The following is a 60,948-nucleotide window of genomic DNA, read 5'->3' as shown; positions in this document are numbered from 1 at the left end:
GGCAGGGTGATGAAGGTATGAGATGTCACAGGTTGCGATTTGGTGTGGGGAAAGTCTACTTCTTCTCGATAGAATTTGTAGAGTTGCCTCGGAATCCATGAAAATGCTCCATTGGTGCGGCGCATGGCGCAGGATGTAAACGATTGCCTCCTTCAGAGCATAGAGCTCAGCCGCTGTCAAAGATGTTTGTCGTTCCAGACGAAATGAAAACATTTCACCATTTAGTGGTATGTATAGTCCAGAGGAAGAGCTTTGCATGGTTGATGAACCATCGGTGAATATGAATGCTCTTGCTGAATGCACTCTGTACATGTAGTCTAGAACGATGTGGAGGATTTATGACTGGGGCAATAGTCTTTTTGTGGCCAATTCTTGGGATACCACATGCAATTTATAGCAGAGCAAGGTTCCATGGAGGGAAATGTGGTGGCATTATTTGTGAGGGCTGGGTTGGAACAGACAGCAGTATGTTATGAATCGTTTGGGCGAATCTGGAGCTGCTGCACTTCGAGGCGATACGACTTAAGAAGTTATTTCTTGCGTGTAGCCGATGCCTAGTGCACTCGAAGGGTCTCCTGTCGTCTAATCACTTCTAAAGGCAAACAATGTGCCTCTGCTATGGTTCCAAGACTCGAAGATCCCTTCGGAAGTCCAAGACAGGTGCATAGGTTGTTTCTTGCTGCCTGAAGGCTTTTCTTGCTTGTCTCAGATATTTTATGCAGGATAGGGAGGCTGTAACGCAGCACTCCATCCACATAGCTCTTGTGCAGCATAACCATTGAATGGCAATCACTTCCCCAGCACGGACCCGCAAGACATTTAAAAACCTGAGCGGCCGAAGAAATGCGGCCCCGTATCCGTTTGACTTCGGGTGACCAGGTCAAGTTGCGGTCTATTAAAACTCCTAGAAATTTATGAATTCGTGCATACGAAAGTATGCGCCCGCGCAGTATCAATGGATAGCGATCAATATTTTTCCGTGTAAAGGCCATGGCCACGCTCTTATCTGGAGAAAGTTGAAGGCCACGGGCTGCGAGGTAGTTAGAAATGTTGTATAGGGCTCTCTGTAATCGCTGCTGTGTACATCTTTGTGAACGAGAAGCACACCACACACAGATATCATCTGCGTACAGCGTGATCTTTACTCCACGCAGCAGGATTCTCTTGAGGGAAATGAGGGTCAGGTTGAACAGCAACGGGCTTAGTACGGCACCTTTGTACACCCTTTTTCACGGCATAATGGGCAGTTGAGCCTTCCGGAGTGGTCATAAAAAGGTGTCGTCCATCAAGGTAGTCCGCTATCCATGTGTATAACTTGCCCCCAAAGCCATGATCTTCAAGAGCGGTAAGAATTGCTGTGTGGGGGGACCGAATCAAACACGGCCTTTATGTCCAGGAAAATTGCGGTTGGTGTGCAACCAGAACTAAGTGATTCTTCGAGTGAGGACACTAGAGCAATGATATTATCTGTCGCTGATCTGTTCTGAAGAAAACCATTCATTTCCTGGGGATAAGCCTTCCTGCTCTCGAGAAACCATGTCACCCTGGTATGTAGTATCATCTTTTCCATTAGCTTTCCGGTACAGCTGATCAAGTCGATAGGCCGGAAGGATGCATAACTGGTTGGCACTTTCCCAGGTTTTAAAAGTGGCACTATTTTTGCAAGCTTCCACTCGGCGGGCACTTTACCTTTTTGCCATGTTGAATTGTATAATTCATGAAGGCGTAGTTTAGAGGGCTGAGAGAGATGGGCCATTGCTTCGTAGCTGACGCCGTCATGGCCTGGTGTGGAGCACTTGTTCACATCAAAGATAGCCGAAGAAAGCTCTTCTATAGTAAAGGAAAGATCAAGGGCTGGCTCCGACACTTTCGAGGTAATGGAGGAAGAGGCACGTACGAATTATTGCGGAAGCATTGCTGATGATGAAAGAAGCTTACAATATTCTTCGGCCACTTCTTTCAAAGTTGTGCGCTCTTGCAGGGAGAGGGCAACGAATGGGTGCAGCTGCTTGGTGCATTTTTGCATTCCAATCGCTTCTCGGCCTTTTGGCTAAGATCAAAGTGTAGAGTGGCGAAGGCTTCTGCTTGCTCAGGCTCCAGGAGAGAGTGGTATCTCTCTTCACAAGTTTCAGCCTTTTATGAACCTTAGGAGCAAAGGCCAACAAAGCTTTGTATGTCTATGTTTGAGTGCTGCACAGGAAATTGACTGCTATAATTTTATCACGATTGGGCTGAATTCCTTGTGTGTCAACGAGGTGTCTGGGAATGCAAACTCGGAACTGCCCGAAGCAACATTTGGCCTGCCTGTTGGAAAAGTTCCAGGATGGCAGACAGATGGGTCAAATGAGAAGGAAATAAAGGGAAAAAAATAACATCATTGGGTAGCACAAAGCATGTTTATGTTTAGCACTTCAATCCTCGGAGGAGAGAGCTTATCATGTGCTCAAATTTTGCAGGCGCACTGCATGGACCAAAAGGCATAACCTTGACTTGGTAGAGGCCATACAAGATGATGACAAAAGCTGCTTTTTCTTTGTCCAGCTTATGAAAAGAAATTTGCAATTAACTCAAGCAGAGGTCAATGAAAGAGAAGTATCGGGTATCATGCAGGCAATCAAGAGCACCATTGATGTGGGGTAGGGAGTATACATCTTTTTTGGCTATTTTGTTTAGGTGGTGGTAAGCGACACAAAAATGCCACATACCATGCTTTTTCTTCACTAACAACACAGATGATGCTCATGGATTACAAGATGGTTCAATGATATCCCTTTCCCACACTTTGTCTACCGTGTGTTGAATAACTGCTTTTTTGACACGAGACACACATTAAGGTCTTTGGTGAATAGAACTAGAATTACCAGTGTCGACACAGTGCTGTAAAGCTGATGCTCATCCCAAAGGACAATGGTGGAAGTAAGAAATGTCAGGATAAACTGAAAGAAGGTGGCGGTTAGGTGACTGGCATATGCTTGTGAAAGGTCTGGGCTTGGCATCATTGTAAACTTGTCATCGTAGCCAGGTAAAACTATATTAACATAATCACAGACAGTGGTGGTAGTATCCATGGCCAAAGTGGAGGTTTCGTGCAAGGCTCTTCGTGCTTGTACCTGTGCATGGAAGCTAAAATTTAGGATGGGCAGAGATAACACTCAGTTGATGATGGAAGCAACTGTGCGCAGAAGGGTAACATTGCGTGTCAACAGGACATCATTCATAGAGGAAACGATGTGCTTGCCATCAGCGAGCCAGCGAGAGGGAGCCATAAAATGCAGGTGACGGCCTGAGGCAGCAGACAAATATGCTTTGTGGAATATTATCGGGTTAGATAGGTGCTATCAATCAGTGAAAAGTTTAGTAACTAGCTCAAAACTTGGGAAACATGATGAGCAGTCTATGAGTGCTGAATGGTCTGTTAAGAAATAAAGGCACAAGGTCACATGGTGTTGGAATACCAGCGACAGTTGGTGCGAAACCGTCAGCTACTCATACATGTGATAGGGCAGGCGTCAGGGCCTTATTAAGGCAAGAGCAGAGATTTGCCCTCATGATAAGTATGCTCATCCTAATATATATGAGTGCACCTAAAGGCCTGCCCTTAACTTCAATCCCTAATAAATTGACCCTGGTAGGAAGGTCATAACAGCATTTGCAGGCCATATCGGGAATGCGGTGTCACCTCTTGGAGCTTGAGTCATTAGTTTTCGAGTGAGAGGTATTTGTGGGTGGTCGGAGATGAAGGCATCTGAGGCTGCGGCAAACAAGACTGGAAATATGGTAAAAATGAGCAATTGAATCAGAATGGTGGAGTGGTGGTGTGGTGAATTTGTTGCTGCTGGTTCTCAGGTGTGCAGCGATGGCATACTGTCGAAGAGGTCATATAAAAGGTTGTTTTGGGAACATTGCGTCTAACAGTGCTGACAGTGGTGAGCAACATGGCCAACATGCCTCCAGTTGAAGCAGATAGGTGTTGTCTGGAGTTTTCCACTCAAGATTGTGATACAGTAAAACGTCGTTACAAGAGACACTGCTACAAGAGACGCTTGGTTATAAGAGACATATGAATGAAGACTGCTTGGTTAGTTTTCCTATGTATGCCGTGTTAGCAAAATCGCATATAAGAGACCTTGGTTACTAGAGACACATTTCTCGGGTCCCTTGAGTGTCTCTTGTAACGAGGTTTCACTGTAAAAGGGATGAACATAGTCATTGTGGAAAGCGGATGTGGCAGCGGCTAGTCGTACTGGTTGGTGGCTGACAGAGTACACTGGATGGAGGTTCGTATGTTTACAAGTTCTTTCCCGAGAACTACTTTAATTAGGGAAATGGTTGGAAGGTTGCTGTCGGTCATGTGTTGTCAGCCAAAGCCATGGCCTCTATTTCACAGCATACAATCCTGGTCACCCTACCTGCAGCGGTTCGTTCCAGTGCCAGTGTTGCACATGGCTGGTAGTGGACACAATGACAAAATTCTCGTTCACAATAAGAAGTTGCTGCGGTATTTGGAAGCTGTACAAACTGGTGCATGATGTGAAGGCTCTTGGATTGTTCAAAGCCAGCCGATTGTATGAGACCTCCAGGTTGATCTGCTGAGCAAAGTCGATGCATGGACTCTAGGCGTCAACAAGACAAAACACCTCGATGTCTATTGCGGTGGGGAAAAAAAAAAACTTTGCATGGGATCGGCCAAGGATGAATATAAAAGCTCTGTGTACCACACTAAAAATGCCAGATTCTTTTACTCGCTTGCTAGCCCACTTCCTGGCTGGCTGAGTCAGATGGTTCATTTTGGAATTTTATGCACTTAAGGAGGGAACTGTCTTTTTTTACGAACAAATTATTGCCTCTTCAAAAATGCTGTCTGTCTCAGCAGTCCATCGCCCATGCAAAAAGCAATACGTACTAGCAAATGTGTGTGCTTGTTCACAGCCATTCTTTTTAACAGCAGAAGTATTTTTGTGGGTGGTACAGAATGACTTTCAACATTTCGTCTTGGCAAGTTCATGTTAGCTCTTCAGCGGTGTGTAAAGAATGATGACAAAGTGAAGTAAGCGGGACAGCTGCTACCTCACAACTTGCGTTATCTCAGGAACGTACCACTTGCTGTTTTTATCTTTACATGCTGTTGAAACCTGCCAAGTTTGGTCTCCGACTTTAACATTTAGCTGGCTCTACATGAAAGTGGTCCTTTTCCCCATACAGTAAAACACTATTTACTCAAAGTACTAAAATCCCAGAAAAAAATCTGAGTCAAGCGGAGTGTCGGTATAAGCAAACTACTGAAATTTCAACAGAAGCCACACCTTAGGCACATTAAGGCACCAGGTGACCATGCCAACAAATAACTTTTTAAATAACTTAAGCTCAACGATGAAGTTCGTTGCCTAGGAACAACAAGTATTAAGCTCCAGCCATTCTTGCAGCACACACGCCTCAAGAACTTTAAGAAACCTGGTTTTGCAATTTTTCGAATGAACAAATCAGGTTGTCATGCAGTTGTAAATACAGTTTCATGTATTCCTAAACTTTATCTCACAAACAAATTCACCGCCAGCTGGATTTTACGAAGCTTTCCTAAAAAATAAATAAATGAAAATGAGAAAACAACTGGCTCTATGATGTAGTTCTACAAGTCACTAAGAAGTGTAGCCTACAAACAAAAAGAGCACGCAGTTTGGGCTTGAAAGGTGGGAACTAGAAAAACTGGTTTTGCCTTCCAGGCCCGAATGTTAAATAGTCGAACAAGTGTGCGAAGCTGGGCGAGTCGGTAAGGATTCATGATTAGAAACAGCGCAAGAGACAGGACAAGGAAGAGACAGCGCCCGTCCTTGTCAGTTTCCTCGTCCTGTCTCTTGCGCTGTTTCTAATCGTTAAATGGTCGTAACTTCTGCTACAGACCAGATACAATGATGATGTTAGTCTTGTTGCACTCCTTGGTTTGTGCACAGTTCACTGGTACCTTGTTCAGCTGCATCACTCCACCACCAGTTTTTTACGAAGGCTGTCAAACAATCGAATATAAAAATCCAAATAAGTTTAATATACCAGTCATTTTACACAAAAACAAAATTTATATCTACAATCACAATGAAAAACTACATATGTACCCCAATTTTCATCATCATAACTGTAAAAATAAACTTTTTCGGTTTCAGACCCGTGTGTTCCTGTAGACATAAGAATGAAGCTCCAAACTTCCACTCACTAGTGAAATAAGGCATTGCATAGATTAAACAACACAATGCAGCCACGAACAGTTAGGAGTTGTACAAATTCATTTCAGTGTGCCTTTAACTTGGGAAAATAAAGTGCTACTGAGGGCAAGACAGGGACAAGGGTTAATGACATGTAGAGTAGAAAGTGCTTTGTGCGTGTCCTTTTTAATCTTGTTCCTGCATTGTCTTCAGTAGTGCTTTATTTTCCTCGGAGATGAATGAATCACCAACATGCTTCTTTGCCATGTTGTTACTTTCAATTGCTAGAAAATTCTTTACAATTAAACAACAAATTTTTTATGCTCTGACACGCAACAACAAGTTCCTGTTTAACACCACTAGAATGCAGTTCTCCATTCCTGAACAACAGTACTCATCACCATATAAAGTTCTTGTTTAACACCACTATAATGCTGTTCTCCATTCCTGAACAACAGTACTCGTCACCACATAGTCTACATCTATGTCTACGTTACTGTCCTCTATCCAGCAACTCCTTTAGCTATGTGGATGGCTAGCCTTACTACTGCAATTAGAATTTGCCATTTCATCCTAGCAACATACTTTTAAAAGGTTTGTTATAATATTTGTAGAAATTTGCCATTTTATTCCTGATGGAGGCTTTGTTTTTTCTGGTATGAGGGTGAAAGCAGTTCAACAGTAAGCTCCCACTAAGACGGACTCAAAGGGACCTTGTGGTTGTCCTTCTACTGTATTCCAAACTTCCAGAAGTGCTCTCCAAAAATAAACTGGCAACATGCCCAGGTGCATCCAAATATTCTACTTGAAAACGGTGAGTGAAATAAACGTACACGGGTAAAAATGCCAAAGAAAAAAGCAATTATTGGGCTCAACTTTACAGAAAAAACTAAGCACTCTCGCTTGGTTTCAACCAATCTATGATGCATGTTTGTTGCTACTGTGCAAATTCACGTACGGTCACAAATGAGGCCATCTCACCTAATGAGCTTAAAAATCGCCCAGTGTCTTCGTGCTATTGAAGAAAGATCACGCAAGCATTTAGGCAAGCATCTGCTGCATCATGTGTCACACCAGTGCCCTTTCCTTGTCGTCGTCAGAAGTATCCTCCAAGGGCACCTCAAGAACCTCTTCAAGACAGCTATATTCTTCAAGACTAGACCCCACCAAGGCAGTCACGTTTGCAGCGATTTGTGTCTTCTAATTTCATCGTGTTCCCTCCAGCCACATGTTTGTTGTGCAGAATCAACAGCGGCGGCAGTCACTGCCAAAGTTTATCTTCAAGGAACAGTACAGTACAGCATGTGTGAAACTGTTTGTCTCTAGAAGATTTTTTTTTTCTACAGCGGAGCTGTTACAGGCTAGGTGTACATCAACTGTGTACAACAGCAAGTTGTGTCGACAGATTTGTAGGCAAAGCCAATTTTATGTAAATACTCTCCAGCTCTCAATCTAATGTAGGTATTTTGAAAAAAAAAAAAAAAAATCACTGAAACTTGCCAGTAGGACGACTCTAGCATTACGCCGAGTTTCATCTACTTGTCATGATTAGTTAGTTGACAGTGAAGTTGTAAATGTTTCAAAATTCCAGGCTACTGTCAGTACGTGGCCATCTACTGAGGGAGATGGCCATGTTACAGACCACGGCTGTAACTCTTGTTTTATTAAAACTATCTGGAAACAAATTATCTGGCAATTGGCCACTAAGATGACCCTAACTGGCAATTAGCCACTAAGACGACCCTAATGTTACAAAAAGTTTCATCGTTTTATAATTATGTAGTTCACAGTGAAATTGTAAATATTGCAGAATTCCCACCTGCTGTCAATACATGGGCTTCTTCGGGAGGGAAACATGCAGCCCCAATACAGTCCTTCCAAGTGTCATTCAGCTAATTAACTATTAACTGCGCAGTCACAAATTACGAAGAAGCGTATTTTGTTTCATGCACTCCTGGGACTGCACTCTGGTCAACAGAGCGATATACAGCTCCACTAGTGACAGAGTGGAATGGCACTGATTTTTTTTTTTTTTTTTTTTTTCCACTGAATCTATTTTATATCAGACAACCATTTACAGGTTGTTCGGTATGCACGAGAATTCGGCTCAACAGAATTTGTCTTAAAAGGAGCTTACTGCATTAGCTGCCTTTACCCATGTAGGTGACCTTTGATAAAATTCAGAAGAATACAACCAAACAATTAATGAATCTCACAACCATACCTTCAAGCTGCTTTTGCTGCACTCAATCAGGTGCTTTGTGAAATTTGTCACCATGTTTAGTTACACGAGAATCTCATTCATTCAATGTCAGTCAAATCACAAAGCAAAAGTCATAACCAGGGAGATTTGATTACTCGAAATGATAATGGGTGTGCTCTACACCAATCTCAAATAAACCAATTGCAAATTACTTAAGTTCCATGACACGGACGCTTTGGCAGTTACCTTGTCAGGACTTGCTGATAAGAAAAAAAAAAAGTCACAACCAATGTTGTGCGCTTTTGTACAGGCATGAAAAAATGAACAAAGCTGGAAGGTAATGCAAAGTAGCAGGAATTCATGAGGAGGCCTTCCTGCTTCTTTACTATTCTCAAAATCTTTTTGTTATGCCATTCCAGCTGGTTAAGTATATCGATTGTGCACAGCGGTATGTTACCTGGTTACGTATCTCACAGCTTCTACGATAAGAAAGACAGTTCCTGGTGCTTCATGACTGTGGACATAATTTATTATGAACATTAAAGAAATTACACACAGAAGTGCTCAAGTGAGCCCTAAAAATCTATTCCCACTCATCCTTCTGTCGCACATCAAACGAAAGCAATGCCTGTCATAAAGAGCTGAAGCTACTAACAAAGTTACCCGCCATGAGTTTGACATTCCAAAAGTGAGCTGCGTGAAAACATTTTGTAGACTAGACAAACTTTCTCCGAAACTACCAATAAAACCTCTGCATTATGGCAATGGCAACTCTGTTGTCAGCGCAATAAATATTGGAGCAAAAATATCACAATGCGTGGGGTGAATAGCAATAAATAGGTCGCGGGCGATCGCTAGCCCGCGGGCGAGAGCCGCAGGAAGTCCGAGTTGAAGTAGATGACCACGATGGAGATATCGTCCCGGAAGCTGCGCACCACCTCCTGAGGCAGCGCCAGCATGGCAGCCAGCTTGCTGTGCTCGATGCCGTACTCGGTGCGGCCGAGCGCATTGCGGATGAGGTGGGTGGCCGCATTGGCGTCGGTGGGCTTCTGGGCCAGGCCCTTGTGGCGGGCGGCCAGGATGTGCGCCACCTGGCCCAGGCGCAGGCGCGGCTGGGGCAGCAGCCGCAGCCGGTCCAGTGTCTGGCGGCCGCTCATGTGCTGGCCCACCAGCTTGGCCACCCGATGGGGCTGCAGCTGCTCCCAGAGGCCGTCCGAGGCCAGCACCAGGAACTTGTCGTGGGGCCCCAGGTGGTGGTGGCTCACCTCGGGCGCTCCGCTCAAGTACGGCGGGCTGCAGTAGTGCGGCGGCAGCGCGTGGGGGCCCGCCAGGGGCACCAGCAGCTCCACCACCTGGCCCACGGGCCACTTGTAGTTGAAGTCGCCCAGGGCGCGCAGCGGCGCCAGCTGGCCCAGCAGCCGGTCCTGCCGCACCACCGTGTTGACCTCGGCCTCGGGGTGCTCGGACAGCACCCGGCGCAGCTCGCCGATGTTGTCCGCGTTGTGCTCCGTGCTCAGGGCCCGCGCCCGCCAGCTGGCGTCCTCGGCCAGGGAGCCCAGCACGGCCTTGCAGTCGCCGGCCGAGGCCACGTGCAGGTGCATGCCGTCCAGGTGCACCACGCAGGCACAGGCCCCCATGAGGGCGAAGCGCAGCGCCTGCGGCCACCGCTGCTCGGCCACTTCGCGCGAGATGTCAGCGTCCAGCTGGACAAAGGCCCTGTGCAGGGCGTCCTGCATCGAGAAGGGCCGGCCCACGTCCGACAGCAGCGCCAGGGCGAAGGCGTGCAGGCTGTCGAAGTGGGCTTGGCTCTGCTCGTCCGTCAGGGCGTCTATGGTGTGGATTACTTGAACCAGGTGCATCCTCTTGTTTTGTTCGATGTATTCCTTAAGCAGTGGGTGAGGCAGAATTGACAGGGCTATGTAGTCGAAGAGGCGATGGCTCACAAGCTGCGCGAAGCCGTGTCCGCCGTGTCCATCGAACACGCCGAATAAATGTCCCGTAGTCAGCAGACAGCGAGCAATGACGAGGCGGTCCTCCATGGGACTGTTGGAGGGAAGCTGATTGGTGTCAAAGGACCGCAGGGACCGCGCTTGCACCTCCCTCGATGTTTCATTGGCACGGAGAATCTTTGACACCTGCGGGAATAAGTGGTACCTGGTGAGTTTCCGCGAACATTGTCGACGAAACTTTGCCACATAACGTTACGAAATGATTGGTGAAAATATCCCAGACTCAGGAAGTCTCACTAGTTGATCAGTATCAGAGCCAGGCATTTGATTCTGCGAACGAATACACGAATCGTCACTACTACGCGAGCAGCGATTTAAAAGGCAGAACGCTCTGGACATATGGGGGCAGGGGGAAGGTTACTTGAAATTGACACTACGTGTAAGGCACCATTTAAAATTTTTACCTCAGGTGGTCCTAGTCTAGGTGCCCCGAAGAGATCGTTCTGAGAACGCGACTGCTGCCTAAGCCCGTTCAGGCAGAAACCAGTAGCAATTCTTTGAAGTCTTGGTAACGCGAAGTGCCGCAGTCCAGTCAAGGTCGTTGCCATAACTTTCTCCAAACCATTTGTATTTTTTGTTAACCACTGCAGAGCTTTTACTGAAGAGTGCTTAAGTGTGCATCTCAGATTATTTCGCCATACTATTAGCCGATCGGCCGAAGCATTATTAACTGCACAACACAGGGACACAGGTGATCAGTACATATCAACGATAACTGGACTGGAACCATGCGCGTCGCCATGTGTGTGGCCAGATGCCACGGTTATTCGGCTAATGCACGCATTCAATGAGAAAATCTAATTGATGAATTATGTTGCATTCTCGGGGTGGTGATGCCTAATATAATATAATTTAATTCCTTCACTTTAGCACTAATGACAAAAAAGCTTCCGAACATTGAAATATGAAAAATTATCAAAAACGCGGGTAAGCCATCTCAACGCGGGAAGCATGAAACTGATGAAACTAAATAGATGCCAAGTTAGCCTTTCCGAGAATCAGCAATGAAGCGGCTACTAGAAGTCGTGCGCGCATGCTGCACAGTACCAACAGTACTACCAGGCATAGCTACCAGGTACTACCGATGCTTTTGAAACGAACGCGAACTGGTCTGCATTCAGAAAAGCAGAGTCAGGTCATTAAGCAAATCTGTTGGGCAAGTTGGTGCATTATGATTCAAATAATAGAGCGTGACTTGGACAACGACAGTAAAGAAGGACGGCGGGACAAGCAATTGTCCCGTCGTCCTTCTTTACTGTCGTTGTCCAAGTCACGCTCTATTTTTGGAATCAGAGTCAGGTCAGCAGAGTTATCTGCCCGTGTGTACGAGATTTCGGCGCACGTTTAATCCGGATCCCTCCACTACGGCACGCCTCATCGCCTGCGTTGCGTCGGCGTGTTAAACCCCACAATCAATCGATCAATCAATCAATCAATCAATCAATCAATCAGTGCACGAAGACTACGATACACAAGACAAGCGCTGTCAACCTCGAGCGGGGTGCTCGATACATGTGTGCTCCACTGAGATCATACCTTAATTATTTGCAACGAAAGCTGCACATGGGAAAGGCAATTCTAGATGCAAACGTCTTTGTCCGTGCTGCGCAGCCGATATGAGTCACATGATCGTATGAAGTTGCGCAAAAGGCCATATCAAGCTTACGCGCTGTAAAAAAAAAAAAAAAGACAAAGAAAAGACGCCAAGACTGACAAAACAGCACAAACAGCGAAATGTGGCGTCACGCAGACGCGGTGCCACGGAAGCCAGCAAGGATGGCCGGGGTGTAGGCAAACAAAGAAAAAACAAAAAAAAATGCTTGAATTGAAGAGGGGGGCGGGGGGCAAATATTTTTTTTAAATTTTAAAAATCACGATGGACTGCTCACAAGTCACGGTGAGAGCCGTCCGGCTTGATTTTTCTCCAACCGGCGGAACTGCTACCGTGCACTGACTAGCCAGAGTCTCTGTAGTGGGGCGAGATCCAGTGCAAAAAAAAAAAAAAAAAAAGAACTGTTCTGGAAGAATTAAGTTGAAATCGGGAAGCCCTGCTGACGGAAGACTATTCCTAGAAGATTGATAATTAAGAAGTGCAGTCATGCATTGATCGTGGCACAGACTTATGCACCGCTTCTAAAGCCCAGCAAAGACCAGGCAGACATCGCCTCTTATCGGCCTGTTTCACTCACGTCGTGTGTCGCTAAACTTATGGAAAAGCTGGTGAATGCTAAGCTGATGTGGTGGCTTGAAAGTAAGAGAAAGCTTCCGGCATGCATGACTGGCTTCAGGCAACGATTATGCGCACAAGACAGCGTCCTCGATCTTGTTAGTCATGTGGAACACCAGCGACACTGGCGCTATTTTTTGACGTGTCCAAAGCCTACGACAATGTCGTACAAAGCGGCATCATCACAAAGCTGTCACAAATGGGCGTGACAGGAAATCTCCTCCGCTTCGTGCACGCTTTCATCACAGGTACGCTCTATGCAGGTGCGATTAGGGGACGTTTTAAGCAGCACTAGAAGTGTATCGCGAGGTGTGCCACAGGGAAGTGTTCTGTCTCCTACACTTTTCAATGTGGCTATGGCGGGCCTCCTTCGAGCCGTAAAAAAGGACTGCAAGTCAGTGCACTTATCAATATATGCCGACGACATACGCATCTGGATCTCAGGTTATCAACACAAGCGGTTGGCTATGATTGCTCAAGGAGTGATTCGTACGGTACAAGCATATCTCTCGTCGGTGGGACTAACAGTCTCCGCGGAAAAGTCTTGCTTTATTTTGTTTCCCGGAAAGAAACGGAAAGGGTCGCGCCTCAAGTTAACTTTAGGTGGCTTGCCAATCCGGCAAGCTACTCGTGTGAAGTTTCTCGGCGTCACTATCGACTATAAATTATTCTGGAGGCAGGCCGTGGATTCTCTTGTCACGTCCATGGTTCCCCGCTTAAATGTGCTTCGACGAATTGCTGGATCTAACTGGGGGAGTCACCCATCTTCTATGCTTAGGCTCCACTCGGCGCTCATCTTGAATCGGGTTCTTTACCAACTACCTGTTTTGTCTCCCTCGGAGTCCCAGTATGCTCGTCTGGAAGCGCTGCACCGACAGGGCGTTAAGATATCCCTAGGAGTTCCCCAGGCGGCGGCAAACAAAAAAGTCCTGGAAGAGTCCCATTTTCCACCTCTTCGTTTGATGGCGTCTCAGCGGTTGCTCTTGCAGCTTGTCCGGCTGGGAGAGTCCGCTGCCGGAAAGGCCTTGCTCAGGCGTCTCCGCCTAAGGGTGGAATCTCGCATATACGCGGCGCTCAACACTCTCAGCATTCTCGAACCGCAACAGCGGAAGAACCAATATCGCTTGGAGCCACCGTGGTCTTTCGAGAGTTTGGAGTGCCAGCTCACCATCCCGGGCATCCGCTCGAAGAGATATACAGCAATGGCGGAAGCGAGAATGTTAGCACTTGAGCACTTGGACCGGTCGTACAGAGATTGTGCTCATGTGTTCACGGACGGATCTGTCGACAGAGAAGCCGATACCAGCGCAGCGGCCTTTGTGATTCCCGGCATGAACGTTTCCTGGGCGGCTCGCATTGACCAGTTGACGTCATCAACAACGGCAGAGTGCATAGCGATCGAGGCGGCCTTGAAAAAGATCAAATCGCTTCGGGTGCAGCATGCGGTAATTCTAACAGATTCCAAGTCGGCCCTACAACTCTTGCAGCTTGGATTTCCCGCAGATAAAATTTGCCAACGCTCCCTGCGTCTTCTTCAGCAGATAAAGGAAAACGGATTTTGCGTTCGCTTCCAGTGGGTCCCTTCCCACGTAGGAGTGCTTGGAAACGAGGCTGTGGACCAGTTGGCTCGTGAAGCGACATCGTGCACTCGTCTTCTGAAGGTGGCTCCATATGAACGGCGCATTTTAAAAACAATCATACAAGATCATTTCCGCTCTCTTTGGCGACCACAACATCGACCTTGTGCCACAAAAGGAATGAAGAGGACAGAGGCAACCTTACTGTTCCGCATCCGGACCAACTCAGCGCGGACACCGGCGTGGCTCCATAAGCTGAACATTATCGCTTCACCTCTGTGTGGAACGTGTGGTGCTACAGGCGACATCGGTCATTTTATTATGGACTGCCGAGAGCATGCGGAGGAGCGGTTAGCTTTGTTTAAAGAACTGCGAAGGATGGCCGCTCCGCATGCCTCTTTGAACGATTTAATTTTCCCGGAAGGCCATTGGATCACGAGAAGGGACATCTTTCGTTTGATCCTGCAATTTTTACGTGTCACAAGCCTCAGCGAGTCATGGTGAATTTCCGCGCATAGCGGTAAAAAGGTGCTGATCGGGTGAGCAATTGCCGGCATACCACGCAAGGCTAGGTCCACCCGTCAATAAACATCACCACCACCACCACCACCATTATGCTCTTGCACCTGTATGCGCTGGCGTGGCACAGATGTCGATGCAAGTAGCCGGGAGTCATTATTAATCGCGGAAAAGCCTTTTTTCAAAGAAGTTTCTGGTGCCTGCTACGCATTCAAAGGTGTTTAAACCGGCCGCATGAATGCTGACCTGAATACTCCCACCACGAATACCACATGTTTTAACGTCCCCAAACAAATAAGTCACATTACATTTTTGGCTAGAACCACAGCAACAGAGACATCGGTCTATAACACTTAGTTTTGCTCAGTGTGTTGCTCTCCGCGGCGTTTGATGTCAAAGTTTTATGATACTGGTAGAATGTGAACTGTATGAGCTTCCTCGAATACGAGCGTTAGAAAGCTAGGGACATAAAAAATCCTGGAAGTGCACATGTAATTCCGATTCGAGTCCATCGGGACCAGAAGTATTATTCGGATGAAGGACCGTGATGGCGTACTGAATTTCCTCCAATATGAGTGGCCCGTCGACCGAGTGTTTCCTCATCATTGACCGGTGTGGATGGAAGGGGGGGGGAGGGGGCGTACTTTCGGTTTCCTTGCTGAGAGAACCACTTTGAAGAAAATTCACGTGATAACCCCTGAAGGCACGTGTTATCCCCGCTGCAGCTGAAAACGTGTGGCGTTGAACAAACGATGTACTCCCGCCACTACAACACACGCCACAAACGGGTGACCTTCCAACCCGGCGACCAATTTTGCGTACGGAGCATTGTGCGGCTCCGAGGACGCTCCGAAAAACTTTTGCGTTGCCATTTTGGCTATTGCCTATTTGCAATACGTCAATTAAGCGACTTGAAAAAACGTTGCCCTCGTATCATCTGTAGAAGAACGACAATCTGGCCATGTACCAGTTGCAGTGTTTCTAGACGTCAAATCAGCATTTGACTCAGCTTATCACGATGCAATCCTAGCATCCCTTATTGCACTTGGACTCGGTGGAAGATTGCACACATGGACCTCTAACTATCTTGAGGGACGAAAACTCTTCATGTGCACGGCAGAAGGCTCAATATCATATTTATTTATTTATTTATTTATTTATTTATTTATTTATTTATTTATTTATTTATTTATTTATTTATTTATTTATTTATTTATTTATTTATTTATTTATTTATTTATTTATTTATTTATTTATTTATTTCAGGTACCCTCGTGGCCCAGAGGGCATTAATGAGGGGAGTGGTACATCTGGGTGGTCGAATTATACAGACATTGTAAACAAATGAAACAATATACACAAACACTAAACCAATAAGTATGCAGCAGTGCGCAGATATATATAAAGTCTTTACACAAATCTACACAGGTATTGCCTCTAGCATAGAAAACTAACAAAACTAACATTGACTATTGCATGCCAACAGAAATACCAAATTGAAAAAAAAAATAAACACTGTGGCAAAAAAGGCCACAAACTAGACAGAAGTGAAGTATTCAGACAGTTTTTTTTCTAAACTGGTCAATGTTGTTAGTAAGCATTAGGGCTGGTGGCAAGCGATTCCACTCCGCTATAGTTCTAGGAATAAACGAATTTGAATATGATACAGTGCGGTATTTCGGGATACCAACTTTGCAAGAATGATCTATGCGCAACGAAACATGAGTGGGGGGTGAGATAAGAGCATTTTTAAGGGTGGCGTTCAGTTTATAGATTTTAAAGAAGAGGCACATGCGCGATACCTTTCTGCGCAGTGTGAGTGGTTCGAGAGATAGAGTTGTTTTCATTTGCGTTACGCTTGATAAACGGCCGTAGTCATGAAGGATGAAACGCGATGCGCGGTTCTGGATTGCTTCAAGGGCATTTATTAATGATTTATTGCATGGATCCCACACTGAAGACGCGTATTCGAGTTTTGACCGAACAAGTGACTTATACAATAGTAGTTTAACCGAAGCGGGGGCTAAGAAAAAATGTCGCCTAATGAAACCAAGCATTCGGTTAGCATTCAAGATAATAGAAGAGACGTGCATATTCCAACTAAGGTCTGCTGTTAAGATAACCCCGACGTATTTATAAGACGACACTGGTAGCAATGGGGAGCTGCTTATACTGTAAGAGGAAGGGTGTAAGTCACGTTGGCGTGAGAACCGCATTACTTTACATTTATTAATATTAAGTGTCATATGCCAAGTCGAGCACCAATTATCGATAGCATCAAGATCCTGTTGAAGCAAAGAAACATCGTTAGTATTTTTTATTTCGCGGTAAATAACACAGTCATCGGCAAAAAGTTTTGCAGAAGAGGTCAGATTGTTGGGCAGATCCTTAATATATATAAGAAAAAGCAACGGTCCCAAAACTGAACCTTGTGGAACGCCTGAAGTGACAGGAAGAACGGAAGAGTTGAATCCATTAACATGAACAAATCGAGAGCGATCTGTTAGAAAACCTTTAATCCACTTAACAACATTAGGGTCTATATTCAGGTGGCTTAGTTTGTGAAGAAGCAGGCTGTGGGGCACTTTATCGAACGCCTTACAAAAATCTATAAATATGCAATCAGCCACGGAACCGTTATCAAGTACAGAATGAAGGTCGTTTGTGAAGGCTACCAACTGCGTTTCACACGAAAATAATTTTCTGAAGCCGTGTTGCTCAGGTGTAAAAAATGAGAATGATTCAAGAAAACTTGCCAAGTGAGAAGCGATGACGTGTTCAATTATTTTACAAGGAATACTCGTTAACGATATGGGGCGATAGTTCGAAGCGGAATGTTTGTCACCAGATTTATGGAGTGGAATCACTTTTCCTATTCTCCAGTCATCTGGAATCTCCCCAGATTGAAGAGACTGATTAAATATTTTGGACAATATAATGGCGGAATAAACTGAGGTGTTTTTAAGCACTTTTGTATTAATATCATCAGGACCACAACTGGAAGACAATTTTAGGCTCTCAATTATGCGTACAATGCCATCAAAATCAAAATTAATAGGATCCATGGGGAAATCAATGCGAGTGTGACAAGCAGGAAGTGACGGGTTAATACAACTCGAAAATGTTTTTTGCAAACGTGTCATTCAGAACGACGGCGCAATCAGCGTTGCTGATTCGGTTTGACTGCAAATCAACAAGAGAAATTGTTGAATCCTCGGTGTCGTTAATCGTACTCCAGAATTTTTTAGGGTTTTTGGAAAACAGTTCAGGTAGTGTAACATTCATAAACTTGTGTTTTGATTCCTTTAAAGCTTTCTTATAAGTACGTACGACATCCTTTAGTGCTGACCAGTGCTCCAATTTACCAGACCGCTTTGCTCTGATGAAGAAACGTCTTTTTTTGTTAGCAAGGCGTTTTAATGCACGGCTGAACCATGGAAACTGGCGGTTAATGGTAATGATCTTTTGTGGAATATGTTGTTTAATTAAATTGTGAATGGTACTTTTAAACAGGTGCCAGTTTTCAGTGACCGATCGCTCGTCGAAACCAACAAGAAATTCATCCAGAAAAGTCTTCAGACCATCATTAATGGCGGAAAAGTTAGCCTTTCTGTAATCGTGAACAACCTTAGAATTATTACGGGACAAACGAGTTGGAAAATTCAAGATCATGTGTATTACGGAGTGATCGCTTATTTTCGGTAAGTAGCTGATGTTGGTGACAAGATCAGGAGCTGTTGTTAACAATAAATCAAGCATGTTAGACGTGCGCTGCTGAGCACGTGGTCGCGGGTTCGATTCCCGGCCGCGGCGGCCGCTTTTCTGATGGAGGCGAAAAGCAAAAACGCCCGTGTGTACGAGATTTCGGCGCACGTTAAAGATCCCCAGGTGGTCGAAATTAATCCGGAGCCCTCCACTACGGCGCGCCTCATCGCCTGCGTTGCGTCGGCGCGTTAAACCTTACAATCAATCAATCATGTTAGACGTGGAATCCGTTATTCTTGTTGGCTGAGCGATAACCTCAGTTAAGGAAAAGGTTGAGCAGAGTGCCACAAAATTTGATGATTCGCATGTTTCTTCACTTGAGATAGCGGGTGCCTCCCAGTTAACATCGGGAAAATTAAAGTCACCAAAAAGAAATATCTGCTGATTAGGAAACTTTGTGTGAATGGTGTTAAGGGTGTCGTGAAGATCATTACAAAAACCTAGTGGCGTAGACGGCGGGCGATAACATACACAGATTAGAAACTTGGTAAAGTTAACAGATACCTGAACGCAAGTGAATTCAAGATTTGTAGCTATATTGACTCGTAAACATTCTAAATTGTGGTTCACAGCAACTAAGACACCACCGCCACGCTTTGAGGAGCGATCACATCGGAATAGATTGTAGCACGTTTGAGCAGAAAAAATTTCACTGTCACGTACAGATTCATTCAACCAAGTCTCAGTTAATACAATAATGTCAGCGGCAGTAGTGTCAGCAGCATAAGAAATAGAATCGCGATTACGAACTACACTTCGTATGTTAGTGAAAAGAACTGAAATGTTACTGGGCGTCCGCGACGAGTTATGTGGACGGACGGTGAGCTATTCTGGGGAAGCACGTGGAAAAAGCGTTGGATGCTCAGCTTCGGGGGCACCACGATATCTAATTTTTTCCTTTGCTTCGCCGGTTACTTCGCAATACTCGTAACACTTATAGTTTAAGATGAGCTTATTATAGCGGAGCTTGAACTTTTCATCCGGCGCTGAGCGTTTCGCAAAATCGACTAGCATTTTACGCGCATGTCGGGTGAAACAAAAAGAGGAGTGCCTCAAAGAGCTGTATTAAGCCCTTTACTGTTTCATCTCACGCTCATACACCTGAAGCGCGTACTCCCCCGTAACGTCAAGATCACTCATTACGCGGACGACATCTGCATTTGGAGTGCATCAACATTACGCAGGGTAACGCAAAACAAACGTCAGAAGACGCTCACAAAAATATCTGCGTACCTAGTGCCTAAAGGACTTCATCTTTCCCCCGAAAAAAGCGTCGCCATAGCATTCACCCGCAAATGCATGGATACCCTTTATTCCTCGGTGGCCGGCCTCTCCATTACGTACGGACCCAAAGATATCTTGGTACCCTCTTAGGCCGAAACCTTTCGTGGGCTCCTGAAGTGAAGAGGCTACGGACGCGAATTTCAACAGCATCGCAAATTGTATACCTTCGGGCAGCCACTGGGGAAGCGATCGTCACTCTATGGTTTTGCTGTTCAAGGCGTATGTTGACGGAGTGCTGCGCTACACCCTGCCTGTCCTGCAACAGCTATCACCTACAAATAAAAGACAACTGGAGGCGGCGAGGAATAACTGTCTCAGAAAGTGCCTAGGACTCCTTAAAGGCTCGTCGTGTTCTGGGACAATTGCTGAAGCCGGTTTTCTCCCCTTGGACGTACTACGGCTTCAAGAAACGCCCCGCGTTCACTTGAGACATCTGTTGTCCCATTTTGCTGTTCAAAACCACAATTCTAGCTTTGAAACCTTGATGTCTCCATTCCAACTCAAGCCCCGCAGACCATGCCACGCAACTTCCCACCCTGGACTCTGACGCCCCTGCGCATAAAATCATTCATACCTGGAATTGATTCGAAAAAGCATATGCCTCAGATTGGCCTACTCCAGATGACCCTTGCCCACATTAACAGGCTTTATTCGGCAATGAATGACGTTTATACAGAAAGGATTGGCAACACCTGAGTGCAGTTCTTCTGGAATTTTTATTCCATCAGCTCACAAAGCATTGTCGTATCAGCTTGAGAGACCGACTTCACCCGCGTCGGCAGAGTTATACGTGATTAGAGAAGCCCTTCGATACATTCTACGCCAGCCGCCGACATACTGGACCGTCTTCTGCGATTCAAGAGCAGCTCTTCAAAGCCTGCAACGTGCTAGCTGTTTCAGCTTTCACGAACATGCCCAGCGCGAAGTGAAGTATTTATATCACGTTGCATACGTCGCTGGGCGTCGGGTAACCCTTCAGTGGTTCCCAGGGCGCAGTGGCATCATGGGAAATGAGAAAGCGGATGAGGCTGCCCACAGGGGTCTACAAATGAGGAACAGGAAGATTTTCTTCACGAAACATGATGCCTCAACGATTACGAAGACACCAGCTTTGACGGAAAGGGACCGTTTACGGTGCCTGCCGGAGTATCATGACGGTTTTTTACATGACATAGATCCATATATTAGAATGAGGCTGCCAGAACGTCTGCCCCGCCGACTGGAGACGTTACTCCATAGGCTGCGTCTCAACGCAGCATTAGCGAACTCCTACCTACATCGTATAGGCCAGACATCAAGACTGCGATAATTGTGGCTCAACTGAAACAGTCGAACATATATTACTGGAGTGCTCTGCCTATGCCGAATCGCGGTGCCGTTTACAGAACAGAATTGATTGTCTCGACCCTGGACCAATATGACACTGAGATTATTACTTGGACCATGGCCCTCTCCCTCTGCTCAGCGCGAAGTCCTGTCTGCGCTATTCGACTGGAAATTGGTGTGTCTACGACGTTGTAGTATTCACGTCATTTCAAGAAACACCCAACTCAATGCCCTGAAGCAGCTAGGACTGCATTTTTTTAGTTTTTTTCTTCTGCTACTCTTCTTAACTACACCTACTTCCTTTTTTTCCTCTCCTCCTTTCCCTGCAGAGTAGCATGTCGGCGAATTACTCATGTCGGCAAACCTCCCTGCGTTTTCCTCTTCAATAAAGAGTTTCTCTCTCTCAACTAAGAAGTCCTTCCCGAGGGAACACATCGATCATATCGCAGGAGAACACTTCTTAAAGTGATCCATGTGCCCAGAATAAAACCTTAATTACCACCCACACTGACTGCTATACCGGCAGAACTTCTTGGGCTGCAGTACCTTGCACATTGAAGTGTCCCCTCATTTTATTTTGTGGGTATTTTTCCTTTACATTTCAGCGAGGTTTTCTTATTCCCTTTTGTGATGTAATTTTTCTCGCCGAGACGCTGCTTTAAACGAATGAGAGGAGAGCTTAGCTTGGTGAACAGCCCTGCTACCTCACGTCACGTCACGTCACGTTGATGTTGCAGACCCATGCCACAGCACGCGTGACACGACACACATCCCCGCGGGAGACTGACAAAACATGTCAATGCGATGCGATGCGATTTTTAGGGGGGGGGGGGGGGGAAGAGGGCCAGAAACTGTCTGGCGTGGGGTGCCGACACCTTATCAGGCCCGTGGTGGGTGGGGAAGGGGACGTAAAGGAGGGGGATAGCGGGAAGTATTAGGAGACAATTTTAAAAGGTAGGAGAGTTTCAAATTTGGGGAGGGCGTCAACTGCTATGCTAGTGCGCGCAGAAAGAACGCCGAGCGAAAGGGGTGCAGTAAAGGCAAAGGAAAGAGCAACTGCGGCTAGAGATAGAGGTCAGTGACAGGGGGAATGCGGAAAAGGTGCTTATAGGAGATTGATTGATTGAAAACACGTTTATTCTATTTTGTTGCGCTTGGGCGCTGCTATGGATAAGGGTCGGGAGGGGATACCTCGCCTCCCGTGGATATGGCGGTGCGCAGGCGAAACCGCGGGGGCCCGTGGGGAGGGTGAGAGGAGGCATGGTGCCTGGCGGAGATGGCTGGCTAAGGAATGTTACCCTCGCTTAGAAGGAAAGAATGTCAATGCCAATGACCCACATATGCACAGATAGCACGTCAGTTTTCCCAAAGCTGCGTTTTCCCTCATGCGGTACACCCTAAAGATGTCGCCTTTAAACGACAGAGAGAGAGAGAGAGAGAGAGAGAGAGAGAGAGAGAGAGAGAGAGAGAGAGAGAGAGAGAGAGTTTACTTTCATCCGTGGATAACCCTTGTAATTGCATATTTTGACGCCTATACAGCTGTTGTACGCAGATCGCATCGCCTTGGGGTAGCACACGTCTATGATTTTTAATGGGAAGCCTTTCCTGCCTTGACGTTAATGAGCGAGAGTATTAACGAGCGCACGTGCATGGAACGTGCCGTGGCGCTGGCTGTGCACGCAGTTCTAGAATGGCAGAACGAGAGCTAGCTGACATCATGGCATCCAAGGACTCGGACCCAGCTGAACGAAGCGCTGAAGGAGGCTTCCCTGGCCAGACTGGTGCGGTGGACCCAGATTCGAGGCCTCCCCCAGGAATCGGCGACCAGGAGAGCGTCGAAAACACGGTGCCGGGGGAACCAGGCCCTTCCACCACGGCCATTGAAGCTCCTGCACCTCGGCCGGCCATGGCGGGCGCTCAGAGGCGGGTGCAGGATGCAGATCCCGTCGCCACGCTCTTTAGGGGAGCTGTCTTTGAGCAAGCCTTCCGCACCCCTTGGTACTCTTCCCGCGCCAACGGCCTCACGAAGGTACCGGCTCACCCTCTCTGGAGGGTGCCGTGGTCCCCGATTCCAGCCGCCACATCCGGCGCTGAGCGGCAGCCGGACTTCATGGCATGATCGGTAACCCTGCGCCACTCATCGGGATGGACCATGGGCGGGGCGGCCGACCGCGGAGTGACGTCGTCGCGCCCGGACGTGGCGTAGAAGAGGTGGACGCCGACGAGGAGGGCGGCGGGCACCCTGGCCCCTAGGGACGGGGACTCGGCGCCCAGCACCTGCCAGCCATCGCCACGAGTCCCGTACTGGTGACCCACTGGTGCCTTCATGCTTTGGCTTTGTATGCAGGACTTTTTTTTGCTCTCTCTCTCTCTCTCTCTCTCTCTCTCTCTCTCTCTCTCTCTCTCTCTCTCTCTCTCTCTCTGTATGTGTGCGTGTGTGTGTGTGTGCATGTGTTTGTGTGTGTGTGCGTGTGCGTGCGTGCGTGCACTTGTTTTCCAGCGTCAAATGAAGAAAAAATATAATGGGAACGGTCTCCTTGCTTTCATGCTCAACATACGTACAGCTGGACGACACACGAAAAGCCCGCACGGAGTCCATGCTGGGCACTGTTAAAACAGTTGTTCTCCTGTAAGTGGTGAAAAATGGTCTAGTATAACACTTGTTCCAGTGTTTTGCCACACACACTAGTAAGAGGTATAGGTTAAGAGGTATAGGTTTGTCCGTGTTTACGGGTATCTTCTTTATGAACTGGTATGACACCCGAACTAAAGGACAACCTAAACGCAACAACGTATCCAGAAATAACAGATGCACGTGTTTTGAGGACATAGCACAGGATGAGAACAGGTACAGTAGCAGAGTTTGGTTTAAGTTTACGCACGCCTTCATAGGACAAATTTCGGGTGTTACCTTCTTATAGTTGCGATCGGGCCAAACATGGAAGTCAGTGATAGACGCAGAAAACACTGCCTTAAAGTATAATGATTAGCCCTTTGAATATCATCAGTGATGTCTGGGCACCTTTTCTTGTATTGCGATAATATGCACTTTCGCATGATTTAGAACGGACCTAGAGATGCAAGATCGCTCCTGTTTGCAGGAGAAGACAGCGGTGGTGAGGCCCTCAGAGTCATCGCTAGAGATCGGGGGGGGGGGGGGGGGGTCTTTCAGGATGGAAGCCTGTGAATACCCTCCGATCTCCCGATATTGGTGGTATTCAACCTTCCTCTTTGCAACTTCCACATCTCTTTAGGACTTCGTTTAAGCTTGTTTACCAACGATGAAAAAAAAAAAAATTACACCATCTTCCCGTAGGGGAACCCTGAGTAGTATGCGAAGCAGCCATGGGGTCAACTGAAGTTCCCATTAGTTTTCAGTTCGTCGTTTCCGTTGGCGTTCAGCTTCGCGTGCCTTCGTTGTATTAGTAGCTTCTTGACGTAGTTTGAATGAGTGAAGGACATAAGGCGCGTTCGTAGCACATTCTCCCGTCTTGGTTTGTAGCGCAGTGGGAAGAGCGCCACGTACCTCCCGTTGCGGCCAGAGAGTCGTGGGATCGAAACCGGGCGCCGCCTAACAGTTTCTTTTTATAGTGGACTGCGCTGACGTCAGCCCAAACGCTGACGGGGCTGAAGAGACGCGCATGCGCAGTAGAGTGCGGACGGCGGCCAACGACAACGAGGGAGGGAGGAACACAGCCCCGAGCATGAGATGCTTCGCATCTAAAAACACATATTTTGCTACATTAATCTTTGGCCTATAGGTTAGGTTAGGTATAACTTTATTGATGCCTGCAAAACGACGGTTTTTACGCCCCGCGCCGCGGTTTTACGCGGGCCTGGTGTCGACCTAGGGTTTGCTGCTACTCTGCACAGCGCCAACGCACCCCGTTACCGGGTCGCGTGGTCTGGGTTTTTCGAGCGCACACCGGGCCTGCTGGATGGCCCAAAGTTGAACGCCCTTGTCGTTACTGCGTACTGCTTCTTGGAGTTTCGGCGGATAATTCCTTGGCTTCGCTATGTCTGGAAACCGGATACAGTCCCAGAAGATGTGCCACTGGTCTGCGAGGCTCCCGTAGTAACACGGCCTCCTCCCGGCTCAGTCCCTGATGGGAGGGGGGGATTACCCGTCGAGTCAGGAGGTAGGCCCTGGTGATCTCGCTGTAGCTTGCTATTGGCGGTGAGCGCGAACACAGGCGGCGCTGCGAAGCGCGCCTCCGTGACGTCAGCTTAGGGATTTTCGCATTTGTCGTCTGCTTCACTCATGGTCGCTCTCCCTGCCGTTTCTTTGCGCTCGGTCAACTTCTGATGCTTGTCCGCACCAGAATTGGCGTGTGGGTAACTTTTTATCATAATAATAGGCTTAAAATCGCATACACTAGCTCATGGTGTCAATTAAAGTATAGTTTTGGATACAGCTACGGGACAAAACATTGCCGGCGCACCCCGTTTCTTGCGAAGCCGGTCCTGTGCGGAGCGCGAAGAGTCGGAGGTAGGCGTCAGCTTCTCATGTAAGCATTCGAACAAAAGGAACAGTCAGCTGCTAATAACCGACAACAGCGAAAATGGAAGACCAAAACAAATTCTCAGCCTTCAGGGCTGTCGGCTTTGGCAGAAGGCATCATGATTCCCGGTAATCATATGTAAGGTAAAACAGTTTTTGCAACCTTGCCGAACGCTCGAACGCATTTTGTAACATCACTTTACCTTGTCAAGGCATGAAAGTTTGCCGAAATGCACTATAGACTGCAAAAACTGTAGGTTGAGTTCCAAATAACTCAGTGTGTATATACGCGCGTGCTGATTCTATACCAGGCATCTAACCAGTATGGAGGTTTATTGAGCAAAACGAGTCACGTCTTCGTTAAATTTATAGTAACACATATATGTTTGTTAAGACCTGGAGGGATATTTCGGAACATTTTGCACAGCCATATCTTCCCGATATTCGGATATGCGTTATAGTAAAACTGCACTCAAGAGGAGGAGGAGGAGTAAGGGGAGGAGGGGAAAACTTTGTCTAACAATTAAATCGATCTGGTTAGTGGGCCGGGTCCTCAGTCCAGGACAAGAGAGTAAAAGTAATTTTCTTCAAATCATAGAACGCCATCCCGAGTAGAATAGGATTTGTTCTTCGCGCTTGGAAGGGTTGAAAAGCAATAAAGAGCTACTTGGAATTCTTCGGCTTCGAGTCTTGTAATATATGCAGGTATACTATTTATTACGTTAGTTAGCGAGTATATCATGCCTTCAACACCGTAATCATGTCATCATTGTTCAAAATTCGGAGCACAAAAGCCGCCTTCGAGTACTGTGGACCACGTTGTTTAAAGCGCGATCGCGGTGGCGTAGCACTAACCTTCTCATTGTATTTGCATGTGAATAAACCAAGCACGCTGCGGATATGCACCTTCTTGCACGCAGCCGTAATGAAAGCCAATTTGTGAAGAAGGGAATGTATGCCATACAAAATGAAGGAAATATCCACACGACTTTTGTGAGGCTCCCAAACATCCCGAAACCTCGTAATAAGAAGTTGGTGACGGCGCAGAAAAATTAATGCGTTGGGCAGAAAAAAAAGGAGAAACATTAATCCAATTCAAGACAACAACGAAAGAAACAGAAGAAAGCCGCTTTATTTCCTGCTGTGCGATGAGCGTGTAGAGGCCGCTGCTTGGTACGTAGTATTAGACTGTTGAGTCTTCATAGGAGAATTTCAAAAATACTGCAGGGAAGCCTACGCATTTTGAATAGTTATCGAGAAGCTCTGATCGCTGATCCTCGCGAATAAGCAAGAAAGGACGAGTTACACACGATCTTCTGACCGATACTCTGAAGAAAGTTCTCTATCTCTTCGTGTGTTGCAAACTTGTGGGGTATACAGCTTCAAATTATTCAGATGCGTCAGAACCTAGCAAAATAACTGAGTCGCTACAAATACGCTTTTTAACGCACTACAGCAACGAAGCGGGCGATTTCTAGCCCAGGCACTGTTGCCCCTCACAAGCGGAGTGTAGCAGACGACAGCGGCGCGAATCCCTAAGCCGACGTCAGAGCCAGGGGGCGCCACTCAAAGATCTCACCGCCAATAGGCTGTCTTTGCTCTCGAATCACCACGGACGGTCGGTCTCGGGAGAACGGAAGGTAAGTGCACGCGCCTCCGAGTGAGCATGCAGTCTCGTTGTGGTTGGGCGTAGTTGATCACTCGCCGATGTGCGCGAGTGATCAACTCCTCATTCCAACCAGCTTTATCTTATGTCAGCTTTATAGACTTAACCAGGCTAAGTCGAGCTTTCGCTTTGCATATCCATGGCAAGGTTATAACTGAGCTAAGCCGCAGTCATTTTTTGTAGGTGTATTAGAAATCGTTTTGGATTGGATAAAAGAAATAATGAAGTCAAATAACTTGTCTTCGAAACATTTCCACAGCTGTTCAAGGTTATATGTAGGCTTCATTCGGCGAACACGTGAAACTACTCCCAGACAGCAGCTCCTCCTCCAGGGCGTATCATTGGATCGTACATGATACATGACACATGGTACATGAAAACTTTCCGAGGTCGTCCGATAACTGGTAACGGACGCCTACAAGAAATAGTTGCTAACACAGAAACATGGTCAGTCACAGGACATATGGATTGCACTATAATTGACTGAGTTGGAAACGAAAAGGTCAAGCGTTGAAGCGCAATCCCCGTATCGCCGTGTTGGGAAGTCCACATATTGGTACATCCCATTAGTAGCTACCAAATTTGTGAATTCCACGGAAGAGCAGAATTAGATAAAATGGGGGACATATCTACCCATGTGATTTGAGGCATAATAAAATCTCCGCCGAGAAAAATGTTTTTAATTTCTGGGCGCCGGGTCAGATTTACGTTTGTGATTTCGTTAGTTCATTTTCAGTTTTTCATTTGTTATATTTTCTGTTTTGCTTTTGGTTTGCCGCGTGAGGGTTCTAAATTAGGTAGACCTCTGCGTCAATTCATTTTTTTGTTTCTTCTATTTTTGTGTTTTGTTGGCAGCGACGGTTGGTGGTTGCCGGATTTGGCCATCCAATGCCAAATCGGGCGAGTCATCGTTTGATTTAGATGTACATTTGCTCTCTGTTTTTCTTTTTGTTCTTACAATGATCTGCATTTACACTACTGAACGATGAAATGCCTTGACTTCGCCAATTTCGCATTTTCGGCAGTGCACTGTTTGGGGTGGGGTACTTAGCAAAGAATGCTTGCGCATTAAAAAGTGCCGATGCTTAACATCGTCGATATTTATTGCCCGCTTTAGTGCTTCGCTCGCTTTCTTGCTCAAGCAGGGAAAAACAAAGTGAACGCTGTTGTATAGCGAATAAAACAAAAACAGTTGTGCCCTCAGAACCTGGTCCAAACTCACATACACTTTTTCCTACGGCGCTTCGTACAAAAGATCGCCGGTCCTCAGTGGTGAGAATGCGGCATAATTTCGCTAGCGGCGAAGGAAGCACAAAGTGGTGGAAGGGGAGGGGCGCATGCAGGAAAGACACGCTGTTTGGGCCGCTGATTATGGACGACCACGCACCGTGAGCGTGTTCCTGCCGCAGAAGCAGGGCGCAGCGAGTGTGCGTTGACAGCCCAAGCCAGTCTGTTTACATAAGAGCTCGTGTCGGCGGACCTTGAGAAGGACCTTGGCTGCTGCCGTCGCCGCGAGCCTGCCTTTGCAAAACCACGCAGGAATGCTTCCTCTTGTGCTGGAGTTTTGGCGACATGCATGCAGCGCCCGCTCGTGCCCGACGAGTCTGGGTAGTACAGCATTGAAGGACTCTGGTAGTACAAAAGCAGACGGCCGCGCCGCCCTCCATGTGTTTTAATTACAAGCCACAGAAAACTTGCTTGTACTTAACCGCGTTTTGGGGCGTTTAAATGATAACATACTGAATAAAATAGAGGCTAAACAAAATAATATCCGCTAAAACAAGCCGATTTATCCGCTTTATTTTGAGCGAGCTGCACCGGTCGTCGCGACGTGCGTCAGTATCGTCAGGTCGGGCGGTCTAACTTCCTGGCGATAATAATCGCTCTTTTTTTTTTTTTTTTTTGCGAACGGTGACACATGTAGGAACATTTCGCAAGTAGCCTATAGAACACAGAACATTGCTCTCCTGTAGCCTGAGGTAACTGAAAAATGTTGCTTGAGCGGGAGCATGCAAGCGGACGCGAGCAGCGCAGCCGGCTCAACTGACACCACCGGCCCGGCACCACCTTGAAAACGAGTGGAAATTTTAAAGACGATAGTCTTTCTTGGGCTACTTAAACCCAGAAATTTTGGTCTGTCTGTATGTCTGCCTGTCCGTCTGTCTGTCTGTGACTCGATTCAGCCACCCGGCCAAAGTAAACAATGCCTGCGCAAAAGTCTTATATAGTCACAGCTAAATCTACCCGTCTATGTCCGGTGTAATGTTCATACTTGTCAACATTGTTGAAGAAGAACAAGACATTGCGCAAATATGAGACAACAAATCAATACAGAAGTGATATTTGCAGTGTTCCTTTATAAAAAAATCGTACATGCTTGATTTTGGCGAAATTAAATACTTCATCAACTCCAGAAAAAAAATTCACTTTGCCGTCGCCTGCTGTCGCCCGCGCCACTATAGCTTCTTGCGTCATTTTAAGGAATCAACCGGCAACAGTTATGAAAGGTTCCACTAGATAGATTCCACGTTCTGCTTGCAACGCACGTGGAGTAGGGAAACGCGGTTCTATAAACGTTGAAGTAGGGCGCCTCGATTCACGCGCGTCTTCACCGTACGGCAGCGTTGGCATCGAGACACCCGGTTTGGAGCAGTGGAACCCGGGAAATTTAAAATGATTTAAGCAAACCTTTGGCGTCTTTACCTTGGGAGGAGCGCGACGCAAGAGGAACAACATGAGAGGTGAGCGGGAAAGCGAAGGGCGGCATTTACTTGGCAAAAGCCGATAAAGACAATCGTCTTTTGACGGCATTTGCAACGAAAGGAGCAGATACGCGGCCAATTTTAGATGCAGAGCATCTTATAGCGGCGGCCTGTCACTCGTCGTCGGTGCGCGCCGTCCGTCCGCACCCGCCAGCTGTGCGATAACGCGCGCTCGTACCCTCCTCTCCCCTCCTCCTCTCCACGCCGTCTGTGCGCTGTCGCGCTCCTCCCTCCGCGGCTCCACCCCCACCAGCTGTGATAAGCGCGCATGCGCGCGCCCTCTCTCATCCTCCTCTCCACTCCAGCTGCTAGCGCGCGCTCGCACCTCCTCTCCCCTCCTCCTCTTCGCGTCGTCTTCGGGTTGGCGCGCTTCTCCCTCCGGGTGCGCGCTCTCTTAGGCGCACTCTTAGTCTCATACATTCAAAGTACTCAAGCAATCTGTGATGATGATGGTAACCATTCGCAATTTAATACGGAATAACAACGTAACAACACCCAACAACGTAATACCGTAATTAACAACGCAATTAACGCCGGTATAGCAACAAAGATGGTTCTTCACGTAACTTTTTACGGTGCACGATCTACGAAGGGCAGGGTACATGTATATTAGCGGGTGGAAGGTCAGGCAATAGCGTCACATAAACAAGTTAAGCGCAGTTAAAGGGCGCGAAACAAGCCCCAAGCCGCACGTCCGCTGCCTGCTTGGATGTGTACGTCTATATTTACATAACAAAACAGCCACCCGCATACACGGGAGGCGGCCAAAATATTTACATATACGATCGTCACGAATTCGTTATCTTCTAGTGCAGGGGGTCGGCAACCTACGGCCCGCGGGGCAGTATTATGCGGCCCCCAGCACGTCGTCAGAACCCCCACCCCTCCCCCTGGATTCAGCGTCTAAAGGTCCAGCAAGACGAAAGATCCAACCAGACGAAAGGTCCAACAGTGGATATTCCGTCTCGGTGGACCTTTCATCTCGTTGGACATTCGGGCTCGATTGGACCTTCGGACTCGGTGGATCTTTCGTCTCGTTGGACATTCAGGTTCGATTGGACCTTTCGTCTCGGTGGAACTTTCGTCTCGTTGGACATTCAGGCTCGATTGGACCTTTCGTCTCGGTGGAAATTCAAGCTCGCCGATCACGTGACGAATTAGACCTTTCCACTCGTTGGATCTTTCGTCTCGTTGGACATTCAGGCCACAAGCGCTCCCTCTGATCTGAAGGCCGACACGCCAGTTTTGACCTCAAATGGCCGGAGTAAGACGGGAGCCAAAAACAGAGAACTGATCGCTTCCAGTTGCATTCTTCCTCATCTTCACACTCAGTCAGATTGTCAATTATTGTATAATGTTATTGGCAATTCGCTGAATTATTTCTCTTTGCCTTCACAGCCCCTTCCCCATCCCGGCCGATTTGCCGCCCGGCCCTCCGGCGCGTCGGCTTCATGCAACTCGGCCATCCACCTCCAAACGTTGCCGATAGTCTATTAAATGCGAATTGGAAGTAGATAAGGAAAGAGCGTAATTAAATAAAGTGAGCGCGAACATGGAAGCGGAACGGCCACTCAGTTCACCCGACCGCTCTGTCTACAGACCCTACTTTCGGAGGCACAAAACGGATTTCACGCTGCTGACGCTCGCTGCATTTTGTCACTGAGCCACGGTGTAATAAAAAGGCTAGCTATCGCTGCAACACGTATTCGTAACGGCGACGCACACAAGCAGTGTTTAATGAAAGTGCGTGCATAAATGCGCAAGTGTGCAAAAACGCGGCGCACGCCGGCAGATGAGCCTGCGGTCCGCCGGGCTCGCTTACTTTTATGCACGATCATCGCCGATTGCGTCACTCTTTTTTTTTTTTTTGATCGGCTGTTGTCGAAACGTCCTTGACACCAAGTGTATCAGCTTAAACAAGAAGCTCTCACTTCAAATTGCCCTTCATACGACCATCGATCGGCGAGTCTGCGAGTGGAGATTAATCCGGAGCCCTCCACTACGGCGTGCCTCATCGCCTGCGTTGCGTCGGCACGTTAAACCCCACAATCAATCAAGTCTGCGAGTGGGGAGCGCCGTCACCGTGCCAGCAGTTTCCTCGACGCTGTAAACGCATTTAGCGCTGCAAAGCTTTTTTAACGCTGCAAACAACAAAGAGATTTAGTGGTTTGGCACGACGCTTGCTCTCCTCCTTGCAAGGCTATGCTCTCTACACATCGCTGCGACCGTTTACCAAGTTTCGTCCCGTGAAAGCCTCGACCAAGAACAGCTTCGCTGTTAAAGCGCTGGTCCGCAGTAGGCGTGCTCAACACAAAGACCGACAGGCATTTCCGCGTTCAACTCCAGTGGTGACCACAAAACAATATACGTGGGCGGTTCGTGGCGCTCCAACAGATAGTTGGACAGCGGCAATGGCTGCTTATTATGACAACACGTGCAGCAACGCACAGCACTTTTGTGGTCAAAAGTAGCCCCAGGTTAGTTCCCTATGGACTAATACCGTGGTGCTTGCAAGTTTCATTCAGCTAATTAGCTAGGAAGTATACGCTCAATCGCAAATTACCGACAAACGTGTGTAATGACGCCATCATCATCATCTTCATCAGCGTGACAATCATCATCAGCACTATCGGCCAGTTCGCGCCTAGAACAGACTCGACACACCTCGGGAACGGCACCCTCGTCTCTACGCGCCTCGTCCTGTCCATGGCACAGCCAACGCAACCGCAATAAACGTGGGCTCGGCCTCACCGCCTCGTCGGCCGCCTACAATCCGCCTCTTTCACAACCCCACTGCGCATGCGCAATCCCCTAGCGGCCAAGCCCCTAAGCAGTCCAGTAGGGGCAGCAGACGACATTCCCCACAGCTCCCGCACAAGCGGGAAGGGGTCGTGGTTGTATTTACATCGTTTGATTTTTTGTGTGCGCTCGTTGTGCGCGGAACAATGCCCACAACTTGTGCTGCGTTCCGCTGTAACTCGGAGTGCCGAAAAGGGAACGGTGCCGGCTTCTATCGCTTCCCGTCGGCCGCACGCGATCGGCTACGGCGGCTTGCGTCGCTCGCGTCGGCTCGAGTGATGGGAACTGTAGGCTTAGCATCCTGGCGGATATTTGATCGCTGCTATCTGTGCAACTGCGAATGACAATCCGCAACACAACTTTTCACTACACTATCATACCCTTTCTCGCATGTGGAACTCTAAGTTATAACTGCCGTTTGAGCGATCGGTGACCAAGACATCTGCGTAGCCTGTTTCGATGCTTCCGCGCAGGTATCGCCATCTCTCGGCTGCTCGGCGCACCGCGCGCCGCGGCTACCGGTCAGCGTAGGCTTGCATCGCGGCAGATATATCTGATCGCCGCTTTTAAAATAAGCCCTGACAACAATCCCTAGCACAATTTTTCACCACACTAACACCTACTTTCTCGCATGTGGAACTTTTTAGCGATCAGATTGATTGAGAAGAGCAGCGACAAGCGCGGTTGCTACCGTGGTCTGCGCCGGTTCGAGCCGCTGAGTGTGCCGAGCTGGCAGGCGCGGCCGGCGTGTGCGCGGACTGTTTCCGAAGGCAGAAAACGCTTCACGATTGCAATTTTTCACCACACTAACACCTACTTTCTCGCACGTGGAACTTCATTTTAACGATCACATTGATTCAGAAGAGCAGCTACAAGCGGTTGCTACCGTGGTCTGCGCCGGTTCGAGCCGCTGAGTGTGCCGAGCTGGCAGACGCGGCCGGCGTGTGCGCGGACTGTTTCCGAAGGCAGAAAACGCTTTACGATTGCTTGCTTTATCCATTTCTTGCGAACAAACGCGCAGAATCTACAAATTCAGCTCAGCGATCGTCGTAGTTGACCATGGTGCAAAAACTGTGGGCGGAGCGACGCCGACGACGCATCTCATGCGCGCATCGGGCCGTCTCAAATTCACGCGTACGACTAGTGGCGACAGTCGTAACGATCAGTCGCATGCGAATCGCGTGTACCAATCGTACATGTGTCCAGCGCTTAAAGGCATTTTGCGAACTGCCGGCCTTTGTTGAACTGGCGATCGCACTTCATGCCAGACGACTCCAAGTACTGCTCGAGCTGCCACTCGGACGGCACACGGATCTGTCCGAGATTTCTCTGCCAGCCCTCATTCAGTGATAAGAAGCCGCCTGGTATTATGTGATGACCAGGGGCTGTCGTCTTAAGGCGTTATAACACCAACACAGAAGAAAAACTTCGGCTGCTCCTCGCCGTAATGTGGGATTGCCGTGCATACAACGAGAACGCAGCCGGAGGAAACGCCGGCAAACCCTACGGCTTCAACTTCCGCTAGGCACGCTAGGTGGCAGCACACCGCAATGAAAGAGGCGGATTTGGTGACCCGGACAAGCGGCTTCGCCATGCATGGCTTCGCAACGCTGCTTCCCCAGCCACAATGCGGACGACGGCACGCCACGAGCGTCCATCGCCCTCCCAAAGCTAACCGGGCTGATTCCGTTTGGATCAATTCGTCGCCACCACACCGCGTGGTTCGTGATCCTGGAGAGTCATTTCTATGTCAACGACATCCAGTCCCAGCAGCTGGGGGGTAGAGGTGTAAACAGCTGTGCTGTAAAAGTCTGGTGTCTTTGAAGCACGAAGCGTTGCAGCGCGTGGCGTTGAAAAACGAGTGTCCCAGTGTTTTAGTACCGTGACCACGTGAGACGCCGACAGTCCGAGCCCCTAAGGGGCTTTGCCCCTAAAAAAGGCTGCATGTCGCGCGCCAGTCGCAAAAACGGCACCACTGACGTGAACACATGAAGCCTTAAAATATTCTAAGAACATAGGGCACGTGTCAGACAGAATATTCTAAGAACCTATAGGGCATTTACTAAGCTGCATCCTTGTCCAAGGACGCCCCTTTACTTCTCCTCGGAGATTTCAACGCCCCACATCCTGCATGGGGCTACCACTTAGACTCCAAAAAAGGCACGGCCCTCCTACGCGCCACCCAGGACCACCAGTTGATCCCCCAAAACGACCTCACCCTTCCAACCCGCGCCGGCCACAGTGTCACCAGAGACCACACCTGATTTATCATTCACTAAAGACATCTCCAGGATCCAATGGTCCCGTCTCGAGGAAACACTCGGCAGTGACCATCATCTCCTCTCTCTTCGCTTCCCAACCAAAAAGAAAACGACCCGGACGGGCACCGCACGCCTGACTAACTGGTTCGCCTTCCGTGAAGATCCAACCCCTCTCCCTGCAATATGCCAAAAGTTAAGTGACTGGACCCAGGCCCTCGAACACCGGGTGAAAAAGCACACCCAAGAAATCGTACTTACTCACAGCACTCTACCGGCAGTCGACCCCCACCTTATGCACATTTGGGACGCGCGTCGTAGTCTACTAAACGCTGGAAACGGCAGAAGCATAATCGTAAACTTAAAAAGCGCATAGCCCTCCTAACCCAGCAGGCGCAAGCATATGCCGCCGATCTCCAGCGACAAAATTGGCACTCCTTCTGCAATCAGCTCCAAGGCACTCTCCACACAGAGAAAACGTGGCATCTCCTCCGTTCCCTTCTCGACAACACCAATACTAAGACATACGCAAACAATAGAATACATCCACTAATCCGCAACAGCGCTCTCCCCTCTCAAGAACTCCTCAAGTCGATCCGTGACCATCTTTTTGGTGACCCTACCCACCCATCCCCGACACATGCTATACGGGCCTAGCTAACAAAGCACTAGACGCCCCCTTTGCCTTCAGTAAACTTCAGGCTGTCCTCGCCCGCCTCACCCGCAACACCACCCCAGGAAAGGACCATTTTACCTACCGCACTCTCCGCAATCTCGACGAGGACACACTCCAAGACCTCCTCGAACTATATGTCGTATGTTGGCATTTCTGCGTAGAAACACCAAACAGTTCCCCCAAAGTTCACGAGAGCTATTATATAAAACCTACGTCAGAACGGTATTGAAATATGCATGCACTGTGTGGGACCCGCCAACAGCAATGGATAAAACAAAATTAGAAAAAGCACAGAACCTGGCAGCTCGTTATGTTTCTGTAAATTACGCGAGACTTCAAAGTATGACAAATTTAAAAGAGTCCTTGGGGTGGGAATTGCTAGAAATAAGAAGGAAGAAGTTGCGGCTAAAGTTATTTCATAATATTTACTACAATCAAGCTAGGATACCCCGCGAGAAGTATTTACTTTCACCACACTACATATCGCAGCGACACGACCACAACCATAAAGTACGTGAATATCGCAGCAAAACTGAGTTGTTTAAGTTATATTTCTTTCCCAAGACTATCCGGGAATGGAACGCCCTGCCTTCTGCAACAGTCAGTACTGACACCAATTTTTGGCGTTAATATTATTGCACAGTTCGCTTCCTTTACACAACAGAATACCCTGGCTGAAATATGATTGGCCTGCGACGCGAAGAACGTGCTTTAATTGGATCATTCATCGCGCCGACGGAGCAGCGCGCGGAGCGGCGCTCAGCAAATGGACATCAGCGTGACATCATCCCGTGAAAGCCAAAAGAAGTGACGCGCCAGCGCTCGTCAAAAGTCCGCTAGAAGTAGGAGTTCCTGTATAAACATTCCCCTCGCGAGGGGCACGATCAAATGCAGAGCATTTCCGGGGGCGCACGACGTTAAGTAGTTTGCGTTACGTTAATGTTGTTGCACTTGTGGCAACTGCTGACGAGAGAGCGCTCGTCAGCAGTAATTTGAATGAGTCAACGATATAAGGCGCGTTAGTAGCGTCCCGTTCTGTGTCGGCTTTGTGGCGCAGTGGTTACAGCACCATGTACATTGCGTTCCGCCCGCAGGGTCGAGGGATCGAAACCTGGTGCCGGATAGTATTTTCTTTTTTATATAGTAGGGACAACGACGGTGCGGACTACGGACGTCAACGCGGGTGACATTGTGAGTTACTGAAATGCTCTGCATTTAAAAATCGTGACGTCACTTCACTCGCGCGGCCCCGCGAGCGGCGAGCGGGCGCCGGCGCATTCACAAACGGGTGCACGTAGCCAGAGCTACTGGCATAACCGCTGCCCAAAAAGGCACTGTTGGCAAAAATTAAGCTCCGCACACGGGAAAGGAAGCGATAATATAGCCCGGAATCGCAATAGAAGTCGCCATCAGGACTTTTATTGAAAGCGGTCATCGAATTTCCGCCGCAATGGTAGGCCTAGCACATGCCTAGCACCTTCAGTCAGCTCAGCTAGAGCCACTATCTAGTGGCTCTAAGCTCAGCCGTTCAGCTCCGGCGGCGGCGCGGTCGAAACAACGCCTCCACCGGCCTCCCCAGTGTTTTGACGTCCGCGCAAAGCGGTGAGGTCATGCCGGGATTCTGTCATGAAAGCGCGGGAATTTGAAACAAATGATTTTCAGGCTGTTCAATGTAATCAATTATCGCGCGCTGAAGTATTTAAAGTGCTGTTTCGGGTTCGCCAGACCATTAAGCATCGATAAAAGCAATAAAAGTGGAACATGAAATTTTCGCGTCAGTACTCTTTTAAGGATCTTGGTGTTAATTTGGACAGTAAATTGAGCTTCTCCCCGCACATCCGGGAGGTCACTCGGTGGGCCCTCCGATCTCTTGGCGTTATATGTCGCCTATCAAAGGAGTTCAACGAGCCGGGATCTTTTCTCAAGCTGTATACGACTATTTGTCGTCCGCAGCTCGATTATGCTTCTGTGATATGGAATAGCACATGCAAAACACTCTGTATGCATATTGAAAGTGTCCAGAAGAAGTTTATATCTATCTTCAATCATCGCTTTGCTAGCCATAACAATTCTGGGCCATTGTCTGTACCGATGCTAGAGTGCTTAAACTCCAGACGTATTAAGGCTGATCTTCTTTTCCTGTTCAAAATTATTAACGGCACAGTGTCTTGTGGTGAAATGCTGCAACATGTTCCACTCCATGTGCCGCAAAAATCCACCAGAAGACACGACACATTTTTTAATCCCAGTTGTCTGCGTGGCTTGTGCCCCATGTTTCGCCTGCAGTGTACGTACAATCAGTACTCCGAATATTTAGACATATTTAATAATTCCTCGACACAGTTCCGCAAACATGTCTCTGAGCTTGTCATGTAAGTGACCTTTTTTATCATCTGTTCACGCGCGGCCACTTGGGCATGAAGTGATGACAACACAATCCTTCCTTTTTTTATATATTCCCCTTATTCAATGTCGGGTTTTCTCTACATGTATATTCCTTCTATGCTCCTTGTCTTACATATAAGCTATCTTGATTCATTCCGTTTCCATGCAACTAAGCTTTGTTTACATTTATGTATATTTTTGAAATTATCTGTGTATGATGACCACTGGCGTGGTGTCACATGCCTTACTGCAAGGAACTGTACTTGTTTTTGTGTGTATGTGTGTGTTTATGTTTTCTGTGGGTGCATGTATATTCTGGTGTACGACTGTGTGTAATTTTTGTGTGCGTGTGTGTCAGCAACACTGTCATTTAATTGCATTTTTTGTGAAGTGTGGGCATCTTACATTGCCTGTTTTTTTTTTCTTCGTGCGCCAACACAAAGGCCCTCCGGCTGTTCCTGGGCACGTTAATAAACGATTGATTATTATTATTATTATTATTATTATTATTATTATTATTATTATTATTATTATTATTATTATTATTATTATTATTATTATTATTATTAATATTATTATTGTTATTATTACTTTGTTCTCTAATGAATTGAAAACTGTTGTAGCTTAAGTGCCTTTATGTCATTTATGTGCCGTATTTCTGTTCCGTATTTATTTTATGCAAATCATCATCTTGCTTGTTTGTTTTTCACTTTTCCTGATTTTGTGTTGCTTGAATTTCTGTCGGTTTAGGTGTCAGTGCTTGTGACGCTGAACTTCGTTTTTCCATTTTGAAACTTCCTAACATTTTGTTACAAAACCTTTGTTTTATGTGTATAATCTATCTCCGTCATGTGCATTGAGTATTTGCTTGTGTATTTTCAATTTTTCACGTGCCTTCAACGTTTTGCTGGCCGGGTGTCATGGCTTCTAACACTAGGCTTCCTTTTTTTTTTTTTTTTTTTTTTTTTGCTGTTTTGCTTTCTGGGATCTCTGTAACTATTTTTATCTTATTGTTTCTTTCATATATATGGTTTTCTGTGTTGTGTTGTCTTGATTTTAGTTTGTTTTTATGAATGCTTGTATATGGTGTACCAGTACCAAGACCCTAGGGTTGTTCCTGGGCACCAAAAATAAAGATTGATTGATTGATTGATTGATTGATTGATTGATTATTATTATTATTATTATTATTATTATTATTATTATTATTATTATTATTATTATTATTCCAAGGGAAGGTCCACCCTGGTATGCTGCACAGCTGTGAAATAACTGAAAATGATCAGTAAGTACGAGAGTCTCGACATATACTATCAAAACACTCGAGGTCTACGAACTAATTCCTCTGAATTTATTAGAAATATTGTATGCTCTAAATTTTCTGCTATTGTCATTAGTGAAACCTGGCTTTCCGATGATATCTCGTCTTCCGACTATTTCCCTTCTAACTATCAAATCTTTAGAAGCGACAGAAAATTAACTGGACCTAAACAAAAAGGTGGCGGGGTTCTCATTGTCGTTGATCATTCAGTGCAGTGCATGCGGCGTGCTGACCTCGAGACCCTAGACGAATCAGTCTGGCTTGAGGTAGGCCTCACGAGGGGCGAGAGGCTACTCATCGGTGCATTCTATATATCCTCGGATGTATTACCTTCTGAATTTAATCGAGCACTCACATCCATAGAAAATGTCTCAAATGCACACTCCAACCATAAGCTCATTATACTTGGGGACTTCAACACCCCAGGTATTCGCTGGAACAGTCTTTCCTTTGAGCACAAAAACCATTATGCAGCGCAGAAATGCAGCGTGCTATTAGATTTTCAATCGTTCACCTCCATGCAGCAGTTTTGCCGCATAGAAAACTCTTGTGGTAATGTTCTAGATGTGTGCTTCTCAAACTTAAAAAACGTACAAGTGTGTGCCTCCGAAATATCCCTTGTGCACCCCGACAAGTTTCACCCCCCTCTTATTGTCTCTGTCTCGGTCGCGACCCAGCATCGCTCTGGCGGTGTTGACAATTGTGCAGTCCCGCGATATGCTTTCAAGCGTGGAGATTATTCTGGGCTGTATCACTTTTATTCATCTGCTGAATGGTCTAGTGTTTTGGATGTCAATGATGTTGACGAACAGGTTCGACGTTTTACCGAAATCGTCAGAAGTGGCATGGAAAAGTACATCCCTTGTTATAAGCCTGTTCCTTCCAAATTTCCCCACTGGTTTTCTAAAGAACTTCGAAGTTCGCTTAAACTTAAGGACAGCGCCCACAAAAAGGCCAAGCGTTCTGGGCTTGACAAGTGGAAAGCGGAGTTTAGTCGGTATCGCTCACTTTGTAAAATCCTTTACCGGCGTGACCACCAGCTCTATATAGAATCGTTAGAGGCTGCTGCGTCTCAGAAACCGGCTGAATTCTGGAGGTATGTACGCGGCCGTTCTAAGGCGTCTAAAGAACACGTTAGCCTGCTTAATTCCGATGGTGAAGAGGTTGAGGATGTTGCCACCAGTTTTGCTCAGTACTTTCACTCTGTCTTTCAACTGCCAGATGGCAACGACGAACGCCTATCGTTTAATAACTCTAATTTTAACACACTTATGTTCGATGAAAAAATTGTCAATGATAGCCTTCAACGGATGAAACCATCATTTTCCTGTGGTGCAGATGGAATTCCAGCAGCCCTCATGAAGGCTTACGGCAACATTTTTGTGCCTGTCTTAACTTCCATTTATAATAACTGCTTACTTTTAGGTAAATTTCCTCGTGCATGGAAGATCGCTCGAATTTTTCCAATATTTAAGTCTGGTGATAAGTCAGCCGTTTCTAACTATCGCCCGATCTCACTCCTTTGTGTCGCCTCAAAACTCTTTGAGTCAGCTCTGCACAAAGTTCTTGCTGCCTGCGTCAAGAACGTTGTGATACCAAATCAGCACGGCCTTTTCTCGGGTCGATCGACGGTCACAAATCTTGCAAGCTTTATGACACAGGCTTCGGCTGCAGTTTGTGAAAACGGCCAGTTGGACGTTATTTATTTTGACCTCAGTAAGGCGTTTGATGTGGTGAACCATCAGTTATTAATTAACAAGCTTGCTAAGTCCGGTGTAGACGCAAGCCTTGTTGCCTTGTTGTCTGCTTGACCGGTCCTTTTATGTAGATGTTAACTACAAAAAGTCTAGTGTTTACCCTGCAACAAGTGGTGTACCCCAGGGTTCCGTGCTGGGTCCATTATTGTTTTCTGTCTTTATCAATGATGTGTTAACAGTGTTAACAAACTCTTATTTTCTTCTCTATGCTGATGATGTCAAACTATTTAGGCACATTAGCGGTGTTCAGGACTGCTGTGGATTGCAGAGGGATGTGTCGGAATTATCGGTCTGGTGCAGGAAAAACTGACTAATTTTAAACCCCACTAAAACAAAGGTTGTCACCTACAGCCGGAAAACCCACCGTCTGCTGTTTTCCTACAGTATTGTGGGAGCTCAGTACCCTCTCTTTTTCTCCTCATATTAGGCTCATCACCCGGCGAGCACTCCGAAGTCTTGGAAATGTGTGTCGGATTACAAAGGAATTCTCTTCTCCAGATCCATTTCTAATGCTATACACTGCAATATGTATACCACAGTTAGAATATGCTTCTGTTGCCTGGAACGGCATCTCCAAATCTAGTAGTGAATTAATAGAACGTGTGCAGAAGAAGTTTTTATCCATATTTAAGCACCGTCATCACAATCACAGTTTTCATCCTGATTCTGACTTACCCATAGTCCCTTCCATCCCTTCCTTGAACTGCAGACGTATGCGTGCAGACCTTACATTTCTTCACAAAATTGTTCATGGTGACCTTTCTTGCGCAGACCTGCTTAACTGTTTAGAGTTTAGTGTACCACAAAGGCCCACCAGGTCGCATCGCCCGTTCTTGACCGCTGCGCGCAACTCCAATCATTCTCCTGTGCGCAGAATACAGAATTGTTACAACCGCTTCTTTGAACGCCTTGACATCTTTCAGAAATCCTTTACAATTTACCGTACAGCGCTGTTGAATACAGTATGTTAAACACCTATGATATGTCTGTCGTTCTTTTTTTTTCTGGAATTTGGTTTCTCTGCGGTTGTGTCTCCAACTGATAGTTGCCTATTTTTGAAACTGTTTACTGTCATTTGTTCATCTTATCATTTGTCTCTACAGTCTTGCCGTTGTTTTTGTTGTATTACTGTCAAACTTTGTTGCTCTGCCTGTCGTGTGGCCTTTACAACAGGCAGAGCAACATAGGCATCCTCTTTTTTTATTTTTTACCTGTACCCAGGCTCCGCCTGTGCTTTATTTCTGTCATTTTCACTACTTCAATTTGTGTGTGTCTTGTTTGTCGCTTGTTTGTTTCTTGCTATATGTTTCTTGTATTGTATTTTCATGTAACTACCCGTGCGCCAGCACTCAGGCCTCTGGCTGTTCCTGGGCACGTAAATAAACATGATTGATTGATTATTATTATTATTATTATTATTATTATTATTCATTCCGTAACTTCAACATAAGCTATCCTTTCGTTTTTTTTTGTATTTTGTATTTTATTTTGTATTTGAAAGATGTGTACATTATGTTTCGTGTGTTTCTGTTTCCGTGCGCCAGCACAAAGGCCGACCCCGGCTGTTCCTGGGCACGCAAATAAATGATTGATTGATTGATTGATTGATTGATTATTATTATTATTATTATTATTATTATTATTATTATTATTATTCTCTGAATAATAATAATAATAATGAACGTCTCTGAAATGAACATATTGTTAAATCGCGTACAAGGCTCTAGCTTAGTGCTTTTGGACGAGCAGTTGGTTTTGGAGAGCCTAAAGCGCATGAAACCGTCATTGTCGTGTGGAGCTGACGGAATACCTCCAGCTATTCTCAAAACATATGGCAGCATTTTTGTACCTGTTTTGACTGTGATATTTAACCAGTGTCTAAAAACAAACGTGTTCCCTCTCGCATGGAAAATTTCTCGAGTGCGTCCTATTTTCAAGTCAGGCTCCAAATCGGATGCAACAAACTACAGAGCAGTTTCTCTCCTTTGTGCTTGTTCCAAGCTCTTTGAGACAGCGCTGTACAAATTACTGTCAAGTTCTGTACAGAATCTCCTTGTAAGTAAACAGCACGGCTTTATATCAGGAAGGTCGACAACAACTAATCTCTCCTGCTTCATGGAGCAGGCCTCGGCAGCCATTTCTGAGAGGGGCCAGCTCGACGTTGTCTACTGTGATCTGAGCAAAGCATTTGACGTTGTCTGCCACACGTTGTTACTTAAAAAGCTTTTACAGGTAGGAATTGATACACCACTCGTGGCATTGTTGGGTAGTTATCTAGATAACCGGTTCACTTTCGTTAGCGTTAACGGGCAGACGTCTGCTCTGTACAGATCAACAAGCGGTGTGCCTCAAGGTTCCGTGTTGGGGCCTCTCTTGTTCTCCATTTTTGTAATGATGTGTCAGCCGCAATTAAGATGTCTTCTTTCCTTCTTTACGCTGACGACATTAAAATATTCAGACGGATTGAGTCCATTAATGACTGCATTGCCCTGGAGCAAGATATATCCTCATTTTCTAAGTGGTGCTCAGACAATAGATTAAATCTTAACTCTACAAAAACAAAGGTCATGTCTTATAGCAGAAAAACGAACCGCACTTTATTTTGCTACAGTATTAACGGCGGTTACTTGTCTAGAGTTGAAGAGATCAGAGACCTCGGCGTGCTTTTCGACAGTGCCTTAACTTTCTCACCTCATGTCACTCAACTTACTAGGCGGGCGCTCCGCTCTCTTGGGGCTGTATGCAGGTTTTCACGAGAATTCCGGTTTCCTTCTTCATTCCTAAAACTATTCAGAACGCTTTGTATTCCGCAACTAGAATATGCTTCTGTCGTTTGGAATGGAACCTGTAGTTCCAACTGTCAACGTATAGAGCGTGTACAAACCAAATTTTCATCAATATTTAGGCATCGTTTTCCTTCGGAGCCTATCCCTAGAACTGTTTCTCTAAGTTCCCGGCGGACCCACTCAGACCTTCTTTTCATGTACAAATTGCTTCATGGTATTATTTTATGCCCGGAACTACTTGAATCAATCAGTTTTCGCGTTCCACAAAAAGCTACAAGGCTCGCCCCCCCTTTTAAAGCAGCTGGAGCTCTCAGCACACGTTCTCCTCTTCAAAGGATGCAGCATCTGCATAATGTTCACTCCGAGAAGCTCGATATCTTTCAGCGTCCTCTTCGGAAGTTTTTGGCCGGGTTGTCAGCTCTGACACACTAGGTTCATCTTGGCAGTGCTCTTTTTCTTCACTTATCGTCCTGACGTGTGCACTGACTTCACCGAGCTTGTTCTTGTTCCTGGTTATTCGTGTATTGTGCTGATACTGCGACTGTAATTATCGTAGAATTTTTCTTTTTCTGCCGTTTTTATCATTAAAAGTTGCCATATTTACTTCATGCGTCCATTTGAAACTGAAAATGTACGCTTCCCGAATCTTGTAAAAACTTTCTTCTTTTCACTCACCCTTCCGTATAGTTACGCTTATTGTAAGATGTCTTCTTGCAATTGACCAGACATTACAGTTTCTATTGACTGTGTAATGTTGCCTAACATTACACTATGGTATTTTTATTCTTCTTTGAAGTTGTAGTTTCTTCTTATTGTTTGCTCACTCACTGTTCATTTGCCAGCTGTTGATGCATTTCATTGCTGTCTTATACCTTTTCTGTGCGCCAGCACGAATTGATTGTGTAAGTCGGTTGGATTGCACTATTTTATTTCTAATGTTCTTTGCCGTTTTTGTAGGTCTTTTTTTTTGCTCACTGAGTGTTTATTAACAAATTGTTGATGTACTACAGTGCTGCATTTTCCCCTCTGAGTGCTCCAGCACGAAGGCCTCCGCTGTTCCTGGGCACTATAATAAACATTGATTATTATTGATCAGATAAAACTATCTGAGCTTGATATACAACCATCCCTGATATCTCTTATATGCAATTATCTATGTGATAGGTCATGTTTCGTGCATGTAAATGGACAGTCTTCTCTTTCCTATGAGGTCACCAGTGGTGTCCCTCAGGGCTCAGTTCTCGGGCCACTTCTCTTCTCAATCTTTATAAATGATGTCGCGACAATATTTAATGATTGTAATTTTCTTTTATATGCCGATGATGTAAAAATATTTAAATCTGTTTCCAACTCTGCCAGCTGTTCCGCTCTCCAGAGAGCAATCTCGTCCTTCTCGCATTGGTGCTCATGCAACAAACTCCTCATTAATACATCTAAAACTAAGGTAATGACATACACAAGAAAGACTGACAACATCTTGTTTCCCTATAACATCAACGGTGAATTACTCCCACGTGTGGTAGAGGTTAATGACCTAGGCGTCACTTTCGACAGTAAACTGAGCTTCTCTCCACATATTCAGGTAATTACTCGTAGAGCTCTTCGATCGCTTGGCGTTGTCTGTCGCGTGTCCAAGGAGTTCAAGGAGCCGATTTCTCTTCTCAAGCTCTACACAACTATATGTCGTCCTCAGCTTGAATATGCATCTGTTGTCTGGAACAGCACGAGTAAAACAAACCGTAAGCTTGTAGAAAGAGTCCAAAATAAGTTCATATCTATCTTCAACCATCGCTTTGGCGATAGTAGTAATTATAACCCTGGATCGCCCTCTTCATTGACGCTATCATGCTTAACTTCCAGGCGGAACAAGGCTGATATTCTCTTCCTCTTTAAAATTATGCACGGCATAGTGTCTTGTGGTGAGCTGCTACAACATGTTCGTCTTTATGTGCCGCAAAAGTGGACCAGGAAACATGATACCTTTTGCAACTCCAATTGTCTGCGTGTCTTGTGCCCTGTGTGCCGACTGCAATGCACGTACAATCGGTACTCGGATTACCTTGATATATTTAATGATTGTCCTACTCTGTTTCGCAAACATGTCTGTGAGTTTGTATTGGCGTAACTGCCAACTTTTCTTATTCTGCATTTGTCTTTTATCCTTGAGTTCATGCACTTAAATGGCTTTCATTCCGTAACTTCAACATAAGCTATCCTTTCGTTTTTTTTTTGTATTTTGTATTTTATTTTGTATTTGAAAGATGTGTACATTATGTTTCGTGTGTTTCTGTTTCCGTGCGCCAGCACAAAGGCCCCCCCGGCTGTTCCTGGGCACGCAAATAATTGATTGATTGATTGATTATTATTATTATTATTATTATTATTATTATTATTATTATTATTATTATTATTATTATTATTATTATTATTATTATTATTATTATTATTATTATTATTATTATTATTAAATAAACATGATTGATTGATTGATTGATTCATTATTATTATTATTATTATTATTATTATTATTATTATTATTATTATTATTATTATTATTATTATTAGCCCATAGTTTCAAACTATTTAAACCTATTAGCGGAACATGGTATCGAATCTGTTGTAAATAAGGCTACTAGGGAAGAGATGATGCTGGGTAAATGCGCTGCATCTTGTTTAGACCATGTGTTGATTCGCGCCATTGATTATGAAGATGTCAATTCGGTTCTAATAACAGAAAAAATAGCCGATCATTACTTCGTTGGTTGCCAGATATCCTCTCCTGAAGTTTTAAAACCAACTGAAACATCGACCTTTATAGAAATATTTGACAGAACCCGATTTGATCGATTAGTGTCAGAATTCAACTGGAATTCTGTGCTGATGCTCTCCTGACCTATCAAAGCTTATGAGCGTTTTACACAGGTGTTTTCGGAATTTAAAGAAGCGAGTAAGAAAAAAGTTAAGGTTAAAAAAAGAAAACCTTATTTATGCTGGCTAAATGACAGTGTTTTGCGAGCAATAAGAGAGAAGGATAAGCTTTGGAAACGCTCTCGACAATCTCCGAGAAACGACTTCTTAAAGAATTTATACCGAACTGCACGAAACAAAGTCACGGCTTTAATTCGTTCCTCAAAAAGGCGGCACTATAACACCCAGTTTTCTTTATCACGTGGCAATCCCGCCAAAGTTTGGTCGCTGATAAATCAGCTTCGCGGAATTCAGACACGAAACTACCTAAATCCCATTTTAAAGGGGTTTGGTGATCCTACTGAAAACGTGGCAAATATTCTAAATGATTACTTTGCCTCTATATCGCTAAATTCTAATAAATCTGATGAGATGTATGCAATATTGCCTCAATGTGCTGTATCTGACTCTGCATATTTGCCTTCCTTGGAACTAGAGGACCTACACCGGTTAATCCGTTGCTCGAAGAAAAAGCGCTCGGCAGGGTTGGACGGCATTTGTGCGGATGACGTATGGCGCAATTTGCAAGTTTTATCAGAGTTGCTCTTATTTATCTTTAACGGCATTACCGAATCGGGCGTCATTCCCAACGCAATGAAAAGAGCCAAGGTTATTCCGCTGTTCAAGAAGGGTGATGCATCAAAACCGGAAAATTACCGCCCGATATCGGTTCATGTCCTTCTTAGCTCAAGTGTTAGAGAGGCATGTCCTTGAAGTAATGACAGGCTTTGTGCAAAAACACTCGATTCTGTCTTCTTCTCAATACGGCTTTATTCCAGAAAGTGGTACGCAACAACTGTTTGAAGAATTGTCGGATTTTTTGCATGATACCCTAGAAAAAAACCAGATGGCCTGTGCACTTTTTCTAGACTTATCCAAAGCTTTTGATTCTGTTAGCCACGAAATACTATGCAATAAACTTTACAATTACGGATTTCGAGGCCATTTTTACGACTTTTTAAAGAATTACTTGTCCGATCGGTCGCAACTGGTGTGTTTAAATGCAGCAAAAAGCGCATTACGATGTTTACATTCAGGAGTTCCTCAAGGATCCGTCCTGTCCCCCCTTTTATTTAATTTATATGTTAATGACTTCAGTTCAGTTATAAGTAAATGTAATATATTTCAATATGCGGATGATACGTTAATAATTTCAAGGCACGTAAATTATGACACCGCCACGGCCCTTCTCCAACAGGATACCATGCAAGCAATGAAGTGGTTCGAAGTCAATCAAATAAGAGTTAACCTGACAAAAACACAACTGGTCTGTTTTAGAAATCCTTTGAAAATAGTGCACACCACCTTGCCCATTCTTCTTCATACAGATAAATGTTTCCAGTGTAAATGTATTCCAGTTTCTTACTCTGACTGTGTGAAATACCTCGGAATTCTTTATGACACTGACATGACCTGGAACTCTCACATGGCTTCGCTGTGTGCGCGACTGCGAAGTGTGGCATGTTTGATTTATCGTATTCGAGCACTTGTACCCTTAACGGTAAAAAAAATGATTACACATGCGCTCGCTTACTCCCATTTACGATATGGAATACGCAACTACTTTAATTGCTCCAATTTCTGGAAATCAAAAATAGACGGTTTGTTGAAAAATATCCTTCACAGCATTGCCTATAGGATTGACATGCCTTCTGATAACAGTTCTAGGCCCTCTTTTGTTTTCTTTATTTGTCAATGATGTTTCAGCTGCTATAAGGCATTCTTCTTTTTTACTTTATGCTGATGACATCAAGATTTTTAGGGAAGTTTCGTCTCTTAGCGACTGCGGGCATTTGCAAAGAGACGTGGATGCATTTACACTCTGGTGTAAAGAGAACGAACTGATAGTGAACGCCGCGAAAACCAAAGTGTTGTCATACACGCGTAAAACAGACTGCCTGCTTTATCACTACTCAGTTCACGATGTTACTTTGCCTCGAATCTCGACGACAACTGATCTTGGCGTGCTCCTTGATAACCAGCTGACTTTTACACCGCACGTTCGATTCATCAAACAGCGAGCTCTCCGCCGCTTGGGCATGGTCTGCCGGATGTCTAAAGAATTCCGTAGTGCAAAGTCCTTCCTGAAACTGTACTCCACTGTCCACTGAAAAACACGCGCCCAGAGTGTTTTTCTTTCTTTCTTTCTCACGTAATAATAATAACAATAAAAAAATGTAATGTCACTAACGGTAAAAAATAGTCTAACGATTCCCCTATGCCTTCTTTGGCGTTGTAGACTGCCGGCATTTCTTTCTGTATTTCCTAACGAGCCCCTCATTTCCAAACCCTATATATATATATATATATATATATATATATATATATATATATATATATATATATATATATATATATAGCAGGTAAGAAGTTCCGGACTACCGTACAATAGGTCAAAACTTGGGTGCAGACACTTGGAAAACACTGAACAAGGGTTTTATTGTTCCCAACAGTTGCGAAAGGAGAACCTTTCTTCTTCCACAATGACAAGGTCACACCAAATAAAGCGCCCGGTATTATCTACAACATACAGGAGAGAACAAAACCTTACTTTCTTGCTGGTGAAGAAAAGACATCCCCCAGACAAGCCCGCGGAGTGAGTGACGCGTACACTGCAATGTTCTAAAAAGGGCTCTAATGCGTACGCAGTGTCCTCATCCCCCCAGAGCTTTGTCTCCTGAATGACAGCAATACTTACGTCTATTCATTTAAGGAGACGCACGTTGCAAGCAGAAGAAAAAAGGTTGTTGTCGTCGTTGTTTTTTTCTTCGTGGCGCATATATATATATACACTAGAGGAATTGAACAGGAAGCTTTGCGGGGCTTATGTGCCCACAAACAAAATGCACGAAACTATGAATTGTAAGCGTAAAAAAATTGGCACAGATTGCACTAGTGGTGCAAGGCTGGAGAAACAGCAGAGGTGGCAGCCCCTCTCCCTTCGTCGGGGACCACGCTGTTGCACCTCACACGGATTTCTGAATTTGCCGCTGAACGTTCTCCATGACTGGTAGGCCCGGATCGTTTTCCCGCAGCCTTTCACATCTCCCCCAAAGTGGACCGCGTTAGCACGCGCTAGAAACCCGCGGCAACCCGCTTCGCGAACGTTAACTGGCGAGTAGAAGAGCACGCAAGAGATCACGCCACGGACGCTGGGCAGAGCGTTCTCGATGGGTGAGCTGGCCGACGCCGGGCGCTCGTCACTCGAGGCGCACGCTCACGTTCGCTCGGTCTTTTTACTTGGTATTTTTTCTGGTAACGCTATACGGCGGAACTAAAAGCTTAAACAGCTCTGCTGTTAAAAATCGTATAACAGTGCATGCCGCGTTACACCTGAACGTGATGGCAAGTGAGTATAGGACAGGTGCACACATGGAGGAAGAAAAAGTTAGGACACGGCTCTACCGGAGAAACGTGAATCCTATACATAAAAAGTAATATCGAAGTCGGCCCAGGCGTCACTGCACCACGTGACCCCATCGCGCCGCCGCCGCGAGCTCTTCAATTTCGTCTGCTCGAAACTACTCTGCTGCTCGTTGTCGCGAAGCCTGCTATATGTTGGTTTTATTCCCACGGCTTTTGTCTTTTACACATACGGGGCACTCCTGCCCGCACGCGGGCATGAGATCACCGAGCAGACAAATGCAGGAAGGACGGGGAAAAGCTACCGCCAACCAAACACGAGAGATGCGCCGGAGTCGGCGACCACCGCCGCCGCCGGCCCACCCGACCATAGAGGTCACGTGCTGGGCCGACTTCGGTGGCTTGAGAAAGAGAAACGGCGGAGGGAGCGGCTTCAACGGAGCTGGGCTTGCGAAGGGTAGCTGCGTGACGGCATGCCGTCTCCAAACTTTTTCTTCCTCCATGGGTGCACACCAGCCGCATAAAACCTTGATTCCAGGGAAGCTGTGGCACGTGGCAGTCTGCTTGCGGACGCAATTCACGCAGTAAGACGAAGAAAGAGACGCAAACACGGTGTAGCAAAAAGAAGCCGATCGAAGAAATTCGCGCCAAACGACAAAGAAATGAACGCGAAGAAACCGACGCAAACAGTAAAGAAGTTAATAAGCGTATAGCCAGGATTTCGTCTTCGAAGCACGTAAGCAGACATTAGTGCACCGAGGAATTTTTTTTGGAGGTAAGGGGGGGGGGGGGGGGAGGAGGGGAAGCCGTTACGTTCTGGCATTCCTATGTGATATGACAAAGTGCGGATTTTTTTATTGCACCATGGGTATGTGTCTACATATCGAGAAAGATGCGTTTCGCTTAGTATGCGTAGGTTAGGGAATATGCCTGTCTGGAGCTGTCTCCAGTAGGTAGGTGGCTTCCGTATTCGTCAGGGAGTCGTGTGGCGGAGGGTGTCGCGTCCTGACCTTTGTATGCGAGTGTGGCCGAACGCGGGTATGACAGGAAACCAAGGAAACATAAAGGCGGACAGGATAGCTCGAGGCAATACGGCAAACCAAGCGCTGGTATTGTCCTCAATGACACACCGTGGCTCCACCTACATGTGCCCCACGTCCCCGGTAGGATACCGGGTTATGTCGTATGCTAGAATACCGCATTCCCTGCGCTTGTGTTGTAGTTTCAAGGCGACCACAGTCCGCCGGCTCCAGACCAGCTCCTACCCCTATAGTTCCGTCCTCCACCTTATCTACCGTGCACTCAAAAAATTTTACATCAGACACGCTTACAGCATCTCTGCGCTTTACGCGCAAGTAGGCAGTGTTTTCCGGTCCCCCACCTCACCCTTTAAGCGGGATTCACACGATGGAGAAACCCTCTCTTTTTGGCCCGCGGGACCCGCTCACGTGACCGGTTTTAGGCTCCGCCCCTCGGTGGGGATAGCGCGCGGTGGCTCCGCGAAAGAAAATGCCTCCGCATGTTTTCGCTCGACGGCGGTGGCCCTCGGCGGGGAATGGAACCTGTTCCTCGGCGCTGTCGTCTGCTAGTCACTCCGCGTAGCTCCGCACGTGTGGATGCGCCGCCAGGCCGGATAATCCGGTCACGTGCTGTTGACGTCACATATCTGTGCGCCTCCATGAGAGGGTTTCTCGCGGAGTGACTAGCAGACGACAGCGCCGAGGAACAGGTTCCATTCCCCGCCGAGGGCCACCGCCGTCGAGCGAAAACATGCGGAGGCATTTTCTTTCGCGGAGCCACCGCGGGCTATCCCCACCGAGGGGCGGAGCCTAAAACCGGTCACGTGAGCGGGTCCCGCGGGCCAAAAAGAGAGGGTTTCTCCTTCGTGTGAATCCCGCTTTACCGGGAAGCCGCATCTGTGGTCCGGAAAGCACAAACTTCCTCTCTGCTCACTCCACCCCATACACACAAGGTATCCTCTCGCGTCCCACTTGCCCTACACCCAACTGCCCTTCCTACCCATCAGTACAACACCTTTACCGGGAATGCCATCCACCAGACCTATATACCACCACACCTGCGTTCCCGAATCGCTTCCTGGGAGGACTGGATGAACCCAGGTCCTGGCGTGGATGTCGAGTCGACGCAAGAATTCCTGGCGGCCCACTGCATTTGTGTTAGTGAGGACCTTTGGGAGTTCTACGGACTAGCCGTCTCCCAATGAAGAGACTGTGGCACGACGTCCCGGACTAGGGCTGTTTAGAGAATAAAGTTCTCTCTCTCTCTCTCTCTCTACCCTACCAAACACTACAGCGCCTGTAACTTCTGCCCCCAGCCGAACACCCTGTACCATCTGGTATGGCCAATACCTGTCCAACGTGCGATCAGTGGGTGGACCGGCTGTCTAGCTCGGGCTGCGCGACCCAGCGCATGCTGATAGAGAGGGCACGACTAGCCAGCAATGACCAAAGCACCCGAGACTAAAGGACCCCCTCCACTTAGGGACTGTTACCTTCGCCATCGTGCACCATTGAGCTTGTACACTCTAAGAAAAAAGGTGGTCAAAAGAGAGTCTCGGCCTTCATGACTACCTTTTACGCTTGGTGAGTCTAGACAGTCGCAGAACAGAGTCATGATTTCTGCGACTCTTTTCCGACTCGGTTCGCGGCATAACTTTGCGTGAGAGGGGAACTGATACGAGAAGCGTAGAAAAAAAAAAAAAAGAGAGATGCCGCTCTTATTGGTCGCCGCAGGTGTGACGTCAGGCGTTTCGCGTTTCCCGCGAGCAGGCTTCGGGTCTTTGACATGCAGGCGGAGTGGAAGTTTTTGACCTGCCTGCGTGCTCCGCCGGCGGGGCGTTCTTTGTGTTGTGGCCGTTAGGGTGGTGTTTCGGACGTGGTCTCGCTGGTCAGTGTCGCGACAATTTTACAGTGCTTTTGCCGTGCTCTGCGTGAGGACAGCGTCAGCGTTAGTGGAAGATATACGGATGGAGCTGCGGCAACACAGCAACTGCATCTGATAGAGGTAAGTGAACTATTCACCGCGGCGAGAGATTTTCCCTCGTGAAAAAACTTCGCGCACTCTGCGAAGAACGCTCAAGTGTGTAAGATATGCTGCTTGAATACTATGCGGACAGTCGTGGCAGAAACGTCCAACCGCATTTCTGCGTGGGTGGCAGATTTTCGACGACCTCAGTATGCGAACAGGGCAGCATGACCGTTTGCGCGAGCCGCCGCCGATGGCTCACCGCCGACGAGACCGCGACCTTGAACGCGCTGGCCGCTTCACGGCCAAGGCGCAGTGAAAGTTAGTTTTACTTCCTCTGGCGCTTTTATTTGACCCCGAACACGGAATGCTGAGTGCGCTTTGATGAGTTTGGCTAAGGCTGACAGAGGGGCGAAACGTCAACATGAAAAGAAACGAGTAGGTGTTCGACAGCGGCTTATTTCGACGCCCGAGCAGCAGTCATTTCGTACAAATGCGGGACCCGTATGTATTGGTAGAATATAATTTATATTATATTATATAATTTATATTATATTATTGGTAGAATATAATTTATATTATATTATATTCTACCAATACATACGCGTCCCGCATTTGTACGAAATGACTGCTGCTCGGGCGTCGAAATAAGCCGCTGTCGAACACCTACTCGTTTCTTTTCATGTTGACGTTTCGCCCCTCTGTCAGCCTTAGCCAAACTCATCAAAGCGCACTCAGCATTCCGTGTTCGGGGTCAAATAAAAGCGCCAGAGGAAGTAAAACTAACTTTCACTGCGCCTTGGCCGTGAAGCGGCCAGCGCGTTCAAGGTCGCGGTTTCGTCGGCGGTGAGCCATCGGCGGCGGCTCGCGCAAACGGTCATGCTGCCCTGTTCGCATACTGAGGCCGTCGAAAATCTGCCACCCACGCAGAAATGCGGTTGGACGTTTCTGCCACGACTGTCCGCATAGTATTCAAGCAGCATATCTTACACACTTGAGCGTTCTTCGCAGAGTGCGCGAAGTTTTTTCACGAGGGAAAATCTCTCGCCGCGGTGAATAGTTCACTTACCTCTATCAGATGCAGTTGCTGTGTTGCCGCAGCTCCATCCGTATATCTTCCACTAACGCTGACGCTGTCCTCACGCAGAGCACGGCAAAAGCACTGTAAAATTGTCGCGACACTGACCAGCGAGACCACGTCCGAAACACCACCCTAACGGCCACAACACAAAGAACGCCCCGCCGGCGGAGCACGCAGGCAGGTCAAAAACTTCCACTCCGCCTGCATGTCAAAGACCCGAAGCCTGCTCGCGGGAAACGCGAAACGCCTGACGTCATACCTGCGGCGACCAATAAGAGCGGCATCTCTCTTTTTTTTTTTTTTTCTACGCTTCTCGTATCAGTTCCCCTCTCCCGCAAAGTTGCGCCGCGAACAGAGTCGAAAAAGAGTGGCTCTGTTCTGCGACTCTGTCTAGACTCACCAAGCGTAAAAGGTAGTCATGGCTGCCGGGACTCTCTTTTGACCACCTTTTTTCTTAGAGTGAAGACGTTGCTTCAAACTCGAAAAAAAAAAAAAAGCGGGCTGGATGGCATGTGTGGGTCCGCCAGTGGCGGCGTGTTTCAAAACTCTTTGCTGCAAAGCACCCCCACGTGACATGTGTGATATCACTTCGCGCGCTATTCGACTGCGCAACTGTTAACTTAAATACGGCCCGCCATTCAGCCGCTGCAGCCTCGACGTAGAATTGATGATACTAGCTATGATGGCGTGGGTTCGAGCCACAGCTGGTCTATTTTAACGTTTTCTAAAATGCATTCTACGCGCTGATTTCCTTAAGGCTGTGTCTACAGTGCCGTTTGACGGTACTATAAGCACTCTACTATAGCGACGTCCACCGGCGTTCCGACAAAAAATGCCGCTTCTGGCACTGCTACGCCCTACATTAACGTACGAACGTCACGTAGCGTCACGCAAACTAACCTAAGAACATAAAACATTTAAAACACCGAAAACCATCCTAAGCCATGAAAATTAAAATCAAAACCAAAAACGTAAAAAAAATAAAGGAGGCAAAAGCTGGAATCGAACCACCGCCATCAGTAACAGCAAGCTAAGACACTAGCTTTTTCGAAAGCTCAAGGGCCGTGAAAAAAAAAGAAACACAGGTTTGGTTGGTTTATTAAGAAGCTTTGTTTGTCCCGATAAAAATCGCAGCGAAATTCAAGCACATATTCTAGATATTAAGGGAAAAAATGAAGCTATGGCTTCATCTGCCTCGAACGCAGTCTTCCGCGCCCTCGAAGCAACACCACCTAAATTTAGGTGGTGTTCCACCTAAATTTAGGTGGTGTTGCCTCGAAGGCAACTTGCTCTACGCGCTCTCTCCACTTTGTCGTTCTTTGCTTTTCTGTCGCTCGCTCTGATGACGGATCGACGCGGCTCTGCGGAGCTATGTGAGAATTTTGCCGACATGCTTCATCTAATGCTAACGCAAAAGATCTTGAACGATTACGTTGCGCTCCTGAGTTCTTCACACTCATTCCGCCGTGTCCGCGTTGCCTGGCACCAGGGGCTCCGCGGTACCAGTGTAAGTGAAGCGAATGGGCAACTAAATGCGGACCTCAGTCTACAGAGGAAAAATTTCGAGGATTGAAAAAGTGAGGAGGTCACCCTCCACGTTCTATCGTCGCACTCGTTCGTCGCCCCCTCACTGGCCACGCGGTCACAACGATCCCGCACGGCGCTGGTGGTAATTAAAAACTGCTATGAAATTCCCAGAGTGCAGCCGGTTTTTACTATTTTCTTTTCTCTTCTTGTATGCCGCGTGCTCCACCGACGGAACGCACCGTGCGTCAACCTTTGCACACGCTGCAGTTGGGTATGACGAAAGCTATGCATGCGCATTCGCCCTTGATGATGCGCTTACGAACTATGCGCAGAAAATACCTCCGAATTGATCCAGGTGTTGTTTGGCAGTCGACGTCAAAAAAGGGAAGTGAGGAGCTGCGGTAAGCAGCTAGTTGCAAAAGTCTACCCGACGCGATTTACGCAGTCAGAACTCATTTCACTCTGGCGGCCCGTGTTCTATACTCGCGCACACAGAGCTCGTCCCCGGCCGCTTAGTCGGAGAATGATTTATTTGGACAGCTGCAGCCCTGCCCGGATACTTTTGTCTATGATTTCAAAGTAACGGGGAAAAATGAGCCTGTCTGTGGCGGGGTCTGCGTCTGGAACATCCAGTCGTTGCGATAAGAGATTTACTGTATACGGTGTAGACCCCGTTGATTTAGTGTTTTGCCGCGCTAATTCGCCTGCCATGCCACTGTACGAGACTGCCACCTAACAAACTATTTTAGTATACGCGCACTGGTCATTTAAACTCGTGCTGGCACCCAGTTGCAGTTGATAATGTTTCTTTAATGTGCACACGATCACCCCACCTATAAGGCGACAGGAGCGTGTACGTACGGCTACGCGACTATCATGATTCTCCAAGGACAAAATTTGATACATTGCGCCCTCAAGTCAAAACGGCAAAAAAGGGATTGTGGGCATGTGCCATCTGTGCACACGTAGATGTTAGCCTGGGGCGGATTACTTTTCGTATGCACTGGTAAGGTAAGTCACAACCTATAAGTGTTGTCTTCGCAGTTTTGGTATTAAAGCGTTGCATACCTCGTGTTCAAGTGTCCTGCAGCCTTGCGAAACATAACTGAATAGGTCTAAATAAGAAAACAAACAATTTTGGATGGATTAAAAACAGCGTTACATTTAATATAATATGAGATACAATATTAATGACATTAAATGAAATAAACCTTTAGAATAAAAAAATCACGCCATATCCACGGAATGAATGATGATAAGTGGGGCGAAGCTCGAGAGGGGGAGATCATCCGTAACCGTAACTCTCCCGTGAAAGTTCGCCCATTACATAATTAAGAAAGACGTAAGACTGTGTGCGTACATTGTACAAATCAACTTTTATTTTCGGAGTCAATGCTCCCAGGCCCAGACCTCGTGAAAGACCCCGCGCCATCGAGGACTACCCCGCACCTCCACCACAATTTGTCACGTAGGATGGGACACAACGGTAAAGAAAGAACTTTTATCTAGGGCGAACTTGTGCCCGAACAAGACGAGAGGAAACGAGCAAAGGTCCTTGCGTCTCGTTCGATCTCCGAGAACGACTGCCTGCGTTCGTGGCGTGATCTCTTGCGTGATCTCCCCCTCGCAGTGCACGTGCGCTCGCGCCTCCGTTGGCGAACGCAGACAAGCTCGTGCTCCCGGTGCCGAGTTTGCGCTGCCGGTTGCAGCCGGTTCTTGCGCGTGCAACGCGGCCCACTTTTCGACATCTCCGAAAGCATGCGGCGGTCACGTACCACGAGACACAAGGGATGGACAGACCCATGACTTAAGGAGCTTCGCCCCTAAAAAAACCCCGCTCCACCGGTAATGACTGCGTTCATCATCCTCGCATTGCAATGTCTTTGTTAGCGACCGAAAATAACCCTCACAATACCAAGAACAATTAATCGTTGAGCAGTAATACCTGCAGGGCCGGTATAGATTTTTTCCGTACCGTGGAATTCGCTGCGTCGGACCTGAACTTGACAGCGATCATGGCGTTGCGTTAGTCAGGTGGCTTCCGTCAGCGATTGTGTTCGTGTAGCTCGTTGCGCGCTTGATGCATGTGGGAGCGTAGGCGCCCTTTTGTCAGGTGGCGAGCTGCGGTGTGCAGGGATGGCATATATAGTTCGGCGCGTTGAGGGCGTTGATTCGATTGAGATGTGTATTGCGTATGGTGTGGGAGCCGTTTGACTTTTAAGCGCGAGACACATGGACGACTGGTGCATGCGATTCGCATGCGACTGATCCGCCAAAACCGGTCCTAACAATAAGTCGTAACGATCAGTCGCATGCGAATCGCATGCACCCGTCGTCCATGTGTCTAGCGCTTTCGTTTACCGTGCGGTAGCGTGGCGTTGTCATAGGTTGGCGCGGCTGATCGGTCAAAATCGTTGCGGCCCCGTGCTCGCTTTTGCCGTGGTTGCCTCGGAAGTGAAGCCGTTGAGGTGGGTTAGCGGGCGTAGTTCGTCTTGTCCGTTCGGTCCCACATTCCTTGGCGTCGTGAGTGTGACTTCATCGGCATACGCCATTCGATGCATTGGTCGGGATCAGGTTCATTCGTTGTCGTTCTTGCCGTGTCCGTGTCGTCGCTCAAACTTTCGTCTTTTGCCCGTCGTTTCGAGAATGCTGAGGTCGGTCTATAGTCGCTCGAATTGACCAGACGTGCCCCGCATGAGCTCCGCTATTTTTCGAGTGTTGAGCCGAAATCGTCGTCTTGGACCCAGAAGGCCGGTACCAGCGGACGCCGGAAGGTGTAAGAAACGACCGGAAAACGTTTTTTCGGACATTCCTGCATTTTTCTGGTGGGAAGCCCACCTCGTTCGTTCGTCACATCGGAGCTAGGCTTAGTCGCTAGGCCTAGCTCCCTACAACCACCGTGGCTATGGAAGTCACCGTAGCCGGAGAAAACATCGATCCTGTCGAGCTCAACCAAGGCGGCTGGACGGATATTCGCCGCCGACAACGAAACTACCTCGACGCCAGGAACGCTTCCTTGCAGGCCCCCACCTCGAACCACCAAGCCCATCGCGACGCTCGCAACCACTCTGCGCGGCGCAACCCACCGGCATCGTCACTTCCCGAAACAGACATCAAGATCGTTCTCCGACCGAGAGGGGGACTCGATCTCAGGTCAGTCGCTCAAGCCTCTCTTGCGGATGCCATTTTTCAAAGAGCCAACCTCCCTCAGAACCCGGTAGACCAAATACGGGTCCAACAAGTGGCGAACTACCTGTTGATAAGTACCCCCTCGGAAGAACGCGCACAAAAATACTCTGCCATCCAGTCCCTCTCATTCAAAGGACAGCAGTACGAAGTCGTTTCGCGTGTTTCTGCTCCCGCCAACACGGCAACTGGAGTAATTTTCAACATTCCCGAAAACGACACACCCGAAGAAGTTTTCCGGAGCGTGAGTGACTACAATCCCGATCTACAGATTCTCGCTGCGAAACGGCTCGGAACCTCCAATAACGCTCAGATCCTATTTAATGGCAACCGGGTCCCCTTCTGGATCCGGTACCGAGCCGCGATGTACCGGTGCAAACCATTCCGACGTAAAACGGAGGCCTGCACCGCGTGCTGGCAGCCGGGGCACCGTCAAGACGTATGCCCCAACGCAAAGCCACCGTCAAGGTGTCCTAAGTGTGGAACCCCTAACCCCGACGACCAGCACCCCTGTCTCCCCAAGAGCATCGTTTGTGAAGGCCCTAACATCACCGGTGCAACGGACTGTCCCCGCCGCTTCCAACCCCGCAGACGCCCCCAAACCTACGCTCAAGCTTGCAACCCCGAGCAGCAGGACGCCCACCCTTCCAAGCAAGGACAACCCAGAGAGCCCGGGGGAGGGAAGCACCCTGCCAGCGGCCAACAACGCCCTCCCAGCCAAAAGAACTCACCTGGAGGACTACAAGTGCTCAAGAAACAACCCATACCACCATCCCAAGACAGGCAGCCGAGCGCCGACAAAAAGGTGAGCGGCTCTAGTGCTCCCTCGCACTGCTCATCCTCCCTGCACCAACTACCCTCCTCTCTCCCACCTGACTTAATAAGAGAGCTTTCTAGCATCAGAGCGGAGATTAACCTGCTCAGACAGGAGAATTTCGCTTTGCGTCAGGAAAACAAAGCCCTGAAGTCGCAAACTGAAAACCGCCCTCTAGAAGAACCGAGCCCAACACCCCCCGCAACCAAACGCAGAGCAGTCGGTGAAACCTGTCAAGCCGCAGCTGAGAATGCCACGCATGACGAGCAGCATGATAAGCGAATCACTGCCCTCGAAGCAAGCGTCGCGTCAACCTGGAAGCTCTTACACGAGCAGAAAAATGAATTTGAAGAGCTTCAGCAACACCACCAAGCTCAGCAGGCTAATATGTTAACAATTCAATCTAACCTCCAAGGCAGCATAGATAACCTCCGCGCTGAACTTGTCACATACATACGAGAGGTTCTCAACAGCGTCAGCAACCTGTCTGGGCAAGTCCCCCAAATTGGCAACTAATATGGACCAGCCCTCGAGTAGAAGCACCGCGGTCGTCCGAGTCTGGCAGTGGAACTGCAGGGGCTTTAGTAGAAAGCGAAGCAACTTGCAGATGCACATTCAGTCGGTTGAAACCCCCCCCCCGACATTATAGCCCTCCAACAGCCGGGCAAAGCTGTTAAACTTTCGGGTTACAAAGCATTCCAAAACGAAGTGGATCCGAAAACAGCCGTCCTAATCCAAAGAAACATCCCGGCGGAGAGAACCCAATTTGATAGCGTCGAAATCCCCCACGATCTGATAACGGTACTTCCCATAAAAAGGGGAGGTTCTAAACTTTTCATTCTAAACGTATATAGTAGCCCCCGTGTGCACAATCACAGATTCAATCTTTTGTTTTCCCTGGCCAGGAAAGAAGCCGGCCCCAATGCCCTAATTGTAGTGGGTGACTTTAATGCACCACACACGGCGTGGGGTTATTCCAAGTGCACAAAAAAGGGAAGAGACCTTTGGGA

General features: G+C 47.2%; 1 protein-coding gene across 3 annotated transcripts; it reads right to left on the bottom strand.

Annotated features, from left to right (window-relative positions):
• Positions 1-6,017: 6,017 nt before the first annotated feature.
• Pdp (pyruvate dehydrogenase [acetyl-transferring]-phosphatase 1-like protein, mitochondrial) lies at positions 6,018-54,604 on the bottom strand. Of its 3 annotated transcripts, none has more exons than XM_077686166.1 (2): positions 54,400-54,604; positions 6,018-10,532 (listed from the first exon to the last, which is right to left on the bottom strand). In XM_077686166.1, the coding sequence occupies exon 2, from the start codon at positions 10,434-10,436 to the stop codon at positions 9,252-9,254; it is 1,185 nt and encodes a 394-aa protein (XP_077542292.1). In that variant the 5' UTR covers positions 10,437-10,532; positions 54,400-54,604; the 3' UTR covers positions 6,018-9,251. The 3 variants fall into 3 exon arrangements, with proteins under 3 accessions (XP_077542292.1, XP_077542293.1, XP_077542291.1); XM_077686167.1 differs by lacking the exon at positions 54,400-54,604 and adding an exon at positions 11,943-11,966; XM_077686165.1 differs by lacking the exon at positions 54,400-54,604 and adding an exon at positions 10,811-11,186.
• Positions 54,605-60,948: the final 6,344 nt, after the last annotated feature.

The sequence above is a fragment of the Haemaphysalis longicornis genome, unplaced genomic scaffold (genome assembly GCF_048455015.1).
Source record: "Haemaphysalis longicornis isolate Haplotype H1 unplaced genomic scaffold, Haemaphysalis longicornis Haplotype H1 scaffold_1, whole genome shotgun sequence".
NCBI lineage: Eukaryota > Metazoa > Arthropoda > Arachnida > Ixodida > Ixodidae > Haemaphysalis > Haemaphysalis longicornis.
The sequence above is the reverse complement of the archived record's forward strand: the minus strand, read 5'-3'. Positions and strand labels throughout refer to the sequence as shown.

What these genes read in the sequence shown, in the direction of transcription:
- Pdp (XM_077686165.1), bottom strand. Translation starts at nt 10,954, where the DNA reads ATGGCAACGACCTTGACTGGACTGCGGCACTTCGCGTTACCAAGACTT. An exon ending in CTAGACTAGGACCACCTGAG is followed by an intron (nt 10,533 to 10,810) that starts GTAAAAATTTTA and finishes TTATTCCCGCAG; the next exon opens with GTGTCAAAGATTCTCCGTGC.